At 46.3% G+C, this 72,089-nt stretch overlaps 2 protein-coding genes and 1 pseudogene across 2 annotated transcripts; all 3 read left to right on the forward strand.

Moving 5' to 3' along the window:
* The first annotated feature begins 16,192 nt into the window (after positions 1 to 16,192).
* LOC148162019 (uncharacterized) lies at positions 16,193 to 24,029 on the forward strand (annotated as a pseudogene).
* A 671-nt stretch (positions 24,030 to 24,700) lies between these two features.
* On the forward strand, positions 24,701 to 26,876 carry LOC148162020 (uncharacterized). Its single transcript, XM_088020456.1, is given in 3 exon segments — positions 24,701 to 25,505; positions 25,508 to 26,337; positions 26,436 to 26,876. Coding segments are annotated over 3 exon segments (2,076 nt in total).
* An 18-nt stretch (positions 26,877 to 26,894) lies between these two features.
* Positions 26,895 to 53,790, forward strand: LOC148162021 (uncharacterized). Its single transcript, XM_088020457.1, is given in 14 exon segments — positions 26,895 to 27,174; positions 28,284 to 29,282; positions 29,285 to 29,743; positions 29,746 to 29,783; positions 29,786 to 30,083; positions 30,601 to 30,784; positions 31,627 to 31,855; positions 32,037 to 32,076; positions 32,244 to 32,377; positions 32,488 to 32,818; positions 50,174 to 50,265; positions 50,882 to 51,076; positions 51,411 to 51,608; positions 53,650 to 53,790. Coding segments are annotated over 14 exon segments (3,618 nt in total).
* Positions 53,791 to 72,089: the final 18,299 nt, after the last annotated feature.

The following is a 72,089-nucleotide window of genomic DNA, read 5'->3' on the forward strand; positions in this document are numbered from 1 at the left end:
ATTTTTTCCTGATTACATTCTAGTTCTTTTATTGGTACAGTAAGGGATTGTCTAGTGCCTTCTATGCTTTTCATCATGCCCAGGTAGTTATTTTATACTCATTGCTTAAGTTCTAGTTCTGACATGTTCTTATATCTGTATGGATTAAATCCATGTTTGTGAATATTACCTTCTGTTCTTTATTTGGGGTCAATTTCTCCATTTCATCATTATGTCCAGAAAAGAAAAGAAGAAAGAGAAAAGACAATCACACAAAAAAAGAGAAAAGAAAACAAAGCAGAAGAAAACAAAATAAGAAATATAAAACAAGGAACAAACCCGAAAAAAAACAAAGAATGAGATCCTGGGTGTATTTTGTTCTGTGTATTGAAAGAAGGTAAATCCCAAAATAGGAAAGAAAGAAAAAAAATTTTTTATGTATACAAAAACAAAATAAAATAAAAGGAAAGGAAACCATAAATAAATAAATAAATAAATAAATAAATAAATAAATAAATAAGTAAGTAAATAAAATATCTGAAAATAAAAGCAAAAAATTAAAAGAATTCAAAAACTAAGAAAATAGGTGAGAAACATAAAACTGAAAGACTAAAGAAAAATTTAAAAATATATGAATATATATATATAATGAATGCTAAATACTGTATTCCCCAAGAGCTGGAGTTTTACATTTCTCTGTGATAGGTAAACTTGGTGCTAGTGAGTTGTACCTGTGGTCTTCTGGGGGAGGGGCCTGTTGCCTGATTCTCTGGTTACCTTGTACTTGTAGTATAAAGACTACTTGCCAGGGAGCCGGCCTCAGTGTAAGCGCCTCTCGATTGCACTATGTGGTGCTGTTTTTTCCTTGAAAGCTTTCAGCACCAATTGGGGGATGAATATGGTGACACCACACTCTCTAGCCCTAGAGCTGAAAGTTCATACTCTTCATTTTTAGTTAGCCCTCAAAGTAACGTATTCACTCTTGTCATCCTGGTTTACATCTGAACTGCGTGTTCACCCAGCCTGTAACTGAGTGTTTTGTTCTCAGGCACACAACTGACTTTCAAGTCTCCAAATTTTACAGACTCCTTTGGTGAGGACCCACACTTTTCCTTCCAGGGGAGGGAGGGAGTCTCAACTCACTTCTGTCTTTTGCTGGGCCCCTACCCCGAGTGTGGTCACTCAACTGTGTAGTGATTCACAGTTTATGACAATACCAAGTAGAAAGCCGGCACCTAGACTTGCTGTTCTCAGCCAGCTTCCCTGCTCCCCAGCCTAGGAACTTGGCTGCACTCAGAAACACCCATTCTTCTTGTGACTTCGGGGATCCTGAGACCACACCATCACACCTGGGATTCTGCCCCAATTTACCACCTGACCACCTATAAGCCAGGCACATCCCCACTGTGGCAGACTTCTAAATGTTCACTGTTTGTGCTCTGCTGCTTCTAATCCTTTGCAGTAGACTCCTCCATCAGCCCCCCTCCCTGCTGCCATATCCACAGCTATATTCCATGTGGTTCAACTCTCCTCCTCTCCTACCTTCCAAAGGGTGGTAAATTTTCCATTTGTAAAATTGCAGCATTTTATTTTCTCAGATCTCTAATTGATTTCACAGGTGTTCAGAATCATTTGATAACTATCTAGCTGAATTCCAGGAATCAGATTAACCCAGGGTCCCCTACTCTACCATAATCTTAGCTCCCTCCTCAGTTTATTTTTATTTTTTATTTCAATTCAATTCAATTTGAATCGAATTCAAATTGAATTCACACATTCAATACATACTGTATTATTAGTTTCAGGGATAGATTTTAGTGCTTCATCAGTTGCATATCACACCCAGGGCTTAGTAATGCCCATCACCAAACTAACCCATCCCCCACCCTCCTCACCCCTCCCCTCGAGGAACCCTCACCTTGTTCTCTAGAGTTAACAGTCTCTTATGGTTTGCCTCACTCTCAATTTTCATCTTATTTTCCTTCCCTTTCCCTAATGTTCATCTCTTTGTTTCTTAAATTACACATAAGTGAATTCATATGGTATTTGTCTTTCTCTGACTGACTTATTTTGCTTAGCATAATACCCTCTAGTTCCATACATATCATTGCAAATGACAAGGTTTCATCCTTTTTGGTGGCTGAGTAATATTCCTCTGTGTGTGTGTGTGTGTGTGTGTGTGTGTGTGTGTGTGTGTACACTTCTTCTTTATCCATTCATCTGTCGAAGGGCAACTGAGTTTTTTCTATAGTTTGACTATTATGGACATTGCTGCTGTAAATATTGGGGTGCATGTGCCCCTTTTAAACACTAGGACCCTGCTTTTATTTCTTTTGAATATATACCCAATACTGGAATTGCTGAATCTTATGGTAATTCTATTTTTTTAATCTTTTGAGAAAGCTCTGTAATGTTTACCACAATAGCTGTATCATTTTACATTTCCTAACAGCAGTGTACAGGGTTTCAAAATTCATCACATTCTTGCCAACTCTTGTTATTTTCTGTTGTTCTAGATGTTGTTGTTTTTATTTTATTTTTAAGGTCTATTTTAATTACCTGCTCCTCATCAAAACAAGGATACTTCTTGATCCCATCTCCTGTTTTCCCATGCCCTTGCCCACCTTCCCTCTGATAACCGTCAGTTTGTTCTCCTGAGTCAAGAGTCTGTTGAGTCTCTTTCTTGGTCTGCCTCAACCTTTTTTTTATTCCATTAGCTCATTTATTTTGTTTCTTAAATTCCACATATGAGTGAAATTATGAAATATGTATCTTTGACTGACTTGGTTCACTTAGCTTAATATACTCTAGTTCCATCCATATCAGGAATCTATTCTTTTTATACCTCAGTATTTTCAATTTTAGTATTTTTATATGTATGTAAGTATGTGTTTATATACACACACACACACACACACACACACACACACACACACATATGTAAGTAAAATAGATGTATAGGTCTTATTATATCTATCTCACATTTTCTTTATCCATTTATCAGTTACGGACACTTGGGCTCTTTCCATATTGTGGCTACTGTAGATAATGCTGCTATAAACATAGGGGTGCATGTTTTGCTTTGAATTAGTATTGTGTTCTGTGGGTAAGTATCCAGTAGCAATAATGCTGGGTCGTAGGGTATTTCTATTTTTAACCTTTTAAGCAAGCTCCATACTGTTTTCCAGAGTGGCTGCACCAGTTTGCCTTCGCACCAACAGTGTAAGAGTGTTCCACTTTCTCCACATCCTCACCAACATCTGTTGTTTTTTAGGTTGTTAATTGTAGGCATTCTGACAGGTGTGAGGTGATATCTCATTGTAGTTTTATGATGTTCACCTCCCTGATGATGAGTGATTTTGAGCTTCCTTTCTTATGTCTCTTCATCATCTGGATGTCTTCTTTAGAGAAAAGTCTGTTCCTATCTGGTTGGATTATTTTGTTTTGGGGTATTGAGTACTATGGGTTCTTTATATATTTTGGATACTAACCCTTTATCAGGTATGTCATTTGCAAATATTTTCTCCCATTCTGTAGGTTGCCTTTTAGTTGAATTGTTTCCTTCCCTTCTTTCCTACTTTGTCAAAGATTAATTGACCAACAGATGTGGGTTTTTTTTTCCTGCATTTTCAATTCTGCTCCATTGATCTGTGTGCAAGTACAGTATTGTCTATTTTTTTAAGATTTTATTTATTTATTTGACAGAGAGAGAGACAGCAAGAGAGGGAACACAAGCAGGGGGAGTGGTAGAGGAAGAAGCAGGCTCCCAGTAGCCTGATGTGGAGCTCCATCCCAGGACCCTGGGATCATTACCTGAGCCGAAGGCAGATGCTTAATGACTGAGCCACCCAGGCACCCCACTGTTGTCTTGATCAATAGAGATTGCATTATAAATTCAGTGCAGAATTGTGAGTCCCCCAGCTTTGTTTTTCTTTGTCAAGATTGCTTTGGCTATTCAGGGTCTTTTGCGGTTCCTTAAAAGTTTACGATTGTTTGTTCTACCTCTGTGAAAAATGCTGGTGTTATTTTGATAGGCATTGCACTAAATGTGTACATTGCTTGGGTGATATAGAGATTAAAAATTTTGCTTCCTGTGCATGAACATGGAATGTCTTTCCATTTCTTTGTGTCATCTTCACTTTCATTCATCAGTATATCTTTTACCTCTTTGATTGGGCTTATTCTTAGGTAGCTTATGTTTTGGGTGTGATTCTAAATGGGATTGATTCCTTGATTTTTCTTCCTGCTGCTTCATTGTTGGTATATGGAAATGCAAGATTTCTGTGTTGATTTTGTATCCTATGACTACTGAATTCATGTATCAAGTCTAGCAACGTTTTAGTGCTTTTGAGTTTTCTATAGTATCACGTCATCGGTAAAGAGGGAAAGTTTAACTTTTTCCTTGCTGGTTTGGATGCCCCCCCCCCCTTTTTTTTCTGTCTGATTATTGTGGGTCAGACTTCCAATACTGTATTAAATAACAGTGGTGACTGTGAACATCCCTGTCTTGATTCTGCCCATAGAATAAAAGCTGTGAGCTTTTCATATATGACCTCCTACATGTTGAAGTATATTCTTTCTAAACCTACACCGTTGATGGCTTTTATCATAGCTTTGTCAAACAATGTTATGCATCTATTGAAAGGATCATATTATTCTTATCCATTCTTTTATTAATGTGATGTATCACGTGGATTGATTTGTAAATATTACCACCCTTGCAAGTGGAATAAATCCCACTTGATCATGATGAATGATTTTTTTTTTAATGTACGATTGTCTTTGATTTACTAGTATTCTATTGAGAATTTTTACATCCATCTTCATCATGGCTATTGGGCTTGATGAGTCTCTTCTTTAGTGGAGTCTTGGTCTGGTTTTGGTATCAAGATAATGCTAACCTTATAGAATGGATTTGGAAGTTTTCCCTCCTTTTCTATGTTTTGGATTAGTTTGAGAAGAATAGGTGTGAGCTCTTCTTTAAATGTTTGGTAGAAGCCATCTACTTCTGGACTTCTGTTTATTGCTACAGTTTTGAATACTGACTCATTTCTTTGTTGGCTATCAGTCTGTTCAAGTTTTCAATTTCTTCCTCTTTCAGCTTTGGTAGTTTATATGTTTCGAGAAATGCACCCATTTCTTCCAGGTTGTCCAATTTGTTGGCATATATTTCTCTATGTATTTTTTCATCCTTAATTTCCTGGTTGACCCATTAATCCTGAAGTAGCATGTTCTTTAACCTTCATGTATTTGTGGTCCTTCCAGGTTTTTTCTTGTGGTTGACTTCAACATTCATAGTTGTGGTCAGGAAATATACATGGTATGTTCTCAGTCTTTGTAAGTTGTTGAGAGCTGTTCTGTGAACCAGGATATGAACTATTCTGGAGAATGTCCAATGTGTGCTCAAAAAGAATGTATATTCTGCTGCTTGGGGATGAAATGTTCTGAATATATCTGTTAAGTCCATCTGGTCCAGTGTGTCATTCAGAGTCCTTGTTTCCTTGGTGATCTTCTGCTTAGGTGGTCTGTCTATTGCTTTAAATGGAATGTTAAAATCCCATACTATAATTACATTATTATCAGTGAGTTTCTTAATATTTGTTATTAATTGCTTTATATATTTGGGTGCTCCCATGTTGGTGGCATAAATATTTAAAATTGTTACATCTTCTTGTTGGATAGTCCCCTTTATTATGATATACTTCACTTCATCTCTTTTAACAGTCTTTGGTTTAAAATATAGTTTGTTTGACATAAGTATTGCTGTTACAGCTTTCTTTAGATACCCATTTGTGTGGTAAATGTTTCTTTATCCCCTTACTTTCAATCTGCCGGTGTCTTTTGATCTAAAATGGGTCACTTATGGGCAGGAAATAGATAGGTCTTACTTGTTTATTCATTCTGAATCCTATGTCTTTTGATTAGAGCATTTAGTCCAATTACATTCAGAGTAATTATTAGTAGATTCATATTTAGTGCCATTTTATTACTTGTTTTGTCATTTCTGGAGATTTCTGTGATCATATCTTGACTTTGTCACTTTGGGTCTCTCCTTTCCCTCAAACAATCTCCCTTAATATTTCCTTTTTTTAAGATTTATTTATTTATTTTGAGAGAGTGAGAATGAGAGAGAGAGTACATGAGAGGGGGGAGGGTTAGAGGGAGAAGCAGGCTCTTCGCCAAGCAGGGAACCTGATGTGGGACTCGATCCTGGGACTCCAGGATCATGACCTGAGCTAAAGGCAGTTGCTTAACCAACTGAGCCACCCAGGCCTCCCCCTAAATACTTCTTGAATGGCTTGTTTAGTGATCACAAACTCAATTAGTTTTTTTCTGGGAAATTCTTTATTCTCTCCTTCTATTCTGAATGATGACCTTCCTGGTTTGAGTATTGTTGGCTGCCAAGTTTTCCTACTCAGCATGTTGACTATATTATATCATTCCCTGTGGCTTGCCAAGTTTCTGTGGAGAGATCTTTAGCTAACATTATGGGCCTTCCCTTTCAGTTAGGGACTTCTGCTGTCTTGCTGTTTTTAGGAATTTTTCCTTATCACTATATTTTGCAAATGTGATTTACAATTGTCTTGGTGGTGTCACGCTTTTGTTGATTTTGATGTAAGTTCTTTGTGTTTCCTAAATCTCGACGTCTATTTCCCACATTAGGGAAGCTATGATTTCCTCAAATTTTCTGCCACCTTTTCTCTCTTCTTATGGCACTCCTTTGATAAAAATATTATGTTTGTTGGAGTCACTGAGTTTCTTAAGTCTATTCTCCTGTTCCATATCTTCTTTCTCTCGTTTGCTCAGCTTCATTAATTTCCATAACATTGTGTTTTATATAATTTGTTAATTCCTCTGCTTCCTCCATCCTTGTGTTCATTGCATCCTGCCTGTTCCAATCTCAGTTATTTTATTACTGACTGTTTTTCAACTCTTTTATCACTGCTGAAGGGACTCCCTTATGTCTCCCATGCTTTCCTGAAGCTCAGCTTGTATCCTTATGGTTGTTGCTTTAAAGTCTCCATCAGGAAGGTCACATGTCTGTTTCACTTAGATCTCTGGCTGTGACTTTATCTTGTTGTTTCACATGGGATAAATTCCTCTATCTTGGCATTTTGGCTAAGCCTCTCTCTTCTTCTCTGTGTTAGAAAAGTCTGTTATGTTTCCTGCTCCTGAAAGTAGTGTCCTTTATAGAAGAGGTCATGTATTGTCCAGGGCCTGTCACTTCAGGGAGTGTCCCTGCTGTGTGCTGCATGCACTCTGCTGTTATGTCTTGGCTGCTGTATCCTTCAGACCGGTTGACGGCCAAGGCTCTCCTTGCCTTCAGTGGGCAATGTTTGGTCCCTGGCATGAATGTGGTGAGTTGTAACTGTGTGTGTTCTGACCTGCTTGTGAAAATGAGACATGACACCACCTCCATGAGAACTGAAGCCCTAGAGACCTGTGTGGTTGGGAGACATGATGTGGGCAGGGGTTTGTGCTGCGCTTCTGGTGAAGGGGCCCACCACACGGGGAGTGAGAGAAGCTTGACCAAGAAGGGCAGCCCTTCACAATCTTAGGGTTGTGGGACCTGCTGTAAGCTAGGTAGCCTGCCAGTGTCATTGCTGTACTATTTATTGCAGGTGGCTGTGTGTTTATCTTAGGGAAATGGCAGGGAAATGGTAACCAGCCAGCTCTTGTCCTTGGCTTGCTACTCCCAGGGAATCACTCTAAGAACAGTGAATAATCATCCTCCTGTGTGTCCCAAGTGTTTTTCAAATCACACTTTCCACACTGCTTCTGGGTTGTTTGTCTGCCTTCTCTTCAGGAGCAGGGCACTTTGGGCTCTATCCCAGCCCAGTCTGCTGACATTTAAAACTCCAGGCTTTGGGGATATTCTATGTCAGGGGTTTGCACTGGTCTTCTGGACGAGGGGCTAGACATCCTGGGACTGAGGGAGGTCTGACCGAGATGAGCAGCTGTGTCAGAGGTCAGGTACATGGACCTGGAGCAAGCATGCTAGCAGCCAATATTAGGGCTGACCTATCCTTGACAGGTGGCTCTGCATTCATGCTGAGGGGCAGAGAGTTAAATGGCACCTGCTATTCCATTTGTTCCCAGAGAGTCTCTGTGAAGAGTACCTTTCACAGACTATCGCTAAGAAGAGCAAAGAATCCACCCTCTGTGTGCATCCAGCTTTCCTCAGTTCACTGTTTCCATGCTATCTGTCCCTGAGTTGTTCAGCTCCCTTCTCTCCAGGAGCAGGGCAGCACCTCAGGACTCTATCCTAGTCAAGCCTGCTGACATTTTAAAGTCCAGTCTTCAAGCCCTGCTGGCTGCAAGAATTTACAAAAATCAGGCCCTCTCCTTTTCCCAGTCAGGGCTTTGGGGGAATGTTCTTCTGCATTCCCCTGTGTGCTCCTCTCTCTCTCATTTTTCTGCCGCAGCTCCCTACCCTCCACAGCACAACAGTCTGTTCTTCCCTTAAATCACATCTCTGCACGTCTACCTTCCTTGGTGTGGCCTCTTCTCTCCCTCTAGTGATGCAGTTCTGTCAGTCCTCAGTTTGATTTCTTGGGTTTTCAGAATGATTTGATAGTTCTCTAGTTGCGTTGGAGGGACAAGACAAGCCTAGGGTCCTTTTACTATACCATCATCCTAGCTCCCTCACAAAGACTTGTACCTTTTTTTTAAGATTTTTTTTTTATTTATTAATGAGAGACAGAGAGAGAGAGGCAGAGGGAGAAGCAGGCTCCCAAGGACCAGGGAGCCCGATGCGGGACTCAATCCCACGACCCCGGGATCACGACCTGAGCCGAAAGCAGACGCTTAACCATCTGAGCCACCCAGGTGCCCAAAGACTTGTATCTTAAACTATTCTTTCCCTTTTATTCCTTGTCATTGATTTCTCATTTCACACTATTTGATCAGAAATGATGCATATGATTTTATAATTTCAATCTTATTGAAATTATTGGCACTTGTCTTGTGGTTTCACATGTCATGTGTTCTGGGAACTGTTCCATGTGCGCTTGAAAAGAATGTGTATTCTGTTGTTTTGTGATGGATGTTCTGAATATATACATTAGATCTATCTGGTCCAATGTGTCATTCAATGACACTGTTTTATTGGATGATCTATTGATATAAGTGGGCTACTATGTCCTCTAGGTTTATTGTGGTAACATTAATTCTTCCTTTATGTCTGTTAATATTTACTTAAGTATTTAGGTGCACCCATCTTCTTTGTCTCTTCCAAACTTTGCTTTAAAGTCTGTTTTGTTTGATATAATATTGCTATTCCAGATTTCTTTTTGCTTTCATTTACATTGTGAATGTTTTTCTATCCCTTCACTTTTGATCTGCATGTGTCTTTAGGTCTGAAGTGAGTCTCCTGTAGGCAGCATATAGATGGATCTTATTTTTTATCCACTCAGTCTCTGTATATCTTTTTATTGAAGGGTTTAATCAGTTTACAATCAAAGTAATAATGGATAGGTATGTATATTTTCCCATTTTTGAATCTTGTGTTTGCCGTTCTTCTCTGTTCCTTTCTTCTCCTGGTCTCTTCCATTGTGGTTTGATGGCTTTCTTTGGTGTTATATTTCGATTTCCTCTCTCTTTATTCTTTGCATATCTATCATTGGTTCTTGATTTGTGGTTACCATTAGGTTTGTATACAATGTCTTCTGCATATAGCAGAGAACTTGATTATTTACGTGTGAACCCATTCTAGAAGCACTAAAATTTTACTGCCCACCATGTTTTATATATATATATTTTATATATATAATATATATGTATATGATGTCATACTTTACATCCTTTTATTCTGTGAATCCCCCTGACTGATTTTTATAGATATACTTGATTTTACTGCTTTTGTGTTTTAACCCCCTTGGTGATTTTGTATGTGATTAATCTACTACTTTTACTATGTTTGCCTTTTCTTTCCATTCAAGGAGTTCACTCTAAAGTTTCTCATAAGGTTGGTTTAGTGGTGATGAAGTGATTTAACTGTTGTTTGGGACACTCTTTATCTCTCCTTCTATTCAGCTCTGCTGGATAAACTATTCTTTGTTGCACATTCCCCTCCCCCCCTCAGCACTTTGAATATATCATGACACTCACTTATGCCCTGCAAATTTTCTGATGAAAAATCAGCTCATAGCCTTATAGACTTTCATTTTTATGTAACCATTTGCTTTTTCTGCTTTTAAATTCCTTTTTAAAAGAAGACATACAAATGGCTAACAGACCCATGAAAAATGTTCATCATCATTAGCCATCAGCGAAATTCAAATCAAGACCACATTGTGATACCACCTTACACCAGTTAGAATGGAAAAAGTTGACAAATGTTGGAGAAGTTGTGGTGAAAGGGAAACCATCTTACACTGTTGGTGGGAATTCAAGTTGGTACAGCCACTTTGGAAGACAGTGTGGAGGTTCCTCAAAAATTTAAAAGTAGAGCTACCCTATGACCCAGCCATTGCACTCCTGGTTATTTACACCAAAGACATATATGTAGTGAAAAGAATGGCCATATGCACCCCAATGTTCATAGCAGCAATGTCCACAATAGCCAATCTGTGGAAAGAGCCAAGATGCCCTTCAACAGACTAGTGGATAAAGATGTAGTCCGTATATACAATGGAATATTACTCAGCCATCAGAAAGGATGAATACCCAAATTTTACATCAACATGGATGGGACTGGAAGAGATTATGCTAAGGGAAATAAGTCAGGCAGTGAAAGCCAATTATATGGTTTCACTTACTTGTGGAACATAAGGAATGGCATGGAGGATATTCGGAGGGGGAAGGGAAAATGAAGGGGGGGGGGAATTGGAGGGGGAGACGTACCATGAGAGACTATGGACTCTGAGAAACAAACTGAAGGTTTTAGAGGGAAGGGGGCTGGGGGAATGGGATGGCTTAGTTCAGTGATGGGTATTAAGGAGGGCATGTACTGCATGGAGCACTGGATGTTATATGCAAACAATAAATCATGGAACACTACCTCAAAAAACTAATGATGCATTGTATGATAACTAACATAATGTAAAATAATAAAATTAAAATTAAAAAAATAAATTCTTTTTTATTTTTAAAGATTTTATTTATTTATTTGACAGAGCACAAGTAGGCAGAGTGGCAGATAGAGGAAGAGGGAGAAGCAGACTCCCTGCTGAGTAGGGAGCCCGATGTGGACTGGATCCCAGAACCCTGGGATCATGACCTGATCCGATAGCACATGCTTAACCAATTGAGCCACTCAGGTACTCACTTTTGCTGCTCTTAAAATTCTCTCTTGATCGCTACTTTTTGCCATTTTAATTACCCTGTATCTTGTTGTGGACCCCCTTGGGTTGATTTTGATGGAAGCTGTCTGTGCCTCCTGGATCTGGATGTCAGTTCCTTCCCCAGGTTTAGGAATTTTTCAGCTGTTACTCCTTCAAATAAATTTTCTCCCCTCGGGCGCCTGTGTGGCTCTGTTGGTTAAGCGACTGCCTTCGGCTCAGGTCATGATCCTGGAGTCCTGGGATCGAGTCCCACGTCGGGCTTCTGGCTCGGCGGGGAGCCCGCTTCTCCCTCCCCTCTCATGCTGTTTCTCTCTCTCCCTCTCAAATAAATAAATAAAATCTTTAAAAAAATAAGAAAAATTTTCTGCCCTCTTTCTTCACTTCCTGGGATCCTTATAATGTAAATTTATTTTTCTTGATGATGTAACAGAGATCCCTTAAGCTATTCACATTTATATTTTTCTTTTTTCATTTGTGGTGTTCGGCTTGATTACTTTCTGTAATGTCTTCCAGCTCACTGTTCTGATTTGTTATTGAGTTCTTCATCTGCAACTGCTTCTTTTTTATATTTTCTATCTTTGTGTTATGATTTTCACTGAAGTGTCCACTCTTTTCTCAGTCCAGTGAATACATTTATGATCATTACTTTAAATTTTTTATTAGGCATATTGCTTATCTCCATTTCATTTAGCTCTTTTGCTGTGCTTTTTGTGTCATTCTTTCATTTGTGATGTTATATCTGTCTCCTCATGTTGTCTAACATTTGTGTTTATTTCTATGTATTAGGGAGGTCAGCTACATATCCTGGTTTTTAAAGTAGTAGTCTTTTTATTTTTTGCTAATTTTTATTATATTATGTTAATCACCATGCAAGAAATCATTAGTTTTTGATATAGTGATCCATGATTGACTGTTTGTTTATAACACCCAGTGCCCCATTCAGTACGTACCCTCTTTAATACCCATCACCGGGCTAACACATCCCCCTAACTCCCTCCCCTCTAGACCTTCAGTTTGTTTCTCAGAGTCCATAGTCTCTCGTGGTTTGTATCCCCCTCCAATTTACCCCCCTTCATTTTTCCCTTCCTGCTACTTTCTTTTTTTATTTTTTTAACATGTAATGTATTATTTGTTTCAGAGGTATAGGTCTGAGATTCAACAGTTTCACACAATTCACAGCGCTACCAATAGCACATACCCTCCCCAATATCTATCACTCAGCCACCCCATCCCTCCCAGCCCCCACCATTCCAGTAAGAAGAAATCTTGTATTGCCCTATAGTGCAGTGTCCAATGGGTACTCAAGCATCTCCTATTTGTTCCTGCATTTGTGCTATATTTTGGTTAAGGCTTATTTACCTTTACTTCAGTTGGCTGCAGTATTCCTCCCCATGTCTGCTGTGGATGCATTGGGCAGAGTTTGGTCCCTGTGCTGTTAAGGAGTGGTCTGGAGCTGGCGATGACTTGTATTTGGGTCACACAAGATGCCTGACCTCAGCGCATTTGCTGAACTGCATTCAAACAAGATTGTATGTTGTCACACAACTACTAAGTGTGGTTATGTTCCCATTACCATATGGTAGGATTCACTTTGGAGTGGTACCAATCCCTGCTGGTTGGTACTCAGCTCAGGCTCCTTGCAAGAGTGTGTTGGGACAAGAGCTAATTTAGATGGATGATTGTGGGAAGTCTGATCTGCTAGTCTTTGAGTACTTTTCTAAGCTGGGTGCACTGATGTAGTTGTTATCTTGGTATGACTATGGGATGAGGTGAGCTTAGAGTCTTCCTACTCCACCATCTTTTCTAGTTAACTTTTAGAATAATTAAAAACACAGCATAAAAACCCCTGATGCCTGTTATGGGTAGAGGGACATTATACATTGTTAATATTGGGTAAATATCTTCCTCTGTAGCTTTATGTTGCTTCCACTCTCATTTTTACTTATTTACACTAGATTTCTTTAAATGTCTTAGACACTGCATGGTTTATTTCCTCATTTAGGCATCTAAACAAACAGTAGGAACTCTATTCCTTGTCCTATTTTGTTTGCTTAATTTTACTCATCACCCAGATTTCAATGTAAGCATTAGTTTAATAGCATTTTATAATCAATTTATCCATTATTCATTATTATAACATTGTGCTCTCCTTTTTACTAATTCATAATATAAAATTTAGCTTTAAAACATTTTGAGGGCTATCATAATGCTTAAACTATTACAGTAGTGCCTTTCACAGAATAGTTAAAAAGAGAACGAAAAAACAAACAGTGGGGTTGCTGTGGAAATACAGGAAAAGTTTACTTATTGAGTTTCATCTGCTGGAAGACATTAGTTTTATTTAAGTTTTTATTTAAATTCTAGTTATTTAACATACAGTGTAATATTGTTTTCAGGAAGTGACTCATCCCTTACATATAACACCCAGTGTTCATCACAAGTCCCTTCTTAATATTAATCACCCATTTAGCTCATCCTCAGCCCACCTCCCCTCCAACAACCCTACTTTGTTCTCTATAGTTTAACTACTATGATTTGCCTCCCTCTCTTTTTTCCCTTCCCCTGTGTTCATCTGTTTTGTTTCCTAATTCCACATATGACTGACTTATTTTGCTTAGCATAATACCCTCTAGTTCCATTTATGTCATTGCAAATGGCAAGATTCATTATTTTTGATTGCAGATAATATTCCATCATATGTATACCACATCTTCCTTGTCCATTCATTACTCAGTGGACATCAGGGCTCTTTCCATAGTTAGGCTTTTGAATTTAATGCTGCTATAAACATTGGGGTGGATGTGCCTCTTTATTTGGTATTTTTGTATCCTTCGGATAAGTACCTAGAGGTGCAATTGCTGAGTCATAAGGTAGCTCTATTTTTAACCTTTTAAGGAACCTCCATACTATTTTCCAGAGTGGTTGTACCAGTTTGCATTCCCACAAAGAGTGTAAGAGGGTTCCCATTTCTCTGCATCATCACCAACACCTGTTTCTTGTGTTAGCCATTCTGACAGGTGGGAGGTGATATCTCAGTGTAGTTTGCATTTGTATTTCCCTGATGATGAGGATCTTTTCGTGTGTCTGTTGGCCGTCTGGATGTCTTCTTTGGAAAAATGTCTGTTCATGTCTTCTGCCCATTTCTTAACTGGATTTCTTATTTTCTGGGTTTTGAGTTTGATCATTTCTTATAGACTTTGGCTACTAACCCTTTATCAGATATGTCATTTGTAAATATCCTCTCCCATTCCATTGGTTACCCTTTTGGCTTGTTGATTATTTCCTTCATTGTGCAGAAACTTTGTATCTTGATGAAGACACAAGAGTTCATTTTGGTTTTGTTTTCCTTGTCCCCAGAAATGTGTCTAGTAAGAAGGTGATATCACCAAGATTCAAGAGGTTACTGCTTGTGTTCTTCTCTAGAGTTTTAAGGAGGGCAGGTGTGATAAGCACTTGGTGTTATATGCAACTAAGGAATCATTGAACACTACATCAGAAACTAATGATGTACTATATGTTGGCTAACTGAACAAAATAAAAAAGTAAATTAAAAAAAATAAATTGATCCCATTTACAATTACACCAAAAACCATGAGATACCTACAAATAAACCTAATCAAAGAGGAAAGAGATCTGTAGTCTGCAAAAGTTGAACACTTCTGAAAAAAAAATTGAAAGGGACACAAAGAAATGGAAAAATGTTCCATGCTCATGGATAGGAATAAAAACCATTGTTAAAAGCCCCATAGTTCCCAAAGCAACATACACATTTAATGCAGTCCCTATCAAAATACCACCAGCATTTTTCACAGAGCTAGAACAAACTAACCTAAAATTTGTATGGAACCGGAGAAGACTCCCAAGTAGCCAAAGCGATCTTGAAAAAGAAAACCAAAGCTGGCGCCATCACAATTCAAGACTCCAAGCTCTATTACAAAGCTGTCACCAAGACAGTATGCTTTTGGCACAAAAACAGACACATAGATCAATGGAACAGAATAGAGAGCCCAGAAATGGACCTTCAACTCTGTTGTCAACTAATCTTCAACAAAACAGGAAAGAATATTCAATGGAAAAAAGACAGTCGCTTCACTAAAGGGTGTTGGGGAATTGGGCAGCCACATGCAGAAGAATGAAACTGGACCATTTCCTTATACCATACACAGAAACAGACTCAAAATGGAATAAAGTCTTAAATGGAAGACATCAGATTTTGCCATTGCCCTCTTTTTTCTGTTTTTAATTGCTGTTTTAAACAAGGACATGGTAGAGATAAAGCATTTTTTAGGCATTGTCAGAATGGAATTCAAATAATAAAATTGCTGACCAGAAAGATAGAAAGAACTCAGATAAATTCATGAAGCTTACTTCACAGGTATCTCATGACTACTATCATATGAAATATATATTTATTCTTATATAATTGATTTATATTTTCTCTCCAGTCCAGCAGAAACTACCCTTAACTAATATATTCCTCCACTGAATTAAAAAACTTAGGAAGGCCAAGGCTTCTTGTCCTTAGATTTATGTGTTCAACTTATGGCACACTCCATATGAGAGTAGTTAAATATTTATTAAATTGTTGCTCTTTGCCCAAGATTGTCATCAGAGAGAAGTGTTTGTAGCTCTTGAGTTAATTTTCTACAACTGTAGTTTCTATCATTTTCATAATGATTTATAAGTTATTTTAAACCGTTATTGATCAGTATTTCATCAACTTCTGTGTTAGATCATGTGGATCTAATTCTTTCAATTAGTATATATATGTGGCAGGTATGTAAAGCTACATGGTAATGCCAGATAGATTATATTCTTTAAAAAGTGTGGAATGGGGTATTTCATTGTCTCACTCCAAAAATGAAAGTCAATATTGAACTACATAAAAGTTTGTTTCAATTTTTAAGTTACATTTAACTTGAGTAAATATGGGTAACATTTCTAGTTGGGTGATCATAATAGAAGAAGGCAGTTTTCTCATAAGTAGGTATTATGATGTCAGACATTCTATATGCTATAATTTCAATCCCAACACTGGCAACTACTCAACTAGAACCCTATCTTGCATTCACATCCACTTGAGCCAACATGAGATCTCACTTTGCTTCTGTCAGTTTTGGGGACTGTTTTTTCACTGCTGTGGTGGTAATTTACAGATAAATTGGATTTTTTTCTCCTCTGTTTGTGTTATTACTGGGGAAATATTTTTATTTTCCTTAACTTTTAAAAATATCTTCTGTTTTTCTCCTTGATGTTTATGTCATTTCCTACTTCTTATCATGTTTGTCTTTCATCTAATCTTACATTTTGCCACTTTTATTTATGTTTCTCATTCTTCTCTATGTTCTCTTATTTCACATCTTCAACAAATGAAAGTTAGGATGACAAATCTCAATAATCATTCAGCAATATGTTGTTTTCATGTTATATTTACCTCTTCTCCTCCCTATCTGTCCATTTAGTACCCAGTTCTCAAAAGCAGTGGTTAAGCTCATTGACCCCAATGATTGCCCCATTGACGCATCCAGCAACATCCCATGGCTAGGGTCCATGGCTGAAACCTGCCAGGGCATTATTCTGAGTCAGTGGTGGATCCTCTCCACAGCCAGCTGTCTGAATATACCGTAAGTACAGTTAGAATCGTGATAAAGGGATCATAGTTACCTATACATTTTATATTTGTTTTGTCAAAATTAATTTTATTTGCGTTGAATAGTGATGCATTCAAGGGACATTGTCTTTGGAAAATAACATATTAAAAATGAAGCTTGGAGTTCTAAATATCAAATTCTATTCAGTGTGCAATGTAGAGCCTCATTTTACAGGGATGTAAATAGAAATTTGTTGGATTACATTAACATTTCAGGTTAAATGAAGTTTAATGAACTGTTTTTCTCAGTCTAATTTCATTATGCTTTCTTCACATTTCTATTCCTTTAGGAAACATTTGGACTCTGACATTTCAGCAGTCATTGACCAAGAAGATATCTTACTTGGCCATAAAATATGCCTGCACCCCAGTTTGGATCCGCAAGGTGGAATGGATCCAATGAAATGAGACATAGGAGTCGTCCTCCTACTGTACCCTATCAGGGTGGGGGGGATACTACTTTATCACACTTATAACATCTTCTGGAAGAGCCGTTATAACTGCCAGTACAGACACTGCAGGGTATACCAATATCAGAGTAAGCTCAAGAGTCATGTTCTGTCATATCATAAATGTAGCTCATATAATGATATAGAAAAAATCAAAGCAAAACATTGCAAAAATAAAATAGGATGTCAAAAAATCTTGTAAATAATTAAGTCCATATTACTCCACTTCACATGGAGAAAGGAGGAAAAGTGACAATATTATGGGTTATAATATTCTGTGTTCTATTACTTAAGAGGGATTTAGGAACAGCTAAAAAATACAAGAAAGTATGAAATAAGTGTGTATGAGATTAGATGGAAGGAAAGAAGAAGTCAGAGTATCTCAGTAATTTTGTGTGATTAAAAGATTGAAAGTTATACCAACCTAGTAGTAAATCATAATAATATAATAACCCATACCTCATAATCCTTTCTATCTCTATTCCTTCAGACCACAATATCTTTGGAACCAGTATCAAAAAGCTGTCAGTTCAGCTGCTGGACCTCTCATTCTGCCACCATCAACATATCCACCTAACTAAAAGTAACAACTTATGCATCTGGAGTCAGCCACAAGGAGACTGCTGGGTACTTACTGTATAAGGGCAGAGTTACCATTGGGGGAAGATGTAAAGATATATGTCAAATGTAAAATGGATACAAGTTCATTTATGCAAGATGAATAAGTTCTGGAGATCTGCTGAACAACCTAGTGTATATAGTTAACAATCTTACACTGTACACTTAAAAATTTAAAAGAGTTCGATGACATGTTGACTCTTACTCCCTTAATAAAAAAGAAAGTTTCTTTACTTTCACATGCAATCCACAGGTGTAATGTTTATGTGATTATATAATTATACATACATTATTTCAAAAAAAGATTCAAAGATATATTTATTCTTAAGGTCACAAATAAAGCAGGAATAGTTTCATCAATAAAATTTCAGAATTAGAAAATTTGCTAAAATATATTCGAAGCAATGGAAAGAACAGGTCATCCTTGGATTGGGTTGTTAGAATACAAACAGAACTCAGTTTTACAAATACAAACTGAGTACTTAAAAGTCTTCAGTTATGAGGTATAATTATTATCTCTCCATCCTGAAGGTACACAAATATTGTAACTGAATTAGTGATGAGGAGTACCTGCTACCAATATATATTTTTAAAGAGTATTGTGACCTTTTTTCCGAAAGCTCAACTTAGAAGATATGTAGTAATATTTGTGTTATATACTACATGTAGTAATATTTAGTTTGTAACAGATAAAATTTAAGAAGTCACAAATGGCTACAAAGAAATTTAAGGCAAAAAAAGTGAAAGGCAAAAATAAAAACATTTAAAATTTACAAATAAGGAAGATGTTAAAATTTGTGATGGAAAAGGGATATGGGGTGATATCAAATTCTTCTTAATAACCATATTGCCAACACTTTGTCAAGCCCAAAAGACCAAAGAGTTGAAACCAATATTTGAGAAATTTGAAATTAAGAAAGACAAGGTAACCACAGTGTTGTACATTACAAATTGATAGGTTACATAGAGGAAACAGGCCTGGTCCCAGTTCTTAGAAAATCCCGATTTTCTGGGCCTGGTCACCAGACTTTATGATTTGATAGGAGAGAGTAGTGCAGTAATTTAGTAAAAATATAATTTTGTTAATGTTCTCATAGAAATCTTTATTGTGAACAGTGGAGATAACAATTATATCTACATTTGGATAGATGAAGGCATACTTAAAATTTTGAGAGGAAAGTAGCTGTTCACAATAGAAATAAGATGTGCAAATGTAATGACCATTTAATGCATAGAAAATATTTGAGTGGTAAAATTTGTAAGGGGCCCATGATGGTAAGAAAAATATTTAAAAAATGAGAAAAGAAAATTTCTTTTGACCAATTATGAAGTAATGGTGCCTGGACTTAGTTGTTGAAGTCCTTGGAGTCACAGAAAGATTTTAATGCAAAAAAATGTATTTTAGAAGAATCAAATATTTTCTGTTCTGGAAGGTGGGATGAAAGATGGCCTTTAAAATTAAATTAAAGTAGTCAGATTTATTTAGGAATCTAACCAACAAAGTCTATTAAAGTACCTTTGTACTCTCCACATTTATTCCCTCAAAATGGTCTGGCATGAACTGCAAAAACAATAAGGAATCATTCATTCATTAAATAATGATTTCCTAAACATGATTTGGTGCTATGCTAAGATTTAGCAGTTTAAAAAAGCATATAATTATCCTTATCCAAATGAACTTATTCCCAAGCTAACAATTGTTTCCCAAGAAAATAATGAAGATGTGCTATTAAAATAGGAGAAATGCAGAAGATCTTTAAAAATGTTCTATTTGACCAAAAACTTAAGCCCTTGAGAAATCAACCCAACTAAATCCCATGAGGGAAGCCAATTCCAGGCAAAGGATACTACTGTGGAAAAATTTCTCTGAAGAATGAAACAAATATGATGGTACCAAAATGAACAGAGGAAAATTGTTGAGCTGATATCAGAAACTAATAACACCTTTGGATTTTACTCTGAATATCATCCTGCCTGCCAGGAGGAACAAAGCATGGAATAAGTTTGGGTATGAGAGAATAGCAGAAATGACGATGGTTTGAAAATAAATGAGGACAACTTGAACCAGAGTAATGACGTGGAGTGATAACGATAAACACAGTCATTACATATGATTGTGTAAGTTGTGCCCTGCCTAGAAATACTCAGCAAAGGGAATAAGTGATATCCAAATAAAGAATGTTGACTATGTAATTGCTATTTAGAGCGTGGGAGTTTTCTCTAAATATCCTTTGTAATTTGGTTTTTCTCCTACAAATGGAGTTACAATTATGTGTGTGTAAGTTATTCTGGAGCTTTATGAAGTATGTACCAGGTAACATTTATTATTTTTCACCATGTCATATGGATATATGGTAGAAAAATATATAAATCTTATGTATTTCAATGTATTTGTAGATAATATGTGTATAATATATAAATATTATTTATGACATACATGTGTAGCCATATATTTTATAATTTATATATTATATATTTACATATGACTTATGTTAAATATATTTTAATATAGTCTTACTATTTATGTTTGTCTGCCCATTTGTCCCATATAAATAGGGCTTATCTTTTTTTCTTCATTCAGGTACAGCAGGGTAGTCCTGTTCTCTGCCTCTTTGGCAACCACTGGGAACTGGTTGGTCAGTGAATCCTCAATGGCCTGTTATGACCCTGTTCTTGTCATCAAGACAGTCCCATATTTATCTTGGATGAAATGGCTTATCAAGACATCTCAGAAGCCTTTGGATCCTATTTTTCCCTACCCTGCAATTTTACTCCTGGGGTAGAATATCGTCCACAAGACAGCCTTAGCCTGAACAGGGGTACTGCCATTTTGAGCTCCCACAGATTCTCTGTATAGTCACGGAAGAGAAGATTAGGCACTTTCCCCCTGAACAGACAGTGCCAGAATCCTCCTCCCATATTTTTTCATTTAAATAATACACTTTTCCTGGCAGTAGACAGTTTCACCTTCAAGCTAGTCAGTTCTCCTCAACTAGCAAATTCCCAATGATACAATCTTGGACATCTCTTGTTACCAAACAGCGGGATCCCCCTGATATTTCTGAGCCCTGGAATACCCCAATAGCTGGTACTTCTGAAACTTTGGTTCTTTCTGGACCCCCAAAGTCTCCAACACCTGATAAATCTATACCCTGGGACCTTTCTCAGAAAGATACAATGAAATATCAATACCAAACTATGACCAATTCAGTAAACCCCTGGGTTAATCCTTTAGCTGGTATCATTGGGCTTCATACTCTACCACTAGTTAGTTCTGCTATATCCTGGGATTTGTTTTCAAGTGGCATAGATGGATCCCAACTTCTTTCTGGCGTTAATACTGTACAGTTTCAAGTTCAGTCTAGTAAGGTTCCTTTCCATGATCAACTTCTAGCTAGACCCTGGCTAGAAATTACCCCTGACATTGGACCTTGGACACATTCTGTACCTGATAAAACAGGAACAGTGATGCAGATACAATCGAGTGAAGAGAATATTGGAAGCCAAATACACTATGTGGTCAATAGAGTTCACACTGCTTTTAAACCAGTAATTTATAACTTGAATTCATGGGTTCCTTTAACAGTTAATAAAAATGAATTCTGGACTCATTCCACGCTAAAAGCAGATGGATCTCAGTATCCTACAGTAACTCTTACGTTGGAACCCGGGTTTCAGTCAGTCTTAAATTTAGATGGATCCCAAGAACTTACAGAAAAGACTAATGAATACTGGATTCTCCCTGAATCTAAGTCAGCTCAATTGTGGACTTCTTCAGCACTTAATATGCCTTTCACTTGGGTACCATCTGCAAGCAACACTATTTAGTCTTGGGCAGAATATAATACCAGTCTGAGCAAAGCCTCAAGTCAAATGGATAGAATAAGTCCATTGAGTAAACGTGAATCTTTTATGGTCAAACCCCAGATTCAAACTGCAGATACAACCTGGTTTTTGACACATACTATTACAAATGTTATTAAGCCTTTTTTTCAGTATAAAGCTGATACAACCAGGCCCTGGACTAAACCTGAAGCTGACATAATTCACACCTGGACCCAGCCAGAAACCCAGGCAAGAAAACCACTGACTCAGCTGAAAGCAGATATAATCAGACCATGGTTACAGACTAAAACTGAAAGAATCAGACACTGGATTCAGCCTAAGTTTCAAATAGCCAAACCTAGAGCCCAGACTGAAAATGGTAAAGACAAACATTGGACCCAGTCAGAAGCACATATAATTAGATCCATGACACACACTGAAATTGAAACTGTCAGACTTGGGAACAAACCAAAAGCTGGTACAGCCATATCCTGGTTTTGGACTCAATCTAATCAAATGAGAGCAAGGTCTCAGCCAGACTTTCAAACACTCTACCCTTGGACTCAGCCTGAAGTTGACATATTGGGACCATGGACTCAGTCCAAAGCTAACAGCATCCAACCATGGATGAAGCCTGAAGCACTGACATTCAGAATCTGGTCGCAGTCTAAAGATAATACAATTACACCCTGGACAGGGCCAGAAGCTGATGTAGCGAAACTTTGGTTGCAAATACAAGCCGAAACATTCAGACATGGAGCCCACTTGAATCTCAGACAAACATCTCCTGGTCTGAGCTTGAAGCTGATAGAGTCAGATCTTGGTTGTATACTCAAATGCATACATTCAAACCTTGGATTGAGACAGAATTTCAAACAGCCCATTCCTGGACCCAACCTGAAGTTGATATAGCCAGGCTTTGGACTAAATCTAAGGCTGACAATGTCAGACATTGGTTCCAGACTGGAGTGGAGACACCCACAAAGTGGACAGAGCCAGTATCCCAAGTAGGCCACCACTGGATACAGTCCAAAACAGAAATAGTTAGGCCCTGGAACCAACCTGTGGCAGACAAGTTAAGAGCCTGGATACAACATGACTTTTACAATGTAAGGCCCTGGGATGAGCTTTAAGGTGATAAAGTTAGATTCTGGACGCAGTCTGAATCTGACATAAGCCTTGGATTCAGCCAGATGTGGGTATAATCAATCCCAGGGCACAAAATGAAGCTGATACATCAACACCATGGGCATGGGTACAGGCTGAGACTCCAGAAGTTAATCCCTGGGGACAGTCTGAAACTGAAACAGTTATACTCTCAACACAGGGAGAAACTTCAGCAATTAATCACTGGACAGATATTTTAGCTGATATTATCACAACATGGGCAAAGACTGAATTTCCAGGACAAAGGCTCTTGACGTATCCTTTGTCTCGTATAGTCACACAGTGTACTCAGCCTGAACTGCCAGTGGCAAATCTCTGGACACAGCCTGTAGATGATACAGTCACTCATTGGAAGCAGGGTGAACCTTCAGAAATAAATTCAGAAGTTCAGAAACAAGAACTGTAGCTGACACAGCCATCTGGACACAGGCCAAATCTCCAGCAGTGAATCCCTGGTTACAGTCTGAAAATGATACAGTCATATCATGGACCCAGGATGAGTCCCTAGCGGTAAATCCCTGGACAAAGCCTATGGCTGATACAGTCACACAATGGGGCCAGGGTGAACCTTCAGAAGTACTTCCTTGGGTGAAAATTGTAGCTGATACACCATGGATGCAGGCTGAGTCCCAAGCAGTAAATCCCTGGATACAGTCTGAAACTAACACAGTCCTTCTTTGGACGCAGGCTGAATCTCCAGCAGTAAATCCCTGGATAGATACTGTAGCTGGAGCAGGCACACAATGGACTCAAGCTGAATCTCTAGCAGTAAATTCTTGGACCCAGCCTGTAGCTAATACAGTCACACTATGTACTCAGAATGAGTCTCCATTATTACATTCCTTGAAAAAGTCTGAAACTCATTAATTGACAACATGGACTCTGACAGAAACTTTAGCAGGAAATTCCTGGAGGCAGTATGAAACTGATAGTGCCTCAATGTGGACCAAAAAAGGAAATCTAGAAGTAAAACCCTGGGCACAATCTGAAACTGATACAGTCACAACTTGGACCCAGGCAGAAACTCCAGGAGTAAATTTGTGCCACAACCTGTAGCTGAAATAGTTCCACCATGGACCATGGCTGAATCCCCAGCAGTAAATCCCTGGACAGAGACTGAGACTGTATTTGATGGTATTATACCATGGACCCAGGTTGAATCTCCAGCAGTAAATCCTTGGACACAATCTATAGCTAATGTAGACACACTATGCACCGTGACTGATTCTATAGCACTAAATTCTTGGACAGAGCCTATATCTGGTAATGTTATACAGTGGACCCAGAGTGAACCTCCAGCCATAAATCAATGGACATGAACTGTGTTAGATACAGTCACATCATTTACTGAGGATGAATTTCATGCAGTAAAGACCTGGACAGACCCTTTGGCTGATGCCACATTGTGGACCCAGACTGAAACTCCAGTAGTAAATCCCTGGTCAGAGACTGTAGTTTTCACTGTCACACCATGGACCCAGACAAAATCACCAGTAGTAAATCCACTGATAGAGGCTATAGCTGCCACATTATTACCATGGAATCAGGCTGAATCTGCAGCAGTAAATCCATGGATAGATGCTGTAGGTTTCACAGTAACACTATTGACTCAGGATCAGTCTCCATCAGTGAAAACCTGGACAGAGTTTGTGGCTTTCACAACTGCACCACTGACTCAGGCTGAATCTCTAGTAATAAACTCTGTGTCACAGGGAGTATCTGGTACAATGTTACTATGGAACCAAGCTGAATCACCTCTAGTCTATCCCTGGGCACAGTCTGAAACTGATGCAATCACACAGTGGACTCAGGGTGAATCTCTAAATGTAAATCCTTGGACACAACCTTTGGCTGACACAATCACACCATGGACCCCTGGTGAATCCCCAGTAGTAAATCCCTGGACAGATGCTGTAGGTGACACAGTAACACCAATGAACCTAGTCGAATCTCCTTCAGTACATCCCTGGACAACATTTGAAATTGATACTGTCACACTCTGGACACAGGCAAATTCTGAAATCATAAATCTCTTGACACAGGCTATAGTTGATATAGTCACACGGTGGACCCAGGCTAAATCTCCTGCAGTGAATCCCTGGACAGAGTTTGAAACTGATACACTCACACCCTGGACCCAGGCTGAATTTGCTACAATAAATCCATGGACCCAGCCCAAAACTAATCTCCTCACACTACAGACACATGGTAGATATCCAGCATTAAATCCCTGGGCACAGCCAGGACCTGACACATTTACATCATGGTCTCAGGTTGAGTCTCCAGCAGTAAATCCATGGACACAAACTGAAACTGACACAATCACAACATGGACCTAGGCTGAATCTCCTGTAGTAAATCTCTGGACACAACCTGAAAATGTTAAAGTCACACCTTGGATCCAGGATGAATCTCTTGCAGTAAATACCTGGACACAGACTGAAAAAAACACAATCACACCATGGACTCAGAATGAATCACCAGAAGAAAATACCTGGACAGAGGTTGTTTCTGAAACAGCCATACCATGGACCATGGATTTTTTCCAACTATGAAGCCCTGGATAGAGACTAAATTTGATAAAGTTACACCAGGCACCAAATCTCAATTTTCAGAAGTAAAACTTTGGACACAGCAGTTCCCCAAAATATTGGATACTGAAACTGGTACAGTCAAAAGGTGGACTAAGTCTGAATATCCACCCTTAATTCCCAGGATAGAAGCTATAGCTTCCATAGTCCCATTATGGACCCAGGCTGAATCTCTAGCTGTAAATCAGTGGACACAACCTGTAGCTTATAGAGTCACAGAATGGACACAGACTAAATCTCCATCAGTAAATACTTGGACTCAGGTTCAATTTCTGGCAGTAAATCCCTGGACACAGTCTGAATCAGAGTATAACTCTCCAGCCCTAAAACCATCAGTTGAGGCTGATGCTAGTATAGTCACATTGTGGACTCAGAATGAATATCCAGAAGTAAATCCTTGGATAGAGCCTGTAGCTTCCTTAGTCATGCCATGCACACAAGCTGAATATCCAGCAGTAAGTTCATTGACACAGGCTGTAGCTGATACAATTATCCTGTGGCCTCAGGCTGAATCTCCAGCATTAAATCCCTGGACAAAGTCTGTAGCAGATACAGTCAGAGTGTGGGCCCTGGATGAATCTTCAAGAGCAAAACCTTGGACACAGATACTAGCTTCATCAGATATATTTTGGACCCAAGCCAAAACAGTAATTCCTTGGTCTACTTTTGAAATATTCGCACAATTCACTCATATTCAAACTGTAGTGGTTAGAGCTTGGACACAATTTGAGAGGGACACAGTCACAGCCCTAACTCAGGGTCAGGCCCTTGCTGTGAATCCCTGGACAGAGATTATCACTTCCAGAGTCACACCATGGATCCAAGCTGAATTTCCAGCAGTAAATCCCTGGACAGAGACTGTTGCTCCCAGAGTCACGTCATGGACCCAAGCTATATCTGTAGCAGTAAATCCAGGGACAGACGCTGTCACTTCGAGAGGCATACCATGGATCCAAGTAGTACTTCTGGTAGTAGTAAATACCTGGACAGAGGCTGTCACTTCCAGAGTGATGCCATGGACTCAATCTCCTACAGGGATAAATCCCTGGACAGACACTGTCACTTCCAGAGTCACTCCATGGACCCAAGCTGTACCATCCTGGACAGAGGCTGTCACTTCCAGAGTCTTGCCAAGGACCCAAGCTGTACTTCCAGCAGTAAATCCCTGGACAGATGCTGGTGCATCCAAAGTCACACCATGGACCCAAGCTGTACCTCCAGAAGTAAATCCCTGGACAGACACTGGTGCATCCAGAGTCACACCCTGGATCCAAGCCATACCTCCAGCAGTAAATCCCTGGACAGAGGGTGATGCATCCAGAGTCACATCATGGAACCAAGCTGTACCTCCAGCAATAAATCCCTGGACAGAGGCTGGTACATCCAGAGTCACTCCATGCACCCAAGCTGTACCTCCAATGGTAAATCCCTGGACAGGCACTGGTGGTGCATCCTGAGTCACTCCACAGACCGAAGGTGTACCTCCAGCAGTAAATCCCTGGACAGACGCTGGTGCATCCAGAGTTGCTGCATCGAATCAAGCCGTACTTCCAGAAGTAAATCTCTGGACAGAGGCTGGTGCATCAAGAGTCACTCCATGGACCCAAGCAGTACCATCCTGGACAGAGGCTGTCACTTCCAGAGTCACTCTATGGGCCCAAGCTGTACCTCCAACAATAAATACCTTGACAGATGCTGTCACTTCCAGAGTCATGCCATGGACCCAAGTTGTACATCCAGCAGTAAATCCCTGGACAGAAGCTGATGCATCCGAAGTCACACCATGGACCCAAGCTATCCCTTCAGAAGTAAATCCCTGGACAGAGGCTGGTGCATCCAGAGTCACTCCATGGACCCAAGCTGTACCCCCAGCAGTAAATCCCTGGACAGACACTGATACATCCAGAGTCACATCGTGGACTCAAGCTGTACCTCCAGCAGTAAATCCCTGGACAGAGGCTCTTGCTTCCAGTGTCAGGTCATGGAACCAAGGTGTGTTTCCAGCAGTAAATCCCTGGACAGTGACACTTGTTTCTACCATCACAACATGGACCCAGGCTACCTCTCCTCTAAATCCTTTGACAGACACTAAACTTCTACAGTGAGAATATGGACTCATAATGAATATTCATTAGTAAAACCTGGACACATTCTGCAATGTCCACAATTATATCCTGGACTCAGTCTGAATATCAAGCAGTAAATTCTTATATACCGAGTGTAACTGATACGGTCATATTTTGGACTGTACTTATATCTGAGTCTAAGAAATCATGGATACTGCCTGAAGCTGGTATATTCAGTATTTCATTGCATCCTCAAAGTGATTCTACTCAATCCTTGATTCAAGGAGAAAATCAAGCATCTCTTCTGTCGACACATCCTGGAATTAATAATGTTAATACATGGCCTTTGCCTGAATTTGAAACACTGGTATCATGGATAGTGCCTTTGTCTCAAGCAGCCAGACTCTTACCCTTTTCTGAAATTGATATTAGCAGATATTGGTTTAAAAATGAAACAGAAAGAGTAAGTACATCGGCCCACTCAGAACTTCAAACAGTGAGAAATTTGATCCAGTGTGAAACTGATAGATTTGAGCCCTTGGCCCAACATGAAACTCCTACAGTCATATCATGGATTCCAACTAAAACTGGTATATCCCACCCCTGGAATAATTCTGAGAAAGACAAAGTAAGAACCTGGACTCTTTCTGGAGGTGATGCCTTGCGACCATGGATTCAGATTGAAGCTAGTATATTCAACCTCTGGATCCAGTCTAAAAGCAGTACAGTCACACCCTGGACCAAGCCTGAGTCTCAGTCAGTCAGTATCTGGACTGAAAGAAATACAGGCACATTTTGGTACCTGACTCAAAATGATGCAGTTAGGCCTTGGTCCCAGCTTGAATCTCAAATGACATCTTCTGGGACCCAAAATGGTATAAGTAGCTCTTGGACTCAGTATGAAACTAGTACAGTCAGATCCTGGACCAAGCTTGAAATCAGTACAGTGCAACCCTGGATTCAGGTTGAAACTGCTACAATTAGATCACGGACCCAGTCTGAAAATATAGAAATATACCCCCTGACCCAGTTAGAAGCTGGTACAGTAATAAGACACTGGTTCCAGACTAAACTGGATTCAATAAAACCTTGGAACCAGCCTGAATCCAATACAATTAGATCATGGACTCAACCTGAAACTGAAACAATCCAAATTTGGATCCAGACAGAGGGGCAAGTAGTAAAACCTCCAACTTCATTGGAACTTGATACAATTACATCTTGGTTACAGACTCAAAGTGATGCAGGTCAACCCTGGATTAAATCTGACTCCCAATCTGTCAGTCCCTGGAGTCAGGCTGACGGTATAAATCACCCCTGGATTCAGCAAAGAGGTACTGTGAATCAACCCTACTCAGAAATCCAAACAGTCAGACCCTGGATGAAGCTAGAAGCTGATTCACTTAGATCTTGGTTCTACATTCCAATGAATAAAGTCAGACCATCGACCAATTCCGAATCTCAGATCTTCAGCTCCGGGTTGCAGCCTGAAGTTGGTATGTTTCACCCTTGGATCCATCCTGAAACCCAAGCAGTGAGATCCTGGGCCCACCCTGAAACTGGTATGATTGCATCATTTGCTATCCATAAACGTGACAAAGTCAGAACATGGATCCATACTGAAGTAGAAATCAGACCTGACAGGCATTATAAGCCGATAGAATTATATCATTTGTTCCTTCTGAGGTTGAGCCAGATAGAGCAACTCCCTTAACTAGCCATTTCAGTTCCTGGTCTAAACATGTACCTTTTTTACCAATAGAAATAATTCCTTCCCCACATCAGTATTTTATAGCTTTGTCAACTGAGATAGGTACAACAGAAAGCCAATATCAAATCAATTCTCTCCGTTTGAGTGAGCTCACAAACATTCCCTTTCTTCCCCTTGCAAGTACTTGGCTTCCTGAAAGACTTCATTACCTGAAGTTTGTCAAATTACAAATTAGAAAAACAAATGGAAGCCCTGATGTAACATCTACATCTCTTAGCCCCCTCTCTCCATCATTTTCCTTTCTTATTCCTTGTTCTCTCCCATCACCATGTGCATTGCCCCATTCCTATTTGGTCATTTCTTCTTGTATATTCCCTTTATTCTATATTTTCCCTTCTTGCTCCATTCTTCTCCAGCAGCCTTCTCTCCTGTTCTCCTGCCTTAGCCTCCTCTTCTGATAGCTCTGTCAAGGAACTGTCTTCCTAAAAATTTACTGAAGAGAACATTCTTTCTCATACTTTTTCATATCTGCTTGCTGCTCCAGCCACCCTTTTAAGAAAAGAACCTTCTCTGATGCCTGGGCCTCAATCTGGAACCAAGTCTCATCAGCCTGAACAAGATCCTCTCAAGTATTCACAACTAAACGTTTCTTTGGCTGAGTGTCACCTAGGTGTGGCCTGGAAAGAGAGTGTCCAGGCTTTCTGGCTCTTCAAGACAGCTGCTATTTCTCATGAAGCCACAGGCAAGTTCAGTGTAGTCATCTATTTGAGTTATTATCCTTAGGACCAAGGTCTTTGTTAGAGCCTAGTACAAGAGTTTCTCTATAGGTCAGAAGTCATGCCCTCATACTTGGGCAGGACACAATTCAAACCATTATTTAGATCAGAGAATGGGGAATGGATAACAAAATGTTAACAGATGTCTACATATTCAGATAAGACTAATTTTTGCTAGAGACAGTTTTTTTATAAGTATAGTTCCTTTCAGAGCATATTATAAAATGCTTTTATTGCTTAGAAATGGATTACTGTTCTATTTGAGGAGTGAATAGACATATGTTATTTTCAGAGAGGTGTATTCAGACAATCTCTGTTCCCATACCCAACTATATAGGGTTAAAATTTATATTTCCAAGCAGTTTCCTAAAGTTGGAAATTTACAAGCACTTTGATAAAGTCAAAAATAGGAAATCAAACTGTTCAGGTAAAGGAGGTAATAATACTACCTTCACCTATTGAAAATATGGATTCATTCTGCAGAGTGTGGATTACGACCTGGCCTTGTGCCCCACTGTCCCAACTGCTGGGAGGCAGACGTGGGTGAATTTCCTTGGATGGTTTCCGTGCAACTCTCTTTCTCCTGTTTCTGTGCTGGCTCTGTACTGAATGAAGAGTGGATCCTTACCTCAGCTAGATGTGCAAATATTCATGTAAGTCTGAGTATGTCATTTCAAGATTCTTTAAAGACAGTACATATTCTTTGTTACAGAAATCAAATTTTGTGTATCTTCTTGCAGTAGTCACATCTGATACATTTTCTTAACTAAAGAGAAAGCATCTCTTCTTGTATCTTGTCATATCTCAAGTATCCATAAATGGGTGCTTTACCCGTTTTTCAGAGATAATTTCAGGATCCAAATCAATAGAACTGTAAAAAGATGCCCTATTTTTGTATAATTTTACCTATAACAAAATGATGGGAAGTTTAAGTAGTAAGGTTCACAGTTTTCCATTTTATGACTTCAACCATGTTATCTCTTAAATATATGGATCTGTAGAAGAATTATAACTCTTTGAAAAATATCCTTTTGAGCATAGTTTTATCTCTTCTTTTAGCATAGTGAAGTAAGTCTTTGGACACACAAGGAAAACAAAGCCCCCAGAAAGGGAATAACTATCCAAAGTTATTTACAATATTACTATACAATATTTCAACTCCTAACTTTCAAAATGTATTTCACTAAGTGTTTTTTTATCATGTTATGTTAGTCACCACACAGTACATCTTTAGTTTTTGGTGTATTTCACTAAGTGTTAAACGATAAATATTAGGATGCCTAATAATTTAAGTTAGGAATTTTCCACAAAGAAATGGTTTCCATTGTAAAACTTACCTCCGTATTTCTGAAGGTGTCCAAACATAGTGTTCCTAATAAGACAGAAGCAGTGAAGGGAATAGTAGTACTTTAATGCTCACCTGGACATTATTTTATTCATGTTAACTCTAGAGTTCTTTTCCACATTGAAATATGTAATAATAAAATGCTTGATAAATTTCCCTCCCAGAAAAAACTCAGAAGCACTAGCCATGGTCCAAGTGGGGCTTACTGATCTTCAGGAGCCTGCTCAGGCTCAAACTGTAGGCATTCACTGTGCCATGCCCTAACTATGTCCCAAGGGACCTTTGGGTCCTGGGCTAATCTTCCTACATTTTCAACTCTTGGTGCTTCCTATCTGTCTAGAGGAGAACCTGGAGCAAGAGAAAAATATACAGCTCGGGCACCTGGGTGGCTCAGTTGGTTAAGCGACTGCCTTTGGCTCAGGTCATGATCCTGGAGTCCCGGGATCGAGTCCCACATCGGGCTCCCTGCTCAGCAGGGAGTCTGCTTCTCCCTCTGACTCTCCTCCCTCTCATGCTGTCTTTCATTCTCTCTCTCTCAAATAAATAAATAAAATATTTAAAAAAATATATACAGCTGTATGACTGCTGGCTACCCAGTTGGTCCCTCATGAGAGGTGAGTAATGCAGCATATTTACATGAGCATAAGTATGATATATTTGAAAAGAAGGAGTAGTATCCTTTCATGTAATAGAATGTTTGTGATTATCTTTTCCTTCAGCTATTTTTCTCCCTCTAACTAGGGTAAACCTAAAATCCTCTCTGTTCTCCCTTTTCCACAAGGAAGTCCTGGAATTCTGCAGAAAAGGCATCTAAGAATACTGCAAGTCAGCACATGTGCCCAGTTTTGGCCCAAGCTGAATGAGTTCACTTTCTGTGTGGAAGCCAAGCAAGCTCTTGGCGAGACTGGCTGTAAGGTGATAGAGTTGAGGGGTGTGGAAAGCAAAAGTTACTTCTTCAAAACCAGAAGTTACTTCCTAGCCTCCTTTAAAATGTACATGGACATTTTGCTCTTTGTTTCTTGCAGGGTGACTTAGGGGCACCTCTGGTATGCCATCTACAACAAAAGGACACTTGGGTGCAGGTGGGAATTTTGAGTCACTTCGATGAACATTGCACAAAGCCCTAAGTCTTCAGCCAAGGGAGCCCTTTCCATTTTTGGCTTCAGGGAGTCACACGGCCCAGCCATGCACCAGGGTCCCAGCAAGGGGCCATGACTACCTCTGCTTCCATCTTCCTTTCAGTCTATACCTCTACAAACAACTCAGCTTTTACTGCCTCTCCTGCTTCTGTTCCGCCACAGTTCATCTCTCTGCCACAGCTTCAGAGTAAGGCCCAAGAAAATGGTAGTGAGGCAGGTATGAAAAAAAAATGAAGAGAAAAGCATAATGGAAATAGAAAAGGAGGGGGAGATTTTTTCCAGAGAAATGCATGAGTTTTTAATACCAAATAATAGGAATCATTAACCTTATGACTTCCAAAGTTATTTCATACTTGGTGTATTATTTAACTGCCATAATATTTCTTTCTGATACAGGTGATGTGATTATAATAATTTCTTAATTACTGTGATACCCATAGAACTAGAATGGTTTAATCACATTATCAGAATAGAAAGCGGGAACAAGGTTAGCATAGACACTCAAACTATTTATTCTTCTAACATGAACTTCTTTACTACCACAGAATCTTAACAAAAGTAATGTCAGAATTTTAAGTTGAGAAAATACTTTCTTGGTAGAAATATATATAAAAATTTCTCTAATATGCTCTACTGAAATCTGTTACATTGTGACCATTTTTCTTTTCCTTACTATTATGAAATCTGTCATACTATCATCAATGACATCCACACTTTTTTTCCTTAGAAATTTATTTCTAACACAATCATAACTCTTCATATATTTTCACCTAATTAAACCTATTTATCATATTCATACTGCCATATCCATAGTAATGGATGCTTTTTTAAGCTTTCTTTTCAAAAATTATTTTATCATGTTATGTTAATCACTGTACATCACATCATTAGTTTTTGATGTAGTGTTCCATGATTCATTGTTTGTGTATAACAACCAGTGCTCCTTTCATTATGCTCTCCTTAATACCCATCACCAGGATATTAATAACCCATCCCCCCACTTCCTACCCTCTAAAGCACTTGTGATGAGCACATGGTGTTGTATGGAAGTGTAGAACCGCTATATTGTACACCTGAAAGTAATATTACCATGTATGCTAACTGGAATTTAAATAACAACTTTAAAAAATTAAACCTTAGTGTGATGTGCAGTTGTTACTTTAAATATGATTTTCAGGTTTGCAACTTAGGAAAGTGAAGTTTAGAGTTTGTCACAAAAGTTTTGAGTTGAAGTAATAGTAGTTAATACATATATAAATTGAAATAATGATAGAGAAAAGATGTTTTACAAGGATAAGGAAAGAGAATAGGTGAAGACAGAATCTAGACTATCCAGGGAATTACAGTTTTAATTGTCAAAGTGATAAGGACTTTGAAATATCTGAGCAAAGAACTTATCTTCTTATCTCTACCATATTTCAATTTATATATGTATTACTTCAACTCAAATCTTTTATGACAAACTCTAAACTTCACTTTCCTAAGTTGCAAACCTGAAAATCATATTTAAAGTAACAACTGCACATCACACTAAGGTTTAATTTTTTAAAGTTGTTATTTAAATTCCAGTTAGCATACATGGTAATATTACTTTCAGGTGTACAATATAGCGATTCTGCACTTCCATACAACACCATGTGCTCATCACAACAAGTGCATTGCTTCATTCCCATCACCTGTTTCACCCATCCTCCACCGAGTTCCCCTTGGTAACCATCAGTTTGTTCTCTAGAATTAACAGTCTGTTTCTTGGTTTGCCTCTCTTTTTTTCCCCTTTGCTCATTTCTTTTTTTTTTTTTTCAAATGTGAGTGAATTATATGGTATTTGTCTTTCTCTGAATGGCATATTTTGCTTAGAATAATACCTTCTAGTTCCATCCTTGTCATTGCAAATGGCAAGATTTCATTCCTTTCTGATGGCTGAGTAATATTCCATTGTATGTATGTACCACATCTTCTTTATCCATTCATCTGTCGATGGGCTGCTTCCATATCTTGGCTATTGTGGACATTGCTACTATAAACATCAGGGAGCATGTACCCCTCTGAATCAGTATTGTTTATTCTGAGGGTCAATACCTGGTACTGCAATTGCTGGGTCATAGGGCAGTTTTACTTTTAATGTCTTGAGGAACCTCCATACTGTTCTCCAGGGTGGCTGCACCAGTTTTCATTCCCACCAACAGTGCAGGAGGGATCTTCTCTGCATCCTTTCAACATCTGTTGTTTCTTGTATATTTTTTTTAAATTTTAGCCATTCTGACTAGTGTGGGGTGATATCTCATGGTGGTTTTGATTTGTAGTTCCTTGCTGATGAGTGATGTTGAACATCTTTTCATGTGTCTGTTGGCCATTTGGATGTCTTCTTTGCAGAAATATCTGTTCATATCTTCTGACCATTTCTTAACTGGGTTTTTGGCTTTTGGGTGTTGAGTTTAACAAATGCTTTTTATATTTTCGATACTAACCTTTTATCACATATATTGTTTACACATATCTTTCCCCATTCTGCAGGCTGCCTTTGAGTTTTGTTGATTGTTTCCTTTTCTGTACAGAAGCTTTTATCCTGATGAAGTCCCCATAGTTAAATTTTGCTTTTGTTTCCTTTGCCTCAGGAGATGTGTCTAGTAAGAAGTTGCTGTGGCTTATGTCAAGAGAAGTTACTATCGGTGCTCTCTTCTAGGATTTTAATGGTTTAAGCTTTCACATTTAATCCATTTTGAGTTTATTTTTGTGTATGCTGTAAGAAAGTGGTCCAGTTTCATTCTTCTGCATGTGGCTGTCCAGTTTTCCCAACACCATTTGTTTAAGAGACTGTCTTTTTCCCATTGGATATTCTTTTCTGCTTTGTCAAAGATTAGTTGATGACAAAATTGTGTGTTTATTTCTGGATTTTCTATTCTGTTTCATTGATCTATTTTTGTGTGTTATGTATCTGTATATTCTGTACCAGTACCACACTGTATTGATCACTACAGCTTTGTAATATAACTTGAAGACTAGATGTACTGCTTCCAGCTTAGCTTTTCTTTTTCAACATTGCTTTGACAATTAAAGCTCTTCTGTATATGTTCACTAACTGAACATAATAATAAAAATATATATGTAAAATAATTTAAAAACAAAATTCTTCTCTGGTTCCAAACAAATTTTTGGATTGTTCTAGCTCTATGAAAAACCCTGGTGGTATTTTGATAGGATTTCATTAAATTTGTAGATTGCTGTGGGTTAGAGATATTTTCACAGTAATTTTTCTTCCCGTGCATGACTGTGGGATGTTCATCATTTTTTGTGTGCTCTACAAATTCTTTCATACGTGTTTTACAGTTCAGAGTACAGGTCTTTCAACCCTCTGGTTAGATTTATTCCTAGATATCTTATTGTTTTTGGTAAAACTATAAATGGGATTGCTTTCTTAATTTCTCTTTTTGCTGCTCATTAATTGGTGTATAGAAATGTAACAGATTTCTGCACATTGATTTTGTATCCTGAGACTTGACTTTATCAGTTCTACCTGAATTTTTGTTGGCGTCTTGTCAGTTTTCTGTATGTAGTGTCATGTCATCTGCAGGTAGTGAAAGTTTTGCTTCTTTCTTGCTGACTGGATGCCTTTGATTCTAGTGCTTGTCTGATTGCCGAGGCTAGGACTTCTAATACTATGATTAATAACAGTGGTGAGAGTGGACGTCCTTTTTTTTTTTTCCTAAATAGTGAAAGAGCTTTGTTTTTTGCCATTGTGGTTGATGTTATCTGGGGTTTTCATATATGGCCTTTATTTTGTTGCAGTATGTTCCTTCTAAATCTACCTTGTTGAGGATTTTTATCATGAATGGATATTGTACTTTGTCAAATGCTTTTTCTGTGTCTCTTGAAATAATCATATGGTTTCATCCTTTGATTGATGGTATATCGCATTGATGTGTGATAATTGAACAACATACAACTCAGGAATAAATTCCATTTGAGTGGGTGAATGATTTATTTAATGTATTATTCTATTGGATTTGCTAGTATTTTATCAGGAATTTTTCCATCCATGTTCATCAGATATTGGCCTATTGTGTTTTTAGTGGAATTTTTCTCTGGTTTTGATTTTAGAGTAATTCTCCCCTCATAGAATGGACTTGGAGGTCATCCTTCCTTTTCTGTTTTATGGAATAGTTTGAGAAGAATAGGTATTAACTCTGAATGCTTGGTAGAATTCATCTGGGGAGCCATCTCGTCCTGGACTTTGGCAGTTTTTTTTTCATTATTATTACTGATTCAATGTATATGTTCATAATCAATCTTTTAAAATTTTCTATTTCTTCCTGTTTCTAGGAATTTACCAATTTCTTCCAGGTTGTCCAGTTTGTTAGCATATAGTTTCTCATATATTTTATAATTATTTGTATATCTGTTTGTATTTTTGTGGTGTTGGCTGTTATTTCTCTCTCATTTGTAATTTTATTTATTTTAGTCCTTCCTCTTTTCTTCTTGAAAAATAGCCTGGAGGCTTATCAATTTTATTAGTATTTTTCAGAGAACCAGCTCTTGGTTTCATTGATCTGTTCTGTTGTTGTTTTTAGTTTCTATATCACTTATTTCTGCTTTCATGTTTATAATTTCCTTCCTTCTCCTGGTTTTAGGCTTTGTTTATTGTTCTTTCTCTAGCTCCTTTAGGTGTAAGGTGAGGTTATTTGAGACTTTTCTTGCTTGTTGAACTAGGCATGCATTGCTGTGTACTTCCCTCTTAGGACCACTTCTGATGGAACTCAACAGTTTTGGACAGTTGTGTTTTCGTTTTCATTGATTTCCATGTATTTTTTATTCCTTCTCTGATTTCCTGGTTCACTCTTCATTATTTATATTTAGTTTAACTTCCATGTATTTGTGGTCTTTCCAGATTTTTTTTTCTTGTGGTTGACTTCCCATTTTATAGCATTGTGGTCAGAAAAGATGCATGGTATGACTTCCATCTTGAATTTCTTGAGGCCTGTTTTGTGGGCTTACGTGTGATCTATTCTGGAGAATGATCCATGTGCCCTTAAAAAGAATGTGTCCTTTGCTCTTTTAGGTTGGAATGTCATGATTATATTTGTTAAGTTTATCTGGTCCATTATGTCATTTAAAGCCCTGTTTCCTTGTTGATTTTCTGTTTGGATGATCTGTCCATTGATGTAAATGTGGTGGTAAAGTCCCCTACTATTATTGCATTATTACCAATGAATTCCTTAATGTTATTAACAGCTTTATGTATTTGGGTGCTCCCATGTTGGGTGTATAAATATTTACAAGTTTTAGATCTTCTTGTTGGATTGTCCTGTTTATGATTATATAGTGCTCTTGTTTGTCTCTTGTTAATAGTCTTTGTTTTAAAATCTAGTTTGGGGTGCCTGGGTGGCTCAGTTGGTTTGGCGACTGCCTTCAGCTCACGACATGATCCTGGGATCCGGGGTCCTGGGATGGAGTCCCACATTGGGCTCCCCCAGATCCGTGGGGAGACTGCTTCTCCCTCTGCCTCTGCCGGCCACTGCCCCTGCTTGTGCTCTCTCTCTCTCTCTGTCAAATAAAAAAAATTTAAAAAATCTAAAATCTAGTTTGTACAATAAAAGGATTGCCACTCCGGCTTTGTTTTTATAGCCATTTGCATGATAAATGTTTTTCCATCCCCTCATTTCAATCTGCAGGTGTCTTTAGGTCTCAAATGAGTCTATTATAGACAGCATACAGATGGGTCTTCCCCATGGATGGACACAACCATTGTGTCACTCTTTGTCTTCCAATTCGAATAGTCAGTCCATTTACATTCAACATAATTATTGATAAATACATATCAGTGTATTTGTTTTGTGGTTGTTTATGAAGATTTTCTTTGATACATTCTTGTCTTCCTTTAATGGTTTGCTGATTTTCCTTAGTGATATACCTGGGTTATTTTCTCTTTATTCTTTGCATATTTATTAGTGTCTTTGATTTGTAGTTACCATTAGGTTTGTATATAACATCTACATATAGCAGTCTATATTAATTTTATGGTCATTTAAGCTTGAAACCATTCTTTACTCCTTTCCTCCTCTCATTTTAATATCTGCTGTTATTTATCTATCTATTTATTTATCTATTTGTTTATTTTTTGAGAAAGCATGAACAAGAGGGGAGGGGAGGGACGGGGGAAAGGGAGAGAGAGAATCTTAAACAGACTCTATGCCCAACATGGAGCTGGACTTGGGTTCAAACTCAAAACTCTGAGATCATAAACCAGGCCAAAATCAAGGGGCTTAACCAAATGAGCCACCCAGTCCCCATATGGTGTCATATTTTTTTTATTTTTTTAAATATTTTATTTACTTATTTGAGAGAAAGAGAATGAGAGATAGCATGACAGAGAAGAGGGTCAGAGGGAGAAACACACTCCCTGCCAAGCAGGGAGCCCGATGCGGGACTCGATCCCCGAACTCGAGGATCATGACCTGAGCTGAAGGCCGTCGCTTAACAAACTGAGCCACCCAGGCGCCCTGCTGTCATATTTTAAATCCTTTTATTTTCTGAGTTCCTTGCATGACATTTTATAGAAGTGTTAATTTTTACTGCTTTTATGTTTCCTACCTTCATACTGTAACTTTTGGTCTCCTCTTTCCACTCAAATAGTCCCCTTTCAATATTACTTGCAGAACTGGTTTACTGGTTATCAACTCCTTTAGTTGTCTTTTGCCTGGAAAACTCTATTTTTTCCTTCTGTTCTGAGGATAGCTTGCTAGATAGAGTATTCTTGCCTGCAGATTTTCCGCATTTAGCACTTTGAAAATATCATGCAACTCCTTCCTGCTGGAAATCCACTCTTATTCTTATGCATTTTTCCTTGTATGTAACTGTCTTCTTTTGTCTTGTTGCTTTCAAAATTTTGTCTTGTCACTGTATTTTGCTAGTTTAATTACAGTATATCTTGGTGTGGGTCTACTTTTGTTGATTTTATTGAGGACTTCTGTTCCGCCACAGTTCATCAATCTGCCACAGCTTCAGAGTAAGGCTGCCAGCATGTTGGGGCAAAACTTGTCCGCATGGAAGCACCCCCCTGGATGTGTGCTCTGAGTTCCCCGTTTCCCTTCCACCCTTCCCCCTGCTACCTGGGCCAGCTGGGGCCCAGTCTCCTCTGAGCCTCAGTTTCCCCACCACTAATCTGCCTGTTCCCCGGGACCTTCCACACACACACGTCAGGACACAGCACCCCGGCTCTTCATCAACAGACCCTCTTCTCAGTTCATTCCCTTCAGCTGCCTTCCTGCCTCAGGTAGTACTGCAGGGGATTTTGCCACAGGTCCTCCCTGACGACCTGGTAGGGGAAACAGGCCATCTGAGCACGGGGCCCGGGCCCCATTCCCAAGCAGCTGGGGCTCAGGCATCACCTCTGCTGACGAAGGCTGCAGGGGCCCCACCTCGGTGATCCCGTTAGACCCGGGCAGCTGGGGTCACACAACGAGTTGAAGAAGTTAAGGCTGGTGATATCGTGCCTGCAGCTGGCAGCTCCATGTTCATAGTTACAGAACCATGGGACTGGAGTAGAATGAGATGCCCTCTATCCTAGAGGACAGGAAAATTTCGAAGAGGCTGTCCACAGCCTAGGACCCACGCCCTCTCACCTTCTCTCCCCCACAACCTCCCAGCCTCTCTCCATCCTGAGTCAGGTCCCGCCCCCATGATGGGGACCCTGCACACCTCCCCTCCCGATCCCATGTGCCCCCCTGCCTGCCCCCCAGCATCCTCGAAGCTCAAGCCCACCCTTAACGGCAAACCTAAGCTGATAATCCTTAATGATCACTTTGTTCTGGAAGTAGGGTTTGCTCCCAAAGAAAAACATCAACCTGCAGCAGTACTTGGGATAGCACAATTCCTCCACCTGCCCCGCCGAAGAAATAGGAGGGGAAGGGGGAACATATCTTCTAGGTGTCCCGAGCTGCTTGCCTGGCTGCAGCACTGAACCACTTTGCCGGGCCTCCTCCTGCTCAAACCCTGCTCCCAACGGGCCCCCCAAGGCTCCGTCTCCCAGGACTGACCTCCAAATTGGTCATGTAGCTGAGCATGTCTCTGTCCTGGTCACCCGTCACGGCTGATATCTTGGGGTGATTCAGGATCTGCTTTGTGTCAAGGAGCCTCGCCAGCATGTGCTACGGAAGGAGAGCCAGGAGCAACCCAGGACTTCCTGGCTGAGAGCAAGCGTCCCGAACATGCAAAAGTGCAGAAACATCAGGCACTGCCGCCCTCCCATCCTCGTCAGTTCCTGCCCTTTCTTCCCACCTGCTCCACCCTGGGGAGTCCCTTGGCTTCCAGCACCTCGGAGGAAGCCTGCGCCCGACAGGGCAAGGCCAAGGGCCTGATTGCTCTCTGTTCCCATGGTTCCCTGGCCTGTGCGTGTGGCCTGCAGGCAGTCACAGCTTTGGATGCCTGGATGTGCTCCATCCCACGCTGACGGCTGTGTTTGCTTGTGTGTTTGCCTGAAGCCCCGTGGTTTGAAGGGCGCCCTATGCCCAGAAGGGGGCCGCTCGGCTCACCTGGAGCCTGGCTGGTCACGCATGGCACAAAGGGTGGTCCTGGCAGAGTCAGCGAGTGAGGGAGGAAAAGGGGTAGGTAGGAGAAGGAGGGAAAGGAAAAGAGAGACAGGGACAGAGAGACCCCACACTGGGAGGAAGGGACACAGAGGGAGGGCAGAGAGGACAGAGTGAGGGGGCGGGCGAGGACACAGAGGGGGAGAGACAGGCAGGGAGGAAAGGTGCTTGTAGGTGCCTGGGCCTGGGGCCTCGGCCTGGCTGTGTGGGGCTTGTGGAGACAGAGTTTGCAGCACCGCCGCTGCGCGGTGTCTGAGGTTACGCGGTCTGCTGAAGCGAGGCGGCCCGCTCAATGACTTGCAACCCACGAGCAGACGAGACTGTGGGTCTGCCCTGAACCCTTTGGAAAACCACGCAGGCTCTGAAGAACAGGGAAGGGGGGCGGGCAGCCTCTCTGTCTGCCCCATGTACCCAGCAATCTTTTCCTTCCAATATCTGCTGAGTCAAGGGTTTTTTGGGTTCCACTACTTGTCGTATAGTTTTGTCCCCTGTTCCCTGATGCCCGCAAGGCTGTTGGAAGTACTGCAGCCCCAAGGCTTTGGCCCAAAGCTTCTGCTCAGACACATTGGGACAGGTCCCAGCCCCTGTGTTTTCACCCCCGCCCCGCCCTGAACCTTGCCACTGCCTATGCTGTGCATAGAGGGAATGGGGTCCCACTCCATGCCGGGCGTGGGAGGGAAGATCCCTTCACCCCAGCACTCATGGCCCTGGCCGTGGCTCTGCTGCTGCCCTCCTCCCAGTGTTCCTCAATAGCAGCCAAACCCCACCAGCCGGAGGAAGGATACAGCCTGGGCCCAGAAGCCAGGGATGCACCAGATGATGGCCCTCCGGCGAGCCAGATAAGAACTCCGCCTCTGATTCATCCTCTGCTTGAGCCTTAAATAGTCCCTGGTAGCTTGGGCGTCCACTGAGACTAGCGCTAACTGAACAACCTCCAGCATGACAAGTGGGGCCCCCGATGTCTCGGGACCCAGCACTGGCTCTTCCTGCGGCAGCTCCTATAGCTTCTTGTCCTGCTCGGGTTGCGGCACCTCCTCGTCTCCTGGCGACAGGACCTCCACCACTGCCATATCCTCCACCACGATGACCAACTCCTCCCCCGGCCAGACTCACCTCTGCACTGCTGGGCCTCACCCTCCTTCACAGCCTGTGCTGCCATTCCTCCTAACGTAGGGCCTTCGGCACCCTCACCTCACCTCAGGCGCCTGCGTCCCCATTGGCCCCCACCTCCTCATGACACCCTCTGCGGACTAAGGTGGTCCAGGATTCCGGGGCAGCCCGGGGTTCCCCGGACCACGCCTCACTCTCCATTTGGACATGGAGCTGAGCCTCGGCACTGAGCCGTGGCATAAACAGAGGGAATGAGCTGGAGGTGTGAGCACGTGTCTTCCTCAAGCTGTCGGCAGGTGGAGATTTGGTGCCCAGGCCTAGAGGCAGGCACCTATAAGAGACTGCGTGCCTGCAGGATGCATGCACAAAGTTTTGGTGCCAGGTGGCTTCTGGGTCAAGGGGGCGTGGGCTCCTGGGACTCGGCCTTGCCTGGATGGAATCCCATGCCCAAGGCCAGGATGCTGAATTGACCCCGGGACAACCCAGTGGCAAGGCCGTTGTCGTGGCTTTAGCCGGGCCTGCACCTCACCCCAGTGGGAGCCAGACAGCCAGGAAGGGAGCCCGACCACGTGCCCATTCTGGGGGGGCCTTGGGGTCCCAGCTGCAACAAACACCCTTCGCTCACCCACTCGCATGCCGAACCCCCACCCCCACCCCCACCAACAACACTGGCATGAACCATTCCTGTAGCCCCGTCGAGCGTGCAGTTGCCTGGTATTTTACAGCCAATGGGAAGCTGTCCCTCACCCTTCCCAAATAGATTCCTGTAAGACTTAAGACACTGTGTGCCCCCCGGGAAAGCCTGGTCGGGTGTGCATGGAAAAGTTCAGCCCAAGTCCTGGGGTATCAATAGTGTGATTTCAAGAAACAGAGGCCCCGAAGCCATCTGCCAGCAAGGGGGAAAGGTGCGGCTACAGTTTATCCCAGTGCATGCCCTTTGCTGGTCAGGAACAGAGCGACGAAAAGTGCTCTGGCCATCCATCTGCCTGTCCTTTCCTCACGCTCTCCTCTATGTCCTCCTCTCTGACATTCTCTTCCGGCGCTCTTTCTCTGGCACTCTGGCCACACGGCCTCTGGAACATAAAGGCTTTTGGAAGGAAGATGCAGATGCATCTCTGTGCAGCTCCTTTCCCGGGAATTCAAAGCCCTCTCCCCCTTTTCGATCCGGCAGCCAGGACAGTGAGCCTCGGAAAGGTGCCAAGATGGTGCCCACACAAACCCAAGCTCACACTCACACAGACATGCAGTGTGTTTGGCATGGAGGGGAGAGAGACCCCTGCCTTTCCCGGAGCCAAGAGCATACAGCAAAGGGGACCCAGATACCCCACTCTGAACAGGAAGAGTGGGTGAACCCTTTGGAGAGGGCAGCAGGTGGATGCTGTCTGCCGGCTCGGTGACCTCAGTGCCCACACATTGGAAGCCCAGGCAGCAAGGAGTTGAGGACGGCACCCAGGTGACAGGCAGCACGAACACCTACATCAGCAGAGATGGAGCGTCTTGTGTTGCATGCTGCCAAAGGCACGAATGCCCCGGGAAGGGGTTCCCGGCTCATCTGACCTGCAGAGGAGAAAACATCCACTCTCGACTCCCCCCGTCTGGGCCAGCTGGGTGAGACCGTTAGCGGAACACCAAGTCAGGCCATCATGTCCCCAGAGCTGGCCCACAAATGTGGTGAGAGAATGCCCAAGCGTGTTTTCAACTCAGAAAATTAGGCGTGGGCCCGTTGGTCTGATGCCAATGCAAGCCAGTCTCTCCAGGCATTACTGACAAGCAGGTGATATCTGCATGAGTTTGTGTCTGCATTCGTGTGTGTGGCCATCTTCTCTTCCATGTGTGGAGCCCGGGGGTCTGGCTGTATGTCATGTGTGTCTGTATGCATGAGCTCGCGTGTGTGTTGCGTGTCGCTCTGTGTTTCCAGTCATTGAGTGTTTCCGTCTCAGTTGGGGGAAGCGTGCACATATATCCAGGCACATTCCCCGACCAGGTCTCCACACGTTTCCCCCAGAGTGGATTTCATATGTGCCCCACAGTCTTGAACCGTGGTTACCATCTGTTCACCCTTCACGTGGATGCTATCCACGTCTACTCCCACTCCTGGGTGACATTCGTGCAATGACAGACCTCTGGCATTGACCTTGCCGGGGAGGGAAGGTGAGAGGGGCCACAAGACAAGAGGAGAGTCGCCTGGGAATGAGACTCTTGCCCCTTTCTCCATCTTTGGCAGAGCTGGAAATCCCACAGTCCCTCTCCTTTGCTGCCTGGGGTCTACACACACACAGTCATACACATGTGTGCACATGCAAACCCTTGGACACACGACACACACGCATACAGTCTCCACACAGAGGCATGTGCCATGGCCACACACTCTCACAATTACACATGACTGGAAACACACAGAGACACAAAACCCACACACGAGGTCATGCATACACACACACACGACACACACCCACACACCCGGGCTAGATGCACGGCAAAGATGGCTGCATGCACACACAGAGACAGAAACCCATGCAGACCGGCACTGCTCTCGCTCTCTCACACAGGTGTGCGCACGCACACACACACAAACACACACACAATCTGTGGCCAAAAAGCATGCATGTTGGCTCACACTTCCACTCCCACACAACCCTGTGCATGCACACAGTCAGACCTAATAATGCAAAAACACACGTGTCCTGCACACCGGCATGCGCAATTGCCCGGGCAAACACACTCAGCTGCGCTCACAAACACACGCACAACACCTACACAAGGTCTACGTCACAGCCATACCCGCTTGCCCCTGCACTAACACACACACTCCCTCCACACAAGAAATCACTCAGACACACGTGCAACAAATACACACGGTCTTAGGCACACAGGCATACACAACTGGCCCTCACCCAGACACGAGACACACACCTGCCCTCAGGATACCCACAGGGAACAGAAACACACGTTCTGCATCACAAAGGAATGCAAACTGGGCTGCACTGACACACACACATGCATGTGCTCATGAGAACATGCACACACGCACCCCACACAAACTCTCTGGCTCACAGTCATGTGCGGTGAGCTTCCCAACACACACAAACACACTTTTGCGCGTGTAATCCCACACCCACAACATACACAGCCCTTCTCCAGTACAGAAGAATACAAAATTGGCCCCCAAAACATACACACACCTACCAACACACACAAAAACACACACACACACAGTGCATACTGCACAGAAACACTCAAGGAGGACACATGGTCCTCACTACACAGGCATACACTGCTTGTCCCTCACTGAGAGACACACACACGCACACATGTGCCTTGTCAATACACATATATGCAATGCACACAGAGCCACACTAGTTTTCAGCACACAGGTGTGCTCACATGACCACCCAAATACACACACAAGTGCTAATGCAAAACACACACACCAAGCCCACACACAGTCTCCAACACAGAGGCATAAGCGGGTGGCTACAGACATGCGCACACACGCCACCCACACACACACACAATCACTGAAAGGCCTGCAAACACAGACACACAATAGACACCATTGAGCATGCAAACACACATACACTCAACACTCACACAGAAGTTCTCTGGCACATGTCCAAACATATGTAGGCCCGCAGAATGTCACACACACACCATACAACCATGGACTAGCACACTCAGCCAGGTAGATTTCTGTTCTCATGCACACACAAGTTCACATGCACTGGGAAACACACACAACACACAACACACACAGGGTCCCCGCACACAGGCACTCACACATGGCCACACAAGCACAGACCACCATGCGTGGGCAAAGACATCCTCAGGAAACACACACCCAACACATATGATCTCCAGTGACTGGCATGCACACTTGACAGGAAAACACACTGATGTGCACACAAAACACACACAAACACACAATCCTGGGAATCACAAACTATCACTGGCACACAGGCAAGCACAATGGCCACACACATACACACATACGCACACAGGCAAACACGCACGTACATGAAATAGAAACACACACGGTACCCACACACTGGTATGTGCACTTGGCCGCACACACGCACAACACACCCATCCGTGTGAAAACACACACTCAGGGAACACCCACCAACTCAGAAGGTCTGTGACACACAAGCATTCACACTTGGCCACACACACCAACACATACGTGGGCATGCAAACATTCAACACATAAACACCCGGGGTCCCGACACAGTGGCACACATACACTCTATACTCACGCGGAAGGTCTCTGGCACACGTCCGTCCATATGTAGCCCAGCAGAAAGTTACACACCCAGGTGCGCCTGAAAGCATACAGACACGCCACACACCCATGGACTAGCACACACAGCCATGCAGATTTCTGTTCACATGCACACACATGTTCATATCCACTGGGAAATTCACACCACAGAACACACACACGGTCCCCATACAGAGGCACACTCACATGGCCGCAGAAGAACAGATAAATGTGTGCGGACAAAGACACACTCAGGATCACATACCCAACACATATGATCTCCAGGGCACAGGCATGCACACTTGACAGGAACACACACTGATGTGCACAGGAAACATGCACAAACACACTCACACTAAACTGGGAAGCACACACTATCCCCAGCACACAGGCACACAGACATGTCCACACACATATACACATAAGCACACAGGCAAACAAGCTCACACATATGTAATAGAAACACACACATTGCCCACACACACAGGTATGTGCACTTGGCCGTACACACGCACACACACACACGCCCATCCGTGTGCAGACACACACTCAGGCAACACCCACCAACTCACAATGTCGGTGGCACACAAATATGCACACTTGACCACACACACCAACACATACGTAGGCATGCAACCACACAACACATAAACACCCAGGGTCCCGACACAGTGGCACACACACGTGGCCTCGCAAACACACACACCAGTGCTCCTGCAAACACACCCTCCCTATACACACACCAAGACACATGGTCTCCTGTCCAGAGGCAAGCACTCTTGCCACACTCACATGTGCTAATGCAAACTCACACACACCGCACAAACAACATGATCCATGGCCCAGAGGCATGCTTGGGTGACCGCACACGCAAGCACACACACACGCATGCATGACTCTGCACACACACACAGCCGAACGCAGACCTCCCTCACACACAGCCCACTCAGAATGCCACAGTGCCTTCCACCACTCACACCTACCGTCCCTCCCACGTCCTTGGAACTGTCCCCTGTGGGCGAGTGTTGCGGCGTGGTATGGCGAGGGTCTGCAGGGACCATGAGGGATGTCCTCCTCCTTAGTCTTCCCGGGATATGTGGGTTTTCCGGTTCTCCTGACCGGACACATAAGTGGGACCATATCACAGCAGTGCGGGGCCCGCATCCAGGAGCAATGGTACTGGGCCAAGCTCCCTAACCTGTGTCAATGTGGCGGGACCAGGAGCCACCAGGCCACGGGGGCCCCGCTCGCCAGGACCCTTCCCTACCTGTGTGCCCTGCCCTGAAGAATAAGGCTCCCATGGAGAGTGGTCTATATTTTCCGCCCTCCTCCTAGACCCAGTCTAGGATGTCATCATGCCATGCCCTGCCCTGCCCTGCACCCACGCTGAACGTCACCGCCACTCATACAATCCCACACTTCGGGGGTTGTAGGGCCTCACCAGGCAGACTGCCTCCTCGCCATGTCCTGGCTCCAGGAACTATCCCACACACAGACGCAAAGCGCTTCTTAACTTGTTTATGTCTCCTTTGCTGTCCCTTCAGATACGTGCTGGATACTCTCCAGATCTGGACTGGTGATCCTTTCCCCCATTTCTGTCCTGTGCAGGCAAAGCACCACGTAGCCTCGCGCACATATCTCTCACAGCGGTGAACGCCTCCTCAACTTCTTGTTGGTCAGACTCTGATGCTCTGCTCTGTCCATGTCCACACAGCTGCCATGCCCCAGGTGCACACAACACACAAACACACTCAAACTCACACACACACACACACGTTAGGGATTTGTGAAATTGCATAATGCCAAGGATAGCAAAGGTGGATGAGGGTGTCCTCTGTCCTCGTGGGATCCCTGTTCTTCTTCTCCTAGAGACAAAGGAGCCTCCAGCCCACGGCCCAGTGCCATTCCCAAGAATGGCCATGTGGCTGTGGGAGGCCACGGGGTGGTCGGGAACATGGAGGGAAGTGGGGGATTCTTGGCACAGCAGCGGGATGGGACAAGGGAGCCCCACTCCCAAAGACTGGCAGGTCATCCCCAACAGAACAAGCGGCCAGAGACCTGACAGAGGGGCCGACGGGCACGGGTGACAGTTCTGAGAAATGGGGTGAAGGAGCTTGGCCTCTCCCGAGTGACCTGGGATGTTCCAGGTGCCAGCCTGGGAGGCCTGAACTTGCCCTCGTGGACGCACACCCCTGGATGTGTGCCTGCATTGCCACAGGTTCCCTTCTCACCCTGCCAACTCTTCCCTGGGCCAGCTGGGGTCCAGGCTCCACTGAGCCTCAGTTTCCCCATGACTAATCTCCCTGTCCCCTGGCAACTTCCACACACATACACGTCAGGACCTAGGCCCCCTTGCGCCTCACAGACAGGCCCTCCTCTCAGTTCATTCCCTACAGCTGATTCCTGCCTCGGGTAGTACAGGAGGGGATTGGGCCACAGGTCCTCAATGACAACCTGGTAGGGAAAACAGGCCAGCTAAGCATGGGGCCCGGGCCCTCTTAGGCATCACCATGGCTGACGAGGCCTGCAGTGGCCCCACCTCGCTGATCCTCTTAGACCCGGGGCAGCTGGGGTCACACAAGCATTTGAAAAAGTTACAGCTGGTGTTGTGCCTGCAGCTGGCAGCTCCACCTTCATTTTCCCAGAACCACTGGACTGGCGTGGAACGAGATACCCTCTATCCTGCAGGAAGGGAAAATTTAGGAGATGCTCTCCACGGCCTAAAACCCATGCCCTCTCGCCTTCTCTCCCTCTCAAACTCCCGCCTCTCTTGCTCCTAGGCATGGTCCCACCACATGCTGGGGACCCAGTGCACCTCTCCACCCACTCCCAAGTGGCCCCCTGCCCCTCTCCACCATCTCAAAGCTGAAGCCCACTCCTACCGGCAGTGCTAAGCCGATACACCTTAATGATCACTGTGTTCTGGAAGTAGGGGTTGCTCCCAAAGGCAAACATCAACCTGCAGCGATACTTGGGATGGCCCATTTCCACCACCTGCCCCTCCGAAGAAAGAGGAGGGGAGGGGGAATGTGTCTTCTAGGTGTCCCAGCTGCATGCCTGTCTGCGGTACTGAACCACTATGCCGGGCCCCCTCCTGCTCAAACCCCAAGCCCACCGGGCCTCCCCAGCCACCTTCGCCCAGGACTGACCTCCCAATTGGTCATGTAGCTGAGCACGTCTCTGTCCTGGTCACCCATCACGGCTGATATCTTGGGGTGATTCAGGATCTGCCTTGGGTCAAGGAGCCTTGCCGGCACGTGCTATGGAAAGGGACCAGGAACAACCTGAAAATTCCCAGCTGAGAGCAGCCAACTGAAGGTCCAAAAGTGCAGAAACAACAGGCACTGCCGCCCTTCCAACCTCGTCAGCTCCTGCCCTTTCTTCCCACCTGCTCCACCCTGGGGAGTCCCTTGGCTTCCAGCACCTCTGAGGCTGGTGCACCGGACAGGGAAAGGCTGAGGGCATGATTGCTCTTCGTTCCCATGTTTCCCTGGCCAGTGCGGGCAGCCGGCAGGCAGTCACTACTTTGGATGGCTGGATGTGCTCCGTCCCACACTGACAGCTGTGTTTGCTTGTGTGTTTGCCTGAAGCCCCGTGACTTTGAGGGGCCTCCTGTGCACAGGAGGGGGCCGCTTGGCTCACCTGGAGCACGGCTGCACACCCACGGCACAAAGGGTGGTCCTGGCAGAGTCAGCGCAGGAGGGAGGGCAAGCGGTAGGTGGGGGCAGGGGGAAAGCAAAAGAGAGAGAGGGACAGAGAGACCCCACACCGGGAGGAATGGACACAGGAGGAGGGCAGAGAGGACAGAGCGAGGGGGCGGGCGAGGACACAGAGGGGCAGAGACTGGCAGGGAGGAAAGGTGCATGTAGTCGCCTGGGCCTGGGGCCTCGGCCTGGCTGTGTGGGGCCTGTGGAGACAGAGTTTGCAGCAACCCAGCAGCACTATGTCTGTGTTCCCGGGGTCGGCCCAAGCAAGGCGACCCACTGATTCACTTGGCAACCTGAGAGTGGACGACATTGTGGGTCTGCCCTGAACTCTTTGGAAAACCACAAAGGCTCTGAGGGACAGGGAAGGGGGGAAGGCAGCCTCTCCGTCTGCCCCATTTCCCCAGCAAACGTTTCCTTCCAATACTGCTCTGAGCCAAGGGTGCTTTGTGCTACACTACTTGTCTAAGCGGGTTGACCCGTGTTCCCTGAACCCTGCAAGGCTGTTGGGAGTGCTGCAGCCCCAATGCTTCGGCCCGCAGCTTCTGATCACACACGGTCTGCACAGGTCTCAGCCCCTGAGCTCAAACCATGCCCCGCCCCGCCTTCCTCTGCTGTTCATTTAGGGATCGGGGCTCACTCCCAACACAGAATGGGGCAAAGAGCTTTTCCCCGCCGCGCTCATGGCCGTGGCCATGGCTCAGCTGCTGCCCTCCTCCCGGTGCTCCTCCACAGCAGCCGAGCCCCACCAGCCAGAGGAAGGATACGGCTTGGGCCCAGAAGCCAGAGATGCACTGGATGATGGCCCTCCGGCGAGCCAGGTGAGAACTCCGCTTCTGATTCATCCTGTGCTTGTGCCACAAGTAGGCCCTGGTAGCTTGGGCATCCACAGAGCTGAGCGCTAACAGAACAACATCCAGTGTGGAAAGACGTGCTCTGGGTGACTCGGGACCTGGCACTCGCTCTTCCTGCAGCAGCTACTGCATCTTCTCTCTGGCTCAGGTCGCACCACCTCCTCATCTTCCACCACCACGACCTCCACCACCGCCATGATATCCTCCCCACGATGAACAACTCCTCCCCCGGGCCGCCCTTGCCCTGCGCTGCTGGTCTCAGCCCCCTGCACAGCCTGTGCCACCATCCCCCCTCACTTAGCGCCTGCGGCACCTCCGCCTCGCCCAAGGCGCCTGCCTCCCCATGCCCCCCCCATCCTCACGGCCCCCTCTGTGGACTAAGGTGGTCCAGTATTTCAGGGCAGTCCTAGGGTCCCCTGACAATGCCTTGCTCTCCATTTGGACGTGGAGCCAATCCTCAGCACTGAGCCGTGAGAGCGGCAGAGGGGGTGAGCTGGAGGTGAGAGCACGTGTGTCCCGCAAACAGCCGGGAGGTAGAGATCTGGCGCCCAGGCCTAGTGGCGGGAACCTAATAGAGGCTGTGCGCCTGCGGGATGCATGCACAAAATGGTTTGGGGCCAGGTTTTTTCTGGGTCGTGGGAATGTGTTCTCCTGGCACTCGGCCTTGGCTGGTTGGATCCCCATGGCCAAGCCCAGGATGCTGACCAGACCCTGGAAATACCAGTGGCAAGGCGGTGGTGCATGTGAGCAGAAATCTGCATGGCTGTGTGTGCTAGTCCATGGGTGTATGGCATGTGTGTGTGTTTTCAGGTGCACCTGGGTGTGTGACTTTCTGCGGGGCTACATATGTATGGACGTGTGCCAAAGAACTTTCGTGTGATTGTTGAGTGTATGTGTGCTTTCATGCGCAAGGGGGTCTATTGTGTGTCTGTGTTTGCAGGCCTTTGGTTTATTGTGTGTGTGTGGGGGGGCGATGTGTGCGCACATCTTTAGCCAACTGCTCATGCCTCGGTTTTGGAGACTGTGTGCATGCTTGGTGGGTGTCTGTTGTCGTAGCACATGTGTGTGTATTTGGGTGATCATGTGTGCAAACTTGTGTGCTGAAAACACGTGTTGGTGTGTGTGCGTTGCATATATATGTGTTGGCATGAGCTCATATGTGTGTGCGTGTCTGTTGGTGTGGAACCAGCAGTGTATGACTGTTTACTGACGACCGTGTGTGTTCCATGAGTGTCTCTGTACCGTAGGGGCCGGGAGGTGGAGGGGCTGTACCGTAGGGGCTATGTGTTTGTATGTGTGTTTGTGTGTTTTTCTGGGGCCAATTATGTATTCTTGTGTACTGGAGAAGTTTTGTGTATGTTGTATGTGTCAGACCATACGTGCAAAACTGTGTGTGTGGGTTGGGAATGTCAGCTCAAATGCCAGTGAGCCAGTGACTTTGTGTGGAGTGCATGGGTGCGTGTTTGCGTGAGCAGTGCGTATGTTGGTGCAGAGCAGTGTGTATTTCTGTGTGACATAGACCATATGTTTCTTTTTCCTGTGGTTATCCTGAGGGCAGGTATGTGTGTTTTTCGGTGAGGAAAAACCGTGTATGTATATGTGTGTAAACCCGTGTGTATTTGTTGTGCGTGTGTTTGCGTGAGTTCTATGGTGGAGGGGCGTGTGTGATAGTGCTGGGTCATGCGTGTATGGCTGTGCCAGAGACCTTCTGTGAGTGTTGTGTGTGTTTTTGCGAGCGCAGCTATGTGTGTTTGTAAGGGCAAGTGGGCATGCATTTTTGCGTGATGCATGTGTTTGTGTGTTATGTGATCTGAATGTGTGGACATGCACAACTGTGCATTTAAGTGGGTGTGTGTAGCCGCATGCATGCCTGTGGGCCACAGAGTGTGTGCATGTGTGTGTATGCACGTACATCTGTGGGAGAGAGAGAGAGAGCGGAGCCTGTCTGCATGGGCTTGAGTTTGCGTGCACGTGTGTGTCCATCGTCTTTCCTGTGTGTCGAGCCTGGGTGTGTGGGTGTGTGTTATGTTGGTGTGTATGCATGAGCTCATGTGTGTGTTGCGTGTCTCTGTGTGTTTCCAGTCTTGTGATTGTGAGAGTGTGTGGCCACCAGCGCATGCCTCTGTGTGGAGACCGTATGCGTGTGTGTCTTGTGTCTACACATTTGCATGTGCACACGTGTGTAGGAGGGTGTGTGTAGGCCCCGGGGAAGAAAGGAGAGGGACTGCGGGATTTCAAGCTCCGCTGATCATGGAGAAAGGGGCTAGAGGCCGAGGGCAGCCACATCCCTGCAGACACACAGGCTTCGTGTGCATTCCGTGGTTCTTCAGTGGTCTGTCTCCCCTCTCGATGCACAGACGCACAGGGGCCAAGGCAAGGAGGGAGGGGTGGGAGTTATCAGGCGGGTGTGAGGCACACCACCCATCTGTGCTGCTTGCACGGATGGTCCCAGGTGTGGGAAATAGCTAGGGGTTTCAGTCTCCTTCCCGGGCAGCACACCTCTTGTCATGTGGCCCCTCTCATCTTCCCTCCCCGACAAGCACAATGCCAGAAGTCTGTCATTGCACGAATGTCACCCGGGAGTGGGAGTGGACGTGGACAGCATCCACATGAAGGCCAAACAGATGGAAACCAAGGTCCAAGACTGTGGGGACGCATATGAAATCCACACTGGGGGATAAGCGTAGAGAACTGGTTGGGGACTATGCATGGATAAATGTGTATGCTTCCCCCAACTGAGACGGTGGGGTGGGGGGCATGCAAGGAGACACTGCTTGTCGGTGATGCCTGGAGAGACTGGCTTGCATTGGGGCCAGACCAACAGCCCCACACCTAATCTGCTGCCTTGAAACCACATGGGCATTCTCTCACCTCATTTGTTGGCCAGCTCTGTGAACCTGATTGCCCGGCTAGTTGTGCTGCTCATGGTATCACCCGGCTGGCCTGGAGTGGGGAAGTTGAGAGTGGATGGGTTCTCCTCTAAAGGCCAGATGAGCCGGGAAACACTTCTCGGTCATTCGTGCTATTGGCAGCATGAAACACAAGATCCTCTGTCTCTGGTGGTGAAGGCATTCGTGCTGCCTGTCCCCTGGGTGCCGTCTGAAGCTCCTTGCCACCTGGCCTTCCAAAGAGTGGGCCCTGAGGTCACTGACCCGGCGGACAGAAGACAACCTCAACATGCCTTAGCTATCCTTGGCATTATGCAATTTTATGAATCCCTAACGTGTGTGTGTGTGTGTGTGTGTGCGTGTGCGTGCGTACACGCGCGCACGCGCCCGAGGCACGGCAGCTGTGTGGGCAAGGACCCCACAGAACATCAGAGTCTGACCAACCACAAGAAGTCGGGAGACGTTCACCACTGGTGAGAGATGGGTAGACGAGTCTACGTGGTGCTTTGCCTGCACAGGACAGAAATGGGGGAAAGGATCACCAGTGGCAGCTCTGGACAGTATCCAGCACATATCTGAGGGGACAGGAAAGGAGACATAAACAAGTTAAGAAGGGCTTTGTGTCTGTGTGTGGGTTTGTCCTTGGAGCCAGGACATGGCGAGGAGACAGTCTGCCTGGTGGGACCCTCCAACCCCTGATGTTTGGGATTGCCTGTGTGGTGTTGGTGTTCATTATCGGGCAGGGTAGGGCAGGGCATGGCATGGGAACACCGGAGGCAGGCTCTAGGAGGGGGCAGAAAAGGCAGACCTCTGTTCATGTGTGCCTTATTCTTCAGCTCATGGTACACAGGTGGCGAAGTGTCCTGGTGAGCGGGGCCTCCGTCGCTTCATTGGCTCCTGGTCCCGGTGCATTGACACTGCTTAGGGAGCTTGGCCCAGTACCCTTGCTCCTGGAAGTGGGCCCCTCACTGCTGTGATGCGGTCTCATGCATGCCTCCAGTCAGGAGCACCGGAAAACCCACGTGTCCCAGGAGGATGAAGGAGGAGGCCATCCAACACGGTCCCTGTGGACCGTCGTCAACCCACGCCGCAACCCTGCCCACTGGGGACATGTCCGAGGAAATGTGAGGGAAGGTAGAGTGGTGGAAGGCACTGTGGCTTTTTGAGAGGGCTGTGCCGGGGATCATGTTGTTTGTGCAGTGTGTGTGAGTTTGCATGGGCTCGTGTGTGTGTGGCAAGAGTGCATGCCTGTGGACAGGAGATCAGGTGTCTTGGTGTGTGTATCAGGAGGGTGTGTTTGCAGGTGCACAGGTGTGTGTGTTTGCGAGGCCATGTGTGTGTGCCACTGTGTCGGGACCCTGGGTATTTATGTGTTGCCTGGTTGCATGCCCAAGTATGTGTTGGGGTGTGTGGCCAAGTGTGCATTTTTGTGTGCCACAGACCTTGTGATTTGGCAGGTGTTCCCTGAGTGTTTGTTTGCACATGGATGGGCATATGTGTGTGTGTGCGTGTGCGTGGCCAAGTGCACAGAGCTGTGTGCGGGCACCGTTTGTTTCTGTTTCATGTATGTGCGTGTTTGCGTGTGTGCATATGTGTGTATGAGTGTGGCCATGTGTGAGTGCCTGTGTGCCGGCGATAGTATGTACTTCCCAGTGTTGTGTGTGTGTGTGTTTGTGTGGCACCAAAACATTGTGTGCCTGCATCCCGCAGGCACCCAGCCTCTGATACGAGCCCGCCTCTAGGCCTGAGCACCAAATTTCCAACTGCCGGCTGCTTGCAGAACCTACGTGCTCACACCTCCAGCTCATTCCCTATGCTTAGACCGTGGCTCGGTGCCGAGGCTCGGGTCCACGTCCAAATGGAGAGCGAGGCATGGTCCGGGGAACCTCAGGCCACCCTGGAATCCTGGACCACCTTAGTCCACAGAGAGGGTCATGAGGAGGCAGGGGCCGATGGGGAGGCAGGCACCTGAGGCAAGATTCGGGTGCCGAAGTCCCTATTTTAGGGGCGATGGCGGCAAATGCTGTACAGGTGGGCGAGGCCTGGCAGCGAATAGGCGAGCCTGGCCCGGGTGAGGAGTTGGTCGTCGTGGTGGAGTATATCATGGCAGTGGTGTAGGTCTTGGTGGCGGAAGACAAGGAGGTGGCACTTACCGAGCAGTACGAGAAGATGTAGGAGCTGCCGCCGGAAGAGCCAGTGCTGGTAACCGCGACAGCCGGGCTCCCTTGTCCCATCCCACCCCTGTGCGAAAATCCCCCACTTCCCTCTGTGTTCCCGACCACTCCGTGGCCTCCCACAGCCACATGACCATTCTTGGGAATGGTACTGGGCCATGGGCTGGAGGCTCCTGAATCTCTAGGTGAGGATGAAGAGGGATCCCACGAGGACAGAGGACACCCTCATCCCACCTCGGCTATCTTTGCATTAAGCAATTTCATGAGTTCCTAATGTGTGTGTGTGTGTGTGTGTGTGTGTGTGTGTGTGTGTGTGTGTGTGCGCCCAGGGCATGGCAGCTATGTGGACGTGGAACCTGCAGAGCATAGGAGTATGACCAACCACAAGAAGTCGAGGAGGATTTCACCACAGTGAGAGATGGGTGGACGAGTCTTCATGGTGCTTTGCCTGCACAGGACAGAAATGGGGGAAAGGATCACCATTGGCAGCTCTGGAGAGTATCCAGCACATATCTAAAGGGACAGGAAATGAGACATAAACAATTGAAGAAGGGCTTTGCGACTGTGTTTGGGTTTGTCCTTGAGCCAGGACATGGTGAGGAGGCAGTCTTCCTGGTGGGACCCTCCAACCTCTGACATGTTGGATTGCCTGTGTGGCAGTGATGTTCAGCATGGGGGCAGGGCAGGGTAGGGCATGGCATGAGGACACATGAGGCAGGCTCTTGGAGGTGGGCGGAAAAGGCAGACCTCTGTTAATGGGTGCCTTATTCTTCAGCGCAGGGCACACAGGTGTGGTAGGGTCCTGGTGGGCGGGGCCCTCGTGGCCAGGTGGCTCCTGGTTCCGGCGCTTTGACACCACTTAGGGAGCTTGGCCAATTACCCTTGCTCCTGGAAGCGGGCCCCGTGTGGCTGCAATGCGGTCTCATGTATGCATCCGGTCAGGAGAACCGCAAAACCCTTGTATCCTGGGAGGACCAAAGAGGAGGCCATCTCACACGGTCCCTGCGTACTCCTGTCATCCCGCGCCACAAAACCCACCCCCTGGGGACAGTTCAAATGACGTTTGAGGGAAGGCAGGTGTGAGAGGTGGAAGGCACTGTGGCTTTTGAGTGGGCTGTGTGTGAGGGAGCTCTGCGTTTGGCTGTGTTAGTGTGTGCGTGTGTTCGTTTGTGTGTCTCTGAGTGCGCGTGCGACCACCTGAGTATGCCTCTGTGCCAGGGATTGTGTTGTTTGTGTGGTGTGTGTGAGTTTGCATGTGCACGTGTGAGTGTGGCAAGAGTGCATGCCTGTGGACTGGAGACCATGTGTCTTGTTGTGTATATCAGGAGGATGTGTTTGCACGTGCATGGATGTGTGTGTTTGCGAGGCTACGTGTGTGTGCCACTGTTGGGGATCCTAGGTCTTTATGTGTTGCCTGGTTGCATGCCCAAGTATGTGTTGGGGTGTGTGGCCAAGTGTGCATTTTTGTGTGCCACAGATCTTGTGATTTGGCAGGTGTTCCCTGAGTGTTTGTTTGCACATGGATGGGCGTGTGTGTGTGTGTGTGTGTGTGTGTGTGCGTGGCCAAGTGCACATACCTGTGTGCGGGCAACATGTGTGTTTCTATTTCATGTGTGTGTGTGTTTCCCTGCGTGCATTTGTGTGTCTGTGTGTGGCCATGTGTGTGTGCCTGTTTGCCAGTGAGAATGTGTGCTTCCCAGTGTAGGGTGAGTGTGTGTTTGTGTGTGTTTCTTGTGCATGTCAGCGTGTGTTCCTGTCAAGTGTGCATGCCTGTGCACTGGAGATTCTATGTGTTGGGTGTGTGTTTCCTGTGTCTTTGCCCACGCATGGTGGTCTGTGTTGTGCGGCCAAGGATGAGTGCCTGTGTGCAATGACACTGTGTGTGTGTTGTGTGCTGTGTGTGTTTCCCAGTGCACGTGAACGTGTGTGTGCATGCGAACAGAAATCTGCCTGGCTGTGTGTGCAAGTCCATGGGGGTATGGCATTTATGTATTTTCAGGTGCACCTGGGTGTTTGACTTTCTGTGGGGCTACATATGTATGGACATGTTTCAGAGAACTTCCATGTCAGGGTTGAGTGTATGTGTGCTTTCACGCGCAAGAGTGTCTGTTGTATTTCTGTGTGTTTGCAGGCCTTTTGGTGATTGTGTGTGTGTGGGGGGGTGCACATTTCTTTAGCCACCTGCTTATGGCTGTGTGTTGGAGACAGTGTGGGTACTTGGTGTGTGTGTGTGTGTTGCATTAGCACGTGTGTGTGTATTAGGGTAGTCATGTGTGTACACCTGTGTCCCGAAAACAAGTATGGCACTGTGCATTGCATGTATGTGTGTTTGCATGAGCTCATGTGCGTGTGCATGTCTGTTGTTGCGGGACCAGCAGTGCATGCCTGTGTAATGAGGACCCTTGGGTTCCTTGAGGGTTTCTGTGCAGTATGCGCCGTGTGTGTGTGTGTGTGTGTGTGTGTTTTCGGTGACAATTTTGTATTCTTCTGTACTGGAGAAGGGTTGTGTATGTTGTGGATGTGGGATTACCCGTGGCAAAGTGTGTGTGTGTGTTGGGAATCTCACCGCATATGCCTGTGAGCCAGAGAGTTTGTGTGGGGTGCGTGCGTGCATGTTTGCATGGGCACGTGCCTGTGTGTGTTCAAAGCTCTCTCCCCCTTTTCTTACTGGCAGCCAGGACAGTAAGTGCTCATGCTGTCGTGCACCCAGAACCTCCCGGCTAAGAGCAAGCTACCTGAAAGTGCAAAAGTGTAGAAACACCAGGCACTGCCCCCTCCCAATATTGTCAGCTCGTCAGCTCCTGCACTTTCTTGCCACCTGCTCCACCCTGGGGAGTCCTTTGGCTTCCAGCACCTCTGATGTTGCACCCAACAGGGCAAGGCAAGGGCCTGAATGCTCTCCGTTCCCACGTTTCCCTGGCTTCTGCATGGGGTTGGCAGGCAGTCACAGCTTTGGGGTTTTGAGGCAGCAGAGTAGACTTGGGGATGTTGGTCAGTGCCAGTGCGAGCCAGTCACTCCAGGCGTCACTGAAAAGCAGGGTCTTCTTGCACGAGCCCACCCCCTATCTCAGTCAGGGGAAGGATGCACATATATCCAGGCATATTCCCCAACCGGCTCTCCACGTGTTTCCCCCAGAGTGGATTTCATATACTCCCCAACGGTCTTGGACCTCGGTTTCCATCTGTTCGGGCTTCATGTGAATGCTGTCCATGTCCACTCCCACTCCCGGGTGATATTCGTCCAATAATAGACATCTGGCATTGTCCTTGCCAGGGAGGGAAGATGAGAGGGGCCACACAACAAGAGATGTGCAGCCTGGGAAGTAGACTGAAACCCCAGGCTATTTCCCACTCCGGGGACCATCCATGCAAGCATCACAGATGGGTGGTGCGCCTCACACCAGCCTGACAACTCGCCCCACTCCCACCTTGCCTTGGCCTTTGTGCGTCTGTGCATCGACAGGGGAGACAGACGTCTGAAGAACCATGGAATGCACATGAGACCTGTGTGTCTGGATGGATATGGCTGCACTCGGCCTCTTGCCACTTTCTCCATCTTTGGCAGAGCTAGAAAACCCGCAGTCCCTCTGCCTTGCTGCCCGTGGCCTACACACACACTCATACACACATGTGAACATGCAAACGTGTGGATACATGACACACAAGCATACGGTCTCCACACACAGGCATACGCCGGTGGCTACACACTCTCACAATCACACGTGACTGGGAAACACAGAGACACACAATACACACATGAGCTCATGCATACACACACACACGATGCACCCCCACACACCCGGGCTCGACACACAGGAAAGAAGTTGACCGCACACACCCACACAAACACAAACCCATGCAGACAGGCTCCGCTCTCTCTCTCTCTCCCACAGACATACGTGCGCACACACACATGCACACAATCTGCGGCCCATAGGCATGCATGTGGCAGTACACGTCCACTCCCATGCACAACTGTGCATGCACACACACTCAGATCACATAACACACAAACACACGTGTCCTGCACACAGGCATGCGCACTTGCCTGTGGAAACACACACAGCTGCGCTCGCAAAAACACGCACAACACTCACAGAAGGTCTCTGGCACAGCCATAAATGTGTGGCCTGGCACTATCACACACGCCCCCTCCGCCCTACAACTCACACACACACACGTGCAAAAATACACACAGGTTTAGACACATATGCATACACCACTGTTCCTCACAGGGACACACGCAAACACACCTGCCCTCAGGAGAACCACAGGGAAGAGTAACACACAGTCTGCATCACACAGGAACACACACTGGTCCACACCAACACACACACATGCACGTGCTCACGCAAACATGCACTCATGCACTCCACACAAAGTCACTGGCTCACTGGCATATGCGCTGAACTTCCCAACCCACACACACACTTTTGTACATGCAATCCCACACCCACAACTTACACAACCCTTCTCCAGTACAGAAGAATACACAATTGGCCCCAGAAACACACACACACAAACAAACACATGGCCCCTAACGCACACAGACACTCAAGGAACACACACGGTCGTTAGTACACAGGCATACAATGCGGGACCCGCAGCTACAGACATGCACACACACATGAGCTCATTCCAAAACACATACATGAAACACACACACAGCCACACATGCTTTCGGTACACAAGTTTGCACACATGACCACCCAAATAGACCCGCATGTGGTAAGACAACTCACACCCACCAAGCAGGCACACAGTCTCCAAAATTGAGGTGTGAGCAGGTGGTTACAGATGTGCGCACATATCCCCACCACTACACACACACACACACACACACACACACACACACACAATCACCCAAAGGCCTACAAATATAGACACACAACAGACATCCTTGCGCATGCAAACACACATACACTCAACACTCACACGAAAGTTCTCTGGCACACATCCATACATACGCAGCCCCACCGAAAGTCACACACCCAGCTGCGCCTGAAAAAACACACATGCCATACATCCATGGACTAGCACACACAGCCATGCAGATTTTTGCTCATACCCACACACACGTTCATGTGCACTGGGAAACACCACACCATGCAACACACACACGGTCCCCGCACACAGGCATGTACACTTGGCTGCACAAACACAGACCACCGTGCATGGGCAAAGACACACTCAGGAAATACAGACCCACACATATGATATCCAGTGCACAGGCATGCACATTTGACAGGAACACACACTGACGTGCACAAGGAACACACGCAAACAAACACTCACACAACCCTGGGAAGCACACACTGTCACTGGCACACAGGCCCGCACACATGGCCACACACATACACACATATGCACACATGTAAAGATGCACACACATGAAATAGAAACACACATGGTGCCCGCACACAGATATGTGCACTTGGCCGTGCACGCGCACACACACACACCCATGTGTGTGCAAGCACACACTCAGGCAACACCCAACTCACAAGGTCTGTGGCAAAGAAGGATGCGCACTTGGGCACACATACCAAATCATATGTGGGCATGCAAAGACGCAACACAAGGACACCCAGGGTCCCTACATAGTGGCACACGAACGTGGCCTCACAAACAGCACTCCTGTGCACCTGCAAACACACCCTCCCGATACACACACCAAGACACATGCTCTCCGGTCCACAGGCATGCACACTTGCCACACACACATGGCACATGCAAACTCACACACACCACACCAGCACACACGATCCCAGGCACAGAAGCATGCTCAGGTGCCCGCACGTGCAAGTACACACACACGCACACATGCACACACACACACACACAACTGAACACAGAATTCCCTCACACAGTCCACTCACAAACCCGCAGTGAATTCCACCACTCACATGTGCCTTTCTTCACACGTCCTTGGATCTCTCCCCTGTGCAAAGGTTTTGTGGCATGGGATGGCGAGGGTCTGCAGGAACCACGAGGGTTGGGCTCCTCCTTCATCCTCCCGGGACACGTGGGTTTTGCAGTGCTCCTGAACAGATGCATGCATGAGACCGCTTTGTAGCAGGGCGGGTCATGCTTCCAGGAGCTAGGGTACTCGGCCAAGCAGTGTCAATCCAGTGGGACCAGGAGCCACCACACCACGAGAGTGCCGCTTGCCAGGACCCTTCCCCACCTGTGTGCCCTGCCCTGAAAAATAAGGCACCCATGAACAGAGCTCTACCTTTTCCCATCCTCCTCCTAGACCCTGCCTAGGATGTCCTCATGCCATGCTCTGCCCTGCCCTGTGCCCACACTGAACATCGCCGCCTCTCATACAATCCCACACGTTGGGAGATGGAGGGCCCCACCATGCAGACTGCCTCCTTGCCATGTCCTGGCTCCAAGGACAAACCCACACACAGGTGCAAAGCGCTTCTTAACTTGTTTATGTCTCTCTCACTGTCTATAAGATATGTGCTGGATACTCTCCGGAGCTGGACTGTTGATCCTTTCCCCCATTTCTGTCCTGTGCAGGCAAAGCACCATGTAGACTCGTCCACCCATCTCTCACAATGGGGCACGCCTCCTCAACTTCTAGTGGTTGGCCAGACTCTGAGGCTCTGCGCTGTCCATGTCCACACAGGTGCCATGCCCTGGGTGCACACAACACAAACATGCTCACACACACACACACACAGATGCGTTAGGGATTTGTGAAATTGCATAATACCAAGGATAGCCACAGCAGGTATAGGGTGTCCTCTGTCCTCGTGGGATCTCTGTTCCTCCTCCCCTAGAGACTCAGGATCCTTCAGGCATAGCCCAGCGACATTCCCAAGAAAGGCTTTGTGGCTGGGGGAGGCCACGGGGTGGTTGGGAACACGGAGGGTATTGGGGGATTCTCGGCACAGCAGTGGGATGGGACAATGCAGCACCACTCCCAAAGACTGGCATGCCATCCCCAACTGAACAAGCAGCTGGAGTCCTGACAGAGGGCCAACAGGCACCGGTGAAATGGGGTGGAGAAGCTTCACCTCTCCCGTTTGACCTGGGATGTTCCGGCTGCCAGCCTGGCGGGCCTGAACTTGCCCGCGTGGACGCAACCCCCTGGATGTGTGCCTGCATTCCCTTAGGTTCCCTTCTCACCCCACCACTTGCTCCCTGGGCCAGCTGGGGTCCAGGCTCCTCTGAGCCTCAGTTTCCCCACCACTAATCTGCCTGTCCCCAGCTACCTTCCACACACACACACACGTCAGGACCTAGACACCCTGACTCCTCCCAAGAAGCCCTCCTCTCATTTCATTCCCTACAGCTGCTTTCCTGCCTTGGGTAGTACTGCAGGGGATTGGGCCACAGGTCCTCAATGATGACCTGGTAGGGGAAACAGGCCAGCTGAGCACCGGGCCCGGGGCCCGTTACCAAGCAGCTGGTGCTCGGGCATCACTCCAGCTGATGAAGCCCGCAGGGGCCCCACCTCGCAGATCTCTTACACCCTGGGCAGGTGGGATCACACAAGCAGTTGAGGAAGTTACGGCTCGTGGTGTCGTGCCTGCAGCAGGCAGCTCCACCTTCATAGTCCCAGAACCACTGGACTGGAGTGGAACGAGATGCCCTCTATCCTGCAGGAAGGGAAAAATTAGGAGATTCCCTCCATGGCCGAGGACCCACGTCCACTGGCCTTCTCTCCCTCCCCCTTCCCAGCCTCTCTACCTCCTGGGCCTGCTCCCGCCCCCACGCTGGGGACCTCACGCACCACCCCTCCTGCTTCCAAGTGCCTCCCTGCCCGCCCTCGTCATCCTTGAATCTCAAGCCCACTCCTACTTGCAACGCTAAGCCAATACACCTTAACCATCACATTGTTCTGGAAGTAGCGGTTGCTCCTAAAGGAAAACATCAACCTGCAGTGGTACTTGGGATGGCACAGTTCCTCCACCTGCCCTGCCGAAGAAATAGGAGGGAAAGGGGGAACGTGTCTTCTAAGTGCCCTGAGCTGTTTGCCTGGCTGCAGCACTGAAACACTTTTCCCAGGCCCCCTCCTGCTCAAACCCCATGCCTACTGGGCCTCCCCCAGCCACCTTCGCCCAGGACTGACCTCCAAATTGGTCATGTAGCTGAGCAAGTCTCTGTCCTGGTCACGCATCACGGCTGATATCTTCGGGTGTTTCAGGATCTGCCTTGGGTCAAGGAGCCTCGCCGGCACGGGCTACAGAAGGAAACCAGGAGCAACCTGGAACTTCCCAGCTCACAGCAACGATCTGAAGGTGAAAAAGTGCAGAAAAATCAGGCACTGCCACCCTCCCAACCTCATCAGCTCCTGCCCTTTCTTCCCACCTGCTCCAACCTGGGGAGTCCCTTGGCTTCCAGCACCTCTGAGGCTGCCAGTAGCTGACACTGCAAGGCCAAGGGCCTGATTGCTCTCCATTCCCACATTTCCCTGGCCTGTGTGTGCTGCTGAAAGGCAGTCACTGCTTTGGATGGCTGGATGTGCTCCGTCCCACGCTGATGGCTGTGTTTGTGTGTGTCTTTGCCTGAAACCCCGTGACTTTGAGGGGCCTCCTGTGCACAGGAGGGGGCGGCTTGGCTCACCTGGAGCACGGCTGCGCACCCACAGCACAAAGGGTGGTCCTGGCAGAGTCAGCAAGTGAGGGAGTGAAAGGGGTAGGTGGGGGCAGGGAGAAAGCAAAAGAGAGAGAGGGACAGAGAGAACCCACACCGGGAGGAAAGGACACAGGGGGAGGGCAGAGAAGACAGAGGGAGAGGGCGGGCGAGGACACAGAGGGGGAGAGGCGGGCAGGGAGGAAAGGTGCGTGTAGGCGCCTGGGCCTGGGACCCCGGCCTGGCTGTGTGGGGCTAGTAGAGACAGAGTTTGCAGCACCGCCGCAGCGCCGTGTCTGGGTTCCCGTGGTATGCCGAAGCAAGGCGGCCCGCTGACTGACTTGGCAACCCGAGAGCGGACGACATTGTGGGTCTGCCCTGAACTCTTTGGAAAACCACGCAGGCTCTGAAGGACAGGGAAGGGGGTAGGGCAGCCTCTCCACCTGCCCCATGTACCCAGCAAACGTTCCCTTCCAATATCTGCTCTGAGCCAAGGGTGCTTTGGTCTACACTACTTGTTGAAGAGTGTTGACCCATGTTCCCTGAACCCCGCAAGGCTGTTGGGTGTGCTGCAGCCCCAAAGTTTGGCCCACACCTTTTGCTCAGACATTGTCTGGACAGGTCTCAGGCCCTGCTTATCACCCCCGCCCCACCCTGCACCTCCCCACCCTCCTAAGCTGTGTATTATAGGGATCGTGGGCCCACAACACTGGGGGCCTGGGCGCCAGTGGGAGATCACTTCGCCCCAGGGCTTATGGCCCTGTGTGTGGCTCTGCTCCTGCCCTCCTCCCAGTGCTCCTGCACAGCAGCCAAGCCCCCCCAGCTGGAGGAAGGTTACGGCCTCGGCCCGGAAGCACGGGATGCACTGGATGTTGGCCCTCTGGTGAGCAAGGTGAGAACTTCACTTCATATAGATCCTGGCTTGAGCCGCAAGTAGGCCCTGGTAGCTTGTGTATCCCCTAAGCCGAGCACTAAGAGAACAACCTCCAGTGCGGTAAGTGTGGCCCCAGCTGTCTCGGGACCCGGCCTTCTCCCTTCCTGTGGCAGCTCCTGCATCTTCTCGTGTTGCTCAGCTCAGGCCACCTCCTCGTCTTCCATCAACACGACCTGCACCACCGCCATGATATCCTCCACCACGACCACCAAATCCTCCCCCGGGCCGGCCTCACCTCGGCGCTGCCAGGCCTGAGGCTCCTACACAGCCTGTGCCACCATCCCCCCTCACCTACGGCCTGCAGCACCTCTGCTTCTCCCAAGGCGCCTGCCTCCCCATGGGCCCCAGACTCCTCACAGCCCACTTCGCAGACTAAGGTGGTCCAGGATTCTGGGGCAAGCCCGGGGTCCCTGGACCATGCCTCACTCTCCATTTGGACTTGGAGCTGATCCTCGGCACCGAGCCATGGCAGCAGCAGAGGGAATGGCCTGGAGGTGTGAGCACGTGACCCCTGCAAGCAGCCAGCAGGTATAATTCTGGCGCCCAGGCCTAGGGTGGGCACCTATCAGAGGCCACAAGCTCCATAGGAAGAATGCACTCAATGGTTTGCAGCCAGTGGCTTCTGGGTCGCGGGGGCGTGGGCTCCCGGCATGCATCCTTGGCCTAATGTAGCCCCCATGCCAAGCCCCGGATGCTACCTGGACACCGGGAACACCCAAAGGCAAGGCAGTGGTCGGGGCCTTAGCCAGAACCACCCCTCGCTCCAGCAGGAGCCAGCCAGCCAGCCAGGGAGCCCGCCCATGTGCCCCCTCCAGGGTGGCCTCGGGGTCCCAGCTGCACCGAACACTCCTCACACACCCACTCCGTCGCCGCAACCCCACCCCCACCCACACTGCCCGCACTAATCACTCCCGCGGCCACATAGGGCACACTGTCTGCCTGGTATTTGTACCGACAATGCGAAGCTGTCCTCACCCTTCTGAAAGATACTCCTGTAAGACTCAGGACACTGTTTGCACCCCCAGGAAGCCTGGTCGAGTGTGCATGGAAATATTCAGCCCAGGCCCTAGAGTATGAATAGTGTGATTCCAGGAGACAGAGGCCCTGAATCTTTCTGCGTGCTAGGGAAAATGTGTGGCTACAGTTTGTCTCCGTGCATGCCCTTTGCTGGTCAGGATACGAGCGATGAAGTGTTCTCTGTCCATCGGTCTGCCTGTCCTTTCCTTACGCTCTCCTCTCCATCCTCCTCTCTGACTTTCTCTTCTGGTGCTCTTTCTCTGACCCCTCTGGCCACACGGCCTCTGGAACATAAAGGCTTCTGGAAGGAAGATGCAAATGCGTCTCTGAGCAGCTCCTTTACCAGGAATTCAAAGCCCTCCCCCGCTTTGGGACCAGCAGCCAGGCCGGTGAGCCTTCAAATGTTGCCAAGCTGGGTGCCCACACAAACCTACGTTCACACGCTAATGCAGACATACAGTGTTTGGCATGGAGGACAGGTGGATGCAGGCATTTCCCGGAGCCAAGAGAATACAGGCATGGGAACCATGATGCCCCTGGTGAAGAGGAAGCCTGGGCGAATCCTTGGAGAGGGCGGCAGGTGGATGCTGATCACCAGCTCGGTGACCCCAGTGCCCACTCTTTGGAAGGCCAGGTGGCAAGGAGCTGAGGATGGCACCCAGGGGACAGGCAGCACGAACGCCTTCACCACCAGAGACGGAGCGTCTTCTGTTGCATGCTGCCAACAGCACTAATGCCCCAGGAATGGCTTCCCGGCTCGTCTGGCCTGCAGAGGAGAAAGCATCCACTCTCAACTTCCCTGCTCCAGGCCAGCTGGGTGAGACCGTGAGTGGCACATCAAGCCGGGCAGTCACGTCCCCAGAGCTGGCCCACAAATGTGGTGAGAGAATGCCCAAGTGTGGTTTCGAGCCAGCATGATAGCCTTGCAGCTGTTGGTCTGGTGACAAAACAAGCCAGGCTCTCCAGGCATCATCGACAAGCAGGGTCTTCTTGCTCGCACCCCAACCCCCCGTCTCAGATGGGAGAAGCGTGCACATATATACAGGCATAGTCCCTGACCAGATCTCCATGCGTTTCCCCCAGTGTGGATTTCATATGTGCCCCCATGGTCTTGGACCTTGGTTTCCATCTGTTCTGACTTCATGTGGATGCTGTCCATGTTCACTCCCACTCCTGGGTGACATTCGTGCAATGACAGACCTCTGGAATTGTCCTTCCCGGGGATGGAAGATGAGAGGGGCCACACGACAAGAGGTGTGCGGCCCAGGAAGAAGACTGAAACCCCTAGCTATTTCCCACACCAGTGACATCCATGCAAGCAGCAAAATGGGTGGTGTGCCTCACACACGCCTGACAACTCCACCCCTCCCTCCTTGCCTTGGCCCTTGTGCATCTGTGCATTGACAGGGGAGACAGACATCTGAAGAACCATGGAATGCACATGAGACTTGTGTGTCCAGAGAGACGTGGATGCACTCGGACTCTTGCCTCTTTCCTCATCATCGGCAGAGCTGGAAATCCCACAGTCCTTCCCCTTTGCTGTCCAGGGCCTAAACACACAATAATACACACGTGTACACATGCAAACGTGTGGACACATGGCACACACGCATACGGTCTCCACACACAGGCATGTGCCAGTGGCCACACACTCTCACAATCACATGTGACTGGAAACACACAGACACACGCAGCACACACATGAGCTCATGAATACACATGCACACGACACACACCCACGCACCCAGGCTTGACTCATGGTCAATAAGATGGCCGCACGCATGCATGCAAATACAAACCCATACAGACAGGCCCCGCTCTCTCTATCTCTCCCACAGATGTACGCGTGCACACACACATACACACAATCTGCGGCCCACAGCCATGCATGTGGCTGAACACACCCACTTACACGCACACGTGTGCATGCACACACACTCAGATCACATAACACACAAACACACACATCCGGCGCACAGGCATGCGCCCTTGCCCATGCAAACACACAGCTGTGCTCACTAAAACATGCACAACCCTCACAGAAGTTCCCTGGCACAGCCATACATGCATGACTGGGCACTATCACACACACCCCCTCTGCCCTAGAACTCACGCACACACACACGCAACAAATACACTCAGGTTTAGGCATATATGCATACACAACTGTTCCTCACAGAGACACTCGCACACACACCTGCCCTAGGATAACCACAGGGAACAGAAACACACGGTCTGCGTCACACAGGAATGCACAGTGGTCTGTACTAACACACACACACGCACGTCCTCATGCAAACATGCACTCACGCACACCCCACAAAGTCACTGGCTCACTGGCATTTGCGCTGACCCTCCCAACCCACACACACACATTGCTCTTACAGTCCCACACTCACAACATACAAAAACTTTCTCCAGTATAGAAGAATACACAATTGGCCCAGGAAACACACACACACACAGACACACGGCCCCTACCGCACACAGACCTCAAGGAACACACACGGTCATCAGTACACAGGCATACACCACTGGTCCCTCACCCAAAGACACGCACACCAACACAAGCTCATGCCAACTCACATACATGCAATGCACACACAGCCACACGTGTTTTTGGCACACAAGCTTCCACACATGACCACCCAAATACACACGCACGTTCTAAGACAACACACACCTACCAAGCATGCACACAGTCTCCAAAACTGAGGCATTAACGGGTGGCTACAGATGTGCACACACATCCCCCCCCCCACACACAAACACCCAAAGCCCTGCAAACACAGACACACAACAGACACCCTTGCGCATGCAAGCACACATACACTCATCACAAACGAAAGGTCTCTGGCACACGTCTATACTATGTAGTGCCGCAAAAAATCACACACACAGGTGCGCCTGGAAAAACACACACACACCATATACCCATGGACTAGCACATACAGCCATTCTGATTTCTGCTCACATGCAAACACAGGTTCACATGCACTGGGAAACACAGACACCATGCAAAACACACATGGTCCCCGCACACAGGCATGCACACTTGGCCGCACAAACACAGACCATTCTGCATGGGCAAAAACACACTCAAGAAACACATACCCAACACATATGATCTCCAGGGCACAGGCATGCACACTTGACAGGAACAGACACTGACATGCACAAGAAACACACACAAACACACAATCACACAACACTGGGAAGCACACAGTGTCACCGGCACACAGGCACGCACACATGGCCACACACATACACATATATGCACCCATGTAAAGACACACACACAAGAAATAGAAACACACACGGTGCCCGCACACAGGTATGTGCACTTGGCCGTACAAGAACACACACACACATCCATCAGTGTGTGAATGCACACTCCGGCAACACCCACGAACTAACAAGGTATGTGGCACACAAGCATGCACACTTGGCCACACACACCCACACATACGTGGGCATGCAAACACACAACACATAAACACCCAGGGTTCCTACACAGTGGCACACATATGTAGCCTCGCAAAAACAACACCCGTGCACCTGCAAACACACCCTCCTGATACATACACTAAGACACATTGTCTTCGGGCCAGAGGCATGCACACTTGTCAAACACACACGTGAAATTGCCAACACACACACACCACACAAACACACACATTCCCTGGCACAGAGGCATGCACATGTGGCCACATGCACAAGCACACACACGCACGCATGCACACCAAATGCAGCTGAACAGACCTCCCGCACACAACCCACTCAAAAAGCTGCAGTGCCTTCCACCACTCACACATGCCTTCCCTCACCATTACTTGGATCTCTCCCCTGTGGGCAGGTTTTGTGGTGCGGGACAGCATGTGTCCGCAGGGTCTGCAAGGGACGGCCTCATCCTTAGTCCTGTTGGGACACGTCGGTTTTGAGGTGCTCCTGACCAAACTCATGCATGAGACTGCATTGCAGCAGTGTGGGGCACTCTTCCAGGGTACTGGGCCAAGCTCCCTAAGCATTGTCAATGCGGTGGGACCAGGAGCCACCAGGTCACGAGGGCCCCACTTGCCAGGACACTTCCCCACCTGTGTGCCCTGCCCTGAATAATAAGGCACCCATGAACAGAGCTCTGCCTTTTCCCATCCTCCTCCAAGCCCCTGCCTAGGATGTCCTCATGCCATGCCCTGCCCTGCCCTGCACCCATGCTGAACATCACTGCCTCTCATACAATCCCACACTTCGAGAGGTTGGAGGGCCCCACCAGGCAGACTGCCTCCTCGCCATGTCCTGGCTCCAAGGAGAAACCCACACAGAGATGCATAGCGCTTCTTAACTTGTTTATGTCTCTCTCGCTGTCCTTTCAGATACGTGCTGGATACTCTCCAGAGCTGGACTGGTGATCCTTTCTCCCATTTTTGCCTGTGCAGGTAAAGCATCACGTAGACTCGTCTGCCCATCTCTCATAGCGGTTTATGCCTCCTCAAATTCTAGTGGTTGGTCAGACTCTGATGATCTGTGCTGTAACGTCCACACAGCTGCTGTCCCCCCGGTGCACACAACAGACACACAAACACTCACCCACACACACACACACACACACACACACACGTGAGGGATTTGTGAAATTGCATAATGCCAAGGATAGCCAAGACAGGTTGAGCGTGTCCTCTGTCCTTGTGGGATCCCTGTTTCTCCTCCCCAAGAGACTCAGGAGCCTCCAGCCCATGACCCAGTGCCATTCCCAAGAAAGGCGATGTGGTTGTGGGAGGCCATAGGGTGGTCAGGAACACGGAGGGAAGTGGGGTATTCTCGGCACAGGAGCGGGATGGGAGAAGGGAACCCCACTCCGAAAGACTCGCCGGCCATCCCCAACTGAACAAGTGGCAGGTGTCCTGACAGAGGGGCCGACAGGCGTGGCTGACAGTTCCGAGAAATGGGGTGGAGAATCTTGGCCTCACCTGAGTGACCTGGGACATTTAGGCTGCCAGCCTGGCGGGGCTGAACTTCCCCGCATTGACTCAGCCCGCTGGATGATTTCCTGCGTTCCCCCAGGTTCCCTTCTCGCCCTGCCACATGCTCCCTGGGCCAGCTGGTGTCGTCTCCTCTGAGCCTCAGGTTCCCCACCACTAATCTGCCTGTCCCCCGGTACCTTCCACACACATACACGTCAGGACCCAGCCCCCCTGGCTCCTCCCCGATAAGCCCTCCTCTCAGTTCGTTCCCTACGGCTGCCTTCCTGCCTCGGGTAGTACTGCAAGGGATTGGGCCACAGGTCCTCGATGATGACCTGGTGGGGAAATAGCCCAGCTGAGCACAGGGCCCAGGCCCCGTTCACAAGCAACTGGGGCTCGGGCATCACCCCGGCTGAT

Source organism: Eumetopias jubatus, unplaced genomic scaffold (genome assembly GCF_037043125.1).
Source record: "Eumetopias jubatus isolate StellerSeaLion01/CBP00866 unplaced genomic scaffold, mEumJub1_p1.0 scaffold_27, whole genome shotgun sequence".
Taxonomy (NCBI): Eukaryota; Metazoa; Chordata; class Mammalia; order Carnivora; family Otariidae; genus Eumetopias; species Eumetopias jubatus.